This window comes from Poecilia mexicana, unplaced genomic scaffold, assembly GCF_051168715.1.
Source record: "Poecilia mexicana isolate PSO_F unplaced genomic scaffold, ASM5116871v1 scaffold_15, whole genome shotgun sequence".
Taxonomy (NCBI): Eukaryota; Metazoa; Chordata; class Actinopteri; order Cyprinodontiformes; family Poeciliidae; genus Poecilia; species Poecilia mexicana.
The window spans coordinates 28,873,995-28,946,083 of record NW_028263384.1 but is presented as its reverse complement, the minus strand read 5'-3'; the positions used below and the strand labels follow the sequence as shown (position 1 = coordinate 28,946,083).

General features: G+C 39.1%; 1 protein-coding gene across 1 annotated transcript; it reads left to right on the top strand.

The window, feature by feature from the left end:
* Positions 1–20,219: 20,219 nt before the first annotated feature.
* hs3st1l1 (heparan sulfate (glucosamine) 3-O-sulfotransferase 1-like1) lies at positions 20,220–49,556 on the top strand. Its single transcript, XM_015000065.2, has 2 exons — positions 20,220–20,769; positions 48,093–49,556. Exon 2 carries the CDS (start codon positions 48,266–48,268, stop codon positions 49,205–49,207), a length of 942 nt encoding a protein of 313 aa, XP_014855551.1. The 5' UTR covers positions 20,220–20,769; positions 48,093–48,265; the 3' UTR covers positions 49,208–49,556.
* The last annotated feature ends 22,533 nt before the right edge of the window (positions 49,557–72,089 follow it).

The window sequence follows — 72,089 nt, the reverse complement described above, 5'->3', positions numbered from 1 at the left end:
TGATAAATCGGTGCATCCCTAATTTATTTAAACATTTCTGTTTTTCAGTTTTTTTTACTTTGAATTAAATTGCTGTGTAGTAATCAGTCATATTACACAGATGTGAAGGTACTAAATGGCCTTAAGAAGACTGAGTGTGTTAAGAAAAATATATTTAACGTAGGGGTTTGTAAGTTATACGGCTTTTCAGCAAATGCAAAGACTAATGACCACAAGTCATGTTGGATGCAAACACTATTTCATCTTAAGTTTGTCAAGGATTAAGTCTCATTGCCTAGTTTTTCAACTGGACAAAACATTATCTGATTGTATTTAATCTCCCTTCATTGCTCAAAATTTCAATAATTTCCATTATTTAAAGTTTTTCTAGTCAAGGTTGTGCTTTATTTGTTGGGTGAATGGTTTCTAATTGGTCTGATAAGTTGATGCATCCACCCACTGAGCAGTAGCTCTGATTTAGATGTGGATGTGTGGATGGAGGTCAAGCTGCTTACACTAAATAGTCTGTGGAATATTTTAGGTTTTAAAATACATGACAGAAAAGTTCTGACATTACTGTAAAAACAACTATTAGCTTAAAGAAAACATTGATAATCATTTAAATCTCACCGAGCGTCACAAAGACAAAATAATGTGGCTTAAGAGAAAGAGAGCACCATATTTAGTTCACACTGGTGTTTCTTTTTCTTTTTCCATGGCGGTATTAAAGTAGATTATTGATGTTGTTGTTCATCAGTTGGACTCTATAGAGACCATCAGCCCGAGTCAGAGAGTCTGAACAGTTTGGAAAACAGGCTGTCATTTATTAGATGCATGATTTGGAAAATCTGTCATGCGGCTCCAGCTTTATGACCTCGTTTCTTTCATCAAAGTGGCCCTGGATGCATAAATGTGGGCCAGTTGCGATCGCAGAACGGAGTGCATCTTCGAAGAACTGGACCCGCATGAGCAGGCAGCACACAAATTATTCTGACATGGATGCTGAGGCGCATTCACACGTCGGTGTCACACAGAGTTCAGCTCCTCGCAGCGCTGTGCAGGTGGACTCAGGAACCTCCACACATCGCCCGAGGGCTTATTGGCACCTGCTAATTTGAATTTGACCATGTTGGTGTCTGCATGAGCTGCTTTAAATTGTTGTGGTTACTGTGAGCAGAGTAACATTTGAATTTTTGTTGGAGAGTACTTCAGTGGATATGGCATGCAGAGTTGCATTTGGTTATATTTCATAAATACATGTTTTTATGCAGTTGACTCACATTTTAAACTCTAGTCCACTATCAAACAGAAACAGATTAAATAACTTTTATCCAAGTTTGACATGTTTATTTGCATATGCAGTTTGACAACAGGATCGATGACCTACAGACCCCTTACATGTTTTAGTCAATGTGTAAGGCTGAGAAGATTTATATACGGATACAGCTAATGTATATTCATGTTGTACACACTGCTTCTCATTATAATAACTCAGCTTGTACGATCAGGAAGTGCAGTTTAAGGTGTATTCACAGTGCTTGATTTTTATTTTTTGTTTTTTTCCCCCCACATTTTGTTACATTTCATCCATATTTCAAATTTAATTTAATGAACCTCCTATTCTATACATCAATACCTCATTATGAAATTGTGGAGAAACGTTTTTTGAGATTTTTTATTTATTTATTAAAGAAATAGAAAACAAAGACATCACATTTGTGTAAGTATTCACAGCATTTTATTATCACTTTGTTGATCCGACTTTGGCAGCTTTTTCAGCCTCAAGTCTCATTCAATGGTTCATTCATCTTTGCAGCTCTTCTCCAGCTCCATCAAGTTGAATGGGAGACATTTGTCAGCCACTTTCTGATCTTTTCAATCAGATTCAAGTGTGGACTCTTGCTTGGCCACTCCGGGCCGTTCCCAGATTGGTTCTGAAGCCTTTCAGATCTCCGTCATGTGCTTCGGGTCGTCGGCCCAGTCTGAGGTCAAGATTCTCGGGAACTGATTTTCATCCAGGATGTCTCTGCATTTGGCTGCATTCATCTGGCCTCTCTACCATCCAGACCTGATAGCTCCAGATCTGGTTGTCCTTCTGGAAACCTTCCCTCTCTTAAGACCTAAGTTTCAAATCTCCTCCTGGATATTTTTGCTTATTTTATTTGTACGTACTAGCTCTTTAAATGTCCTGTGAGTATGTATATTTGCCCATTTATCCATAACAACTAGAGCTTTCAATATCTAGAAAGTTATTTTCGCAATTTACCGTCTATTAAAAGTGCCCCTTAGATTAATTTCACTCCCTGGAGAGGGGGTGAAATTATCGTAATAACCTGATATTGACTGGAAAGCGCAAGCCTCCCCTTTCAGAAACTGCTGGATTTTCTAGATGGCGCAAACTTTGGTGGAATTTCGGTACTGCAAAGTTGGCTGTATTGTCGCCATCATGTTTTGTCTGGAAAGGTTAAACACCTGGCCAGCTCTAGAAAGAGTCCTGTGGGTTTAGTGATGGATGACGCTGAACTTACCGGGAATTTAAAAGCAGCAGAATTGTTTCTGAATCCTTCGCCAGATTTGTGCCTCGAGATAATCCTGTCTCAGGTCTACTGACAATTTCATGCTTGGCGCTTGACCTCTGACCTGCATTGTCAAATGTGGGACCTTATTTATACAGGTTTGTGCCTTTCCAAGTCTAATTAACTGAATTTACCACAGCTGGATGCTATTTAAACTGTAGAAAATACAGGGGGTGTGAATACTTACATAAACGTCATTCTTTGGGTTTCTTCATTTAAAAAATCCACATTGTCTTAATTTACATTTACATTTTTAAAGTTACTATATTATGATTGATATTTATTATATTAGGGGCTGGAAATACACCAGCAATGTGTCTCCAGTACATTGCTGGGCTAATGCAGACATATTGCATTTCTTTGGCATGTGATTTGAAATGAGATCACCTTCAGACAAAAGAACTGCCAGAACCTCTGTGTCACATTAACACCGTCTACCATAGATCATACGTTTTGTGAGATTTTCTTTGTCTGCATAGTTTCTTTTTGATAGTCTCTTTCTACTTCAGTGTTGGTGTTTGAACACCAAGCTTGATTTACATCTCTTCTTTTTTCATCACTGTATCCTCTTTAATGTCTAATGTTTCACTTTGAGCTTCTTATCTCATGTTTGCATTTGAAGCACTTTTACAACAGCAGGTATTATAACAAATGTGACACGTTAAAATAAAGATTTGCATGTGAAAATCAGTTTATCATCCACAATTTGTTTTAACTCTAAATGTATGAGGCTTCAAGTGGCAATACTTATTTTCTGAGACTGTGTGTCGTTTAAGTGCTTTGTTTAATAATCAGTTGATAAGCACAAGGACTTTTTTTTAAACGTTATTTTCGCTCCAGTTTCATCTCTGGTATCAGAATGAGTCAATCAACAATTTAACAAAGCATAATTTAATATTTTAAAAGTTAGAAGAGGATTTAGGAGGATGTTAGTGTGACAATTTGGAAGGAGAAACACAGTTTCAGTGGAGGTAACAATATGACTGATGAAGCTCTTTGGATCTTATTTTACTAATAAATCACATGGTTGATTTAGTTCTGCAGCATTTGTTATAGAAAAAACCCCACAGTGGTTGGTTAATACAAAATAAAAAATGGGTTGCTGTAGGAATAATCAATCTAAACAATTTCAATATGACTTGAAACCAGTTTGCTTGGAATATAACCTGCATAGCAGGTAATCTGTTTTTCAGGAAAGACAATCTGACTGCACAAACTACTGCTCTTGTCACCACTGATGGTCAAAGTTATGATTTTAATTGGTTAGATTTTCTGAAATGATCTGTTCTAATTCAGTTATTATTACTAGAGACTTTATGTTTGTTTGTGACATTTTCCATGAATGACAGGTGACGGAGCAAAGGCCCCGTCAGGCCCTGCATGCTCGATTATAGAAACTATATGTAGAGATCATAGTCTCTACATAACAGATGTGAAATATACACTGGGTCGTGTTGTTGGGTTACAGCTTTATTTAAACAGCTATATTTGGGGACTTAATGGTCTATTAATAAAACCGAACTACGCCTAATGTTGAATCACAAAAACAAAAGGAGACTATTATCAAAGAGAGATGGGAGGAGAAACGTCTTTTGAAATCCGTTCAGGTTTGAAAACAAAGCATAAACACTACTGTGTGTCTGAGGTGAAATTTGCAAAGTGCAGCAAATTCTTGTTTTAGTTTTATTTATAGATTTCCTTAAAAAGGGGGTATTGTGGATTTTCCTGGCACATAATGACATTCCATAGCATAATTAAGTAACCATTACCTTCAGGTTTTATAAAAAATACTGTATATATCAAACATCAAAGACATTTGACTTCTTGAATCTGGGCCACCGTCTCTTTAAGAAGCTCCTATTCTTTCCGACGCGCTGTCTTCAACACATCACAACCCGGGTGTCAAGAAAACTGGCATGAACTTGTGAGATCTCTCTAGGTACACGCAGAAAGAAAGGTAAAGGCCTGGGCAGTGACAGTAATCTTGTATTGATTTAAGAATGATTAAAGAAATGAAATACAAAATACATAATTGTGTAATAGTTGAAATGATTGATGTATTGTAATCACAATGTCTGTAATGTATGACTGAAATGTGTAATCTGTATTCATGATCTGCAGTAACAGTAACAACTTAGTTGTTATATATGATTTTAGATAATGGTAAAACAAATTAATTATGTTTTGGGTTAATTGTGTTTTATGGTACAGTATAAGGAGATTAGAGCACAGGAAAATAGAAGAGTGAATCATGTCACAAGCATTGAGCTGGCTGGGCGGGGGCCTCAGAACAAATAGCCAAAAAAGGTAATAACTACCAGATGACCAACAGAAAAGAGAGAAGTGTTGCAAAGAGGTTGCAACAGTCAGACGCAAAAGAGGGAGGTTTGTGTATTACCAGATTCAGGGTGGAACAAGGTTTGGGCAGGACGGGTACTTTTCGATGAGATAATCGGAAAGGATGAGTCATAAGACCTCTTCCATATACAACTGTGGGCCAAGAGGGTTTAAAAGCCAGCGAGCTGAGGAGGAAGGGGTTCTTAGTCCGCGGCGCTGAAGGAGAGTCAACAAGAGGACGCAGGCGAAAGATCAGCAGAGGACCACACCCTGGGACCGAGGGAAAAGTTGAGACTTCTCGCCGCAAAGAAGGACAAGATCCGTCAGCCCCAGCCCTGGCCCTTGAATCCGACCGTTTCCTCTGCCTCCACCCTACGATTTCTATTCAACTGCAGCCGACTTGGGGAAAAGACAAAGGTCACTAAGTGATGAAGATTCTGTTCGTCTAAAAGAAATTGGACAGATCGGCTTTGCTGCTTTTCCGAAAGAGGACTTTGCCCTACCAGGACAGAGACTCTGACCAAGGACGACTAAGAGTTTCGGCTGCCAAGATCAACCAACAACGGGTGTGAGTTGCCCTGCCCCTAAAGCCTCGTTCAGTGAGAATAGTGACACAGGTTAGGGATAAGAAAGAAGATAGGGTATGATTAAAATTATGATTTGTGATTGTTACTAGTTAAAATCTTATAATTTCTTTTTAACTGAGTTTGCTTGTCATTTACCCCTGCTAAAGCTTGCTTAATAAAATATATAATAAAATAGCAATAGAAGTTGTGGACATTGAAATTAATTGAGTCATTGATTATTGAGAGTTCTCCTGGTTTTAAGTAAAATCTACACGCATGATTCTAGAAATTTGGTGGCTTCGTACTTTCCTTTGGTGAGTAATAAATAATGGCCCTGGGACTTATGTCTAAGTCACTAAATCCAATCTAGCCGATAACAAGTGCACGTTATTTTAAGGAGAAAAGCTACCGTTAACAGGAGTGGTTGTTGAAACTAAGCGACAGTGAGGGCTACTCTGGCGATTGTTTCTCAACTGAAGAGGGCCGTAACTCCTGGATCTGAAGGTAGTTAGAGCTAGACGAGTTTTCTCCGCCGCCAGTTTAAACAGAATTTCTCTAGTGAACCTATGAGAGGGTAAGACCCAGGTTTTTAGGGATTTTCCGGACCTGTTAGTCAGAGAACTGGTCAATAGTCAGTCAGTGGTGAGGATAGGGTGTGGCTGGCTATTGCAGAATAACGAACACGGGTGACATTATTTTGATTTCCAACTTCTGGCTTTGCACAATATATTATCAATATTGATATGGGCCGATGTTAGTCATTTTTAAGTTATCACTATGAGTCCAGTAAGTAAAACTGGGCCGATATGAACAGCTGGTGTTTATTTCTACAGGGTCCCCTGAATGGCTGCCACAGGAGAATGAAGGATTCCTCAAACATGCAGGAGAGAATCAAAGTAATCCTGCAGCCATGTTTTGGATATAAAGCTTAAAAAACCTTTTTTTCACATTATAAACTTTTCCTTTATTCCACTATTGTCGCACATTTGATATTAATGAGGGAGACCCTCTAAACCTGGACCCTCTAATTAGTTACATTTTTGTAAAAAAACTAAATAGTTGTGCACCTTAATTTTAGATTTTTCCGAACGAAGAGCTGAAGAACAGTTATCCTTCATGTTTTACTACATTGAAATAAAATATATTAAGCAATGAAACCAGGCATGTTTGTTCTTTGGTCTTACAGCAGAACTGATATTGTAAACAGTTTCTTTAATGCAGCTGTAGATTAAGGAAGTGAGACTGAAGCAACAACTGGCTGTAAAATGAAGGAATCGAACAGAAACTCGACAATAACGATCATGACGACTCATCTTTTAATTTCGGAGTTTGATTTTCTAGTAAGAAGCAGAATGGTGATTTCAGGTAGAGAGTGTATTGTCTATCGACCTGTTTGCTGATGTTCACTTGGTTGAGCACATTATGTTCCACTTCATAATGTTGTTGTTAAGAAACTGAAAGACTGAAGAGGTAGTTAAATAAAAATAAAACCTTCATGAATGAAACACGAATCCAAACACGACATTAGAAGCAAACAGGAAAAAACATTTGACATAAAAACGGTATGTGACCATAATAAAGAACCAGAGGCAGATCTGTTGTGTTTTTTTAAATGGAACTTAATATTTCAGAAACTGAAAGCAAATCCAAATTAGGAAAATAGGCACAGAAGCAAAACATAAAAGATAGAGGTACAAAACATAAACTTGGCAAGACCAAATACCGAATGCATTTATCTTCCGAACACATTTTGTCCTTTCCCAGCTGTGAACAAGCAGAGTTCAACCTGAACAGACCACTACAGTGCCAACACAAAACCCTGAAAGTTAAAGCAAAGCTTCTACAGCTGCTGGAAGTACAAATTATATGAAAAAGAACAAAAATAAGAACAAACTCACACCAGCAAGAACGATTCACGGTTATTTCTAGAACCAAATGACATAGTTATCAAAGCACTGGGTGACGTTGGGAATTCTTGAATGTCTTTCAAATGGCACATTTGAAAAGACATGTGCCATTTCACTGATACTTTTAGAGATATAGAAATCTTGTTGCTTTGATACCACCCATAAGCTACTGATTAGAGAGGAGACAATCGCTTTTTCTATATTGACTGTATTACCCATAATATTCACTCTAATTTTATGTGGTACTAAGGATAATTGTCCTAACACTCTATGCATTTACAGAGAGCAGCACAGCACTTTGGGGGGAAAGAGGCCTCTGCTTTTCACAGCCCTAATCTACTTTGGTAGATCCTGTCTACTTACAAGACAAAATGGTTCCTCTGCAAACTAAAGTTGATGTTTTCTACTCTTGAATAATAACGGTACATTCACCGTCCTTCAAAGAAAGCTGAAGTGTGACAGGCATTTCTAACGGACTCACCACTTTATTCTGTATATTTCGCTACGACTGGATTTTCTCTGCGGTGACACCTCAGGTTAGGTAGTGTGACTGCAGTGAGAGTGATTCATAAAAAACTAACAGTTTGCCAAAAGCAGTAATTTGATTTCATTGTGTACATTGAGGTACTGGGGCCACAATCAGTGGTAATCATTCCTGGAATGATTCTAGTACCTCGATTATTAAAATTCCTCAAGGAAAATTACCTGCCTTGAAGCTTTGTTAAATTATGTTTTATTATTTAATGCAACGTGTTCCAGTTGGCAATTATTTATGTTGCGCAATACTCTCATCTCCAACTATTTGTTGCCAAATGCTAAGTGTTAGCAGCACAACTCCCCAACTGGGGTATTTTATTGATTGATGATAATGTTTGGGTTTTTATTGTTTTCAGGGACCAGTAAGCATCCTTAAGTTGACTGCTCAATGCCTGGAGTACGGCAGCCTGTCTCCTCCCAGAGCTGCTGCCTGGTGGCGTTGAAGAGCAAACGGCGGTGAAGTGCGCGGCGGGTGTGTTTGGTGAGCGGATAGACTGAATCTGGCTGTGCTGTAGTTGATGCTAAATGTAAGTGGAGCTTTATGGACTTACCAGAAAATAAATTTACCACCATCCTGGTTGCAACAAATAGCTGGTAGATGCGTTTCTGTTTGTGATGAAGGAACCAAATCAGTCGTTCACATGGATGTAAAAGCTATAAATGGCTGGGCAAGGTGAGAGTTCATCTATTAAATTGACTGAAAATAAATACATAAACTGAAGACTGGAGTTGACATTTTTTTCAGAAGTGTCTGTGAACCTACGTCTTCATTATGAAATTGAATATAATTTCAGATTTTTGTATAATTTTTGTCCAGGTTATCTTAGAAAGTGAGCTATTACTGTTACAGGCTAATTTTCTAAACTTCAGAAAAGTTGTTAGTGATGCACAAAAAATTGGGCCAATGTTTATATCCAATAGTAACACTGCTGTTGTCGTAAAATTTACTGATATTTTATTTTATTGATTGTTTTATTTGATTACTCGATTAATCATCAGAATAATTGATAAAATACTTGATTACTAAAATAATTGTTTATTATTCACTAAGCTGAATGAATATTAAATGCAATATACCATTATTACCATTATAATTTAAAAAAAATTGATGGGTAAGAAGAATAATTATGACAGGATGTTTTTCAGTCGAAATGGCCTCTGGGCCCAACCCCACTTGATATGATTTAATCTTTGTGACACGGTCCATTATCCTACATATGTTTGTGTTAGTGACTGGTTATTTGTACCTCTGTTAGCTTTCTGTCATCTCAAACCAGTTTGTCCAGTTTGCTTTAACTTCTGACACCAGCAAAGCTTTTTATCTGCTGTTCACTGGATGTTTTCTCCCTGTAAACCTGTGAGAGGATTGTGTGTGAGGATCCCAGCAGATCAGCACTAAGAGCAGTCTGTCACGCACAAAAAGTGTACATAATAAAGTTGGCAGTGAATGTCCTTTCATTTTATTTCTTCTTCCTACAATAATTTGATTTACGGTACAATAAACTGCACAATGTAACAAGTGCAGTTTGCACATACAGTGGACTAGCTGTGATTCCCTGAGGCTCGACAGCCATCAGTGTGTTTGAAATGTGCTGCACGGCATAAAAAAGGCTGAGAGGAGAAACAAAGCACAAAAACTAAATCATACAGCTCAGAAAAAGGCTATACAATTTTGCTTTGCCTGCAGATAAAAATAACTTCAAAGATCTGTCAACAAAAAAAATAAATAAAAATTTTGCCTCGTCTATTCCTTTATTTTTAGGGGCAAGGGCAAACCTGAAAACTCTCATGTTTGGTGATTCCTCCGCAGTCATGAAATCAGAAGTGATCAAAGTTGGTGTGAACAGCTTCTGGCTTTGCTTTGTGAGCAATCTGACTTCAGATAGTGAGACAGCGACGCACACCTGAGGCGATTTCCAACTGAACCAACTGGACTTGGCCACGTTTTCCCTGGTTCTCCCAGCCTAACAGGAGCCAGTTTAACTATGATTTTTTATTTCAGTGAAGAGGAATATAAATGATATACAGAATGTTTAAATGTCAATTTTGGCTTTTATGATTTGCATAAATTCACTTTTGAATTTCTTTCTCGTCTACCTGTCTCCTTCACAATAGTACAGAGATTCTCTGTTTGGTTTAGGTCAGGTTTTTCCCATTCCTAGGTCAAAACTCCTTATTACTTTCAAACCAAAATCACATAACTCATAATCAACATTAATTCATAGTGCATTTAAAACAAGGATTACATAATTTTCAATCAACATTAAATCAGAATACAAGATAACTTGTTGCCTCTAGGTTTCTGTGACCTGTTTTCTGTGTGTCCTGGAAAAATCTAATTCATTCCCAACCAGGTTTCACAACAACATCAACAAATGTTTCATATTGTCTCCATCTGTTTTCTTCTTTTTAACATGCAGATCATCTTCAGAGAGAGAGAACATTAACATATAGCAATATCTAACCTAACAAACAATCATTATAACAGGACCATAAAATCATTTTCCAACACTATTTTGTAAACTCATATTGTAACCTTGTAAGCTTCCTTTACATGTAAGCGATAATCATCTAAATAAAAGTTGTTTTAATCTATATTAGCTTCACTTTTGAATGTAAATGACCTAAATTCAAGCTATTATTACATTCCAGTTGATTGAGATTCACCTGTACCAGAAATACTCCAAACTGCTTTTCTGTTTGTTCACATTTGCACTGTTGTGTTCCTTAGGCACTTAAATTATTGGCCAAAGAATGGATTCCCAGAAAGATGAGTGATAAATGTACTTGTAGACCATTTGCAAAAGTAGATACTTTGCATAATCAGAAATTTATTGAATCCTCTGCGAGCCATCAACTCTGCTTTTTGCAGAGCCTTAAAAGCAAATAAATATGCACACACAGCAGATTTATATAAAAAAATCCTCTTTACATACCATTAAATATTCAGAAGCTCTGCATAAAACAGTTGCAGACTATGTAAACAATACACGCCAACACACAAGCGCCCACGCACGTATCTACAGTCATCTATACTTTCATTTCCATTCCAAGCATTGCATTAAATCAGCAGGTTTTTATTCATGTAATAACCTTTCATCCTCTTACCTGTTTGGTTTCTCTTGATCTACACTCTTACCTGTCTGCAAAAGATAACATCACCTTTGCCTGCAATGTTTGATTTTTGTAATATACACATCTAATCTGAAATGGTATTAAAGTAGAAGTCAGAGATCGCCTTTCTTTTTAGGAAATCTTATACGTCTCACATGTTTCAGGTGAACTTGTTCTCTTTAACTTATTTTTTTCTGTTGTCTGTTATTGATCTATTAGTTTTTTAAACAGCAGCAGTGAAACAGGCCTAAGCAGATCTCATTTGTTGACTTTAAAAACTCGGTGCATTTGCTGCGTAACTGGGAACTAAACAGGCAACGGAGCAAAAACAGCATCGCTTGCTGAATGAATCATCTAGAAGGTTTGCCTTTCACATTCATTTTGTTTGGAAATCAGAATACTTTTACAATGAGGCAGTGCTCTTTTAACATATCTTTGCCCTACTGTGTTGATTACTAATCGATCAGGAAGGAGACATATGCTGTAGTCTTGTCAGATTAGATTTTGTTCAGGGTTGTATGAAACAGACTTCTGCAGATGGAAGTTCTCAGTGAAAATTAAGAAAACATCTTGGCTTTGTCACGAATGTAAAGGCAACACACTGATCTAATGAAGGTTACAGCTTCAGTGATCAAATGCTTTGTTTCAGATTCCTCATGGCAACTTAATGATACGACCTCAGTGAACAAATACATGTCTTCCAAAGCTGCTCCTCAAGAAACAATTATTTTCTGCGTCTTCTGTAAGCCAGTTAGCGTAGCATCTCTGACACATAATTGATGATAAAATATGAAACAGAATTTCTCTGAAAATTGAAAGTGCAGATGCTATATTATCACTGAGGGATTCACAGGCAGCAGCTGTGGATGTGTGAACAAAAGCACAATTATAACTTCGCCACATCACCTGCGACACATTACCTCTGCTGATATTTCTCTGTGCAGGACACAGAGGGGAAGTAACAGCTTGGAGAAGATTTCTATCTCACAAAAAGTGAGTCATTTAAAGAACACACACACCACTGTGTCACTATGAAACATTCGAAACACAAACATTTTCTCTTGCTCCCACAAATGCGTGTTTTATTCTATTTCTCATAATTTATAAGCATCATGGTACAGATTTGACATAGGTGAGCATTAAAATGTTAAGTTCTCAGTTATACTTTCAGCATTAATGTGAAATAAAATAAAAAGTCATTTCTCAGCATTCTGTCTGCTGATGAACTAAAATATGTTAGCATGCAGCCTACCTTTATCTTTCAAAATAGTTTTAATGTCAGTTATTTTTTTGTTTCAATAACTGTGATATTATGCAATATGTTTATATATCAGCTAACTCGGATAGACGTTATCCTAGCTTAGCTAAACAAGACTTTTACCAAGACTTAATTTGAAGCAACTTAAATTATTTCCTTTGAGGGACTTTAAATATTTTCCCTAACAAAACCAAGAACATGAAGGGTGAGAAAAGGGAATTTTAATGCTTACATTTTCAAGGGTAAAACGCATTTGCTACATATTAAGTAAATAAATATGGTCACATAAACTGAATGCAACAGGTCAGGAAATGTGGTTTTGGTAATTATTTTTATCTAACTCTTCTCCTTGGCAACAAATCAATCCATTTTTCACTTGAGGATATTCCAGAATTGTAAGGAAAATGCATTTCTCAGTGTGTGTGTGCTGAACAAATGCTCTCCATCAAAACCAAACACTTTCTGGTGGATGCAGTTCGCCCATATGTCAACGGTTAGGGAACAAACTCTGTCATTCTTCCTCCAAGATGTCAAGGGTCAAAGCCCAAAGAGCAAGGTTTATAAGAGACTGCTTTCAGGATGTCAGAGTTGACCCGTCTGCGGTTCTGAACCCTACTGAACCCTTCTGGGGTCATCTTGGCCACAACAGTGTGAAAAAAAACTGGTGTCTTGTTTCTTCAAAATTCAATCATCCAATCAAATAAACTGAACAAAAAAAGAGTCAATACTAGAAAAGGCACAGAGGATTTGACACATTTTTCATGGGTACTACCTGAATACTTCGCTGATTAACCCAAAAAGTGCATTTTCAGTGAGGAAATATTTACCGGTGAACAAACAGTATAAGATTTACTGCCAAGAAGAAATGTAACCTCAGAGAAATAATTGACTAAACACGTTTTCTTTTCTCGTCTGTTTGATCGGACTGCAGATACCTGTCATGGTTTCACCGCTGCTCTTTGTTTGGACCACTTGGCGGATATCAGTGCTGCCTGGGAACACCCCACTCTGCTCTGACCCCGTCATCAAGCCCACACACTAGCAGACTCACTCAAGTCCTTGGTTCCCCATCCCACTTCTACGTCATCAGTTTTAAGCTCAAAATGTTCAGTTGCCACCAAATATATTACACCCACCAACAGGTGCAGTAACGAAGAGCTACTTAGTGTTGCACACTTTATCTGTCACTGGTCATAATGTTTGCCTGATGGGTGTATTCCTGTATTGTTTCCGTGAACAAAATGGGCGGACATTTGTGATTAACTGATTTTCAGACGTGTGATAAATAACATGTCTGCTTTTCATCCGTTTACAGCTCAGCCTTCCGACGCTCATTCATCTGGTTGGCCAGGTTTGTCTGCCTTTTCATTCAGACTTTTGAATCTGAAAAGTTGAGTGGGTGGTGACAGCTCTCCACACTGCTGGTCAGGCAGGTAGCATATCTCAATGCAATGTCAGTGTGGGATATTGCAACCTCCTTCCTCTGTCACCATGGTGATTAAGTCACCTCACGCCAGGTGGTGGCTTTTGATCACAACGTTGTTCTCATACTTACTAATTAGCCCCAAACAATCACAGTAAATGGGCTGCAGTATCGACTTTATGTCTTATAAAGACTTTTCTTGAAAGGTCATGTCCTTCATTATCGCAGTTTCACCATAAATATTACAAAACAACAGCAGATAAAAGCACATTGTGTTATTTACGATGCGTATGCACTAACATCTGCCTTCAGGTCTTTGTTTCTGAAATAAACTAGTCAGAATAAACTATTCAAGTGAACAGATCTACCTCTGCCTTTTTGTCATTTGCACTAATGACCAACATTTCTGATTCATGTTTCTTATATCTTGTTGAAATGAGAAGCTGAGGCTGCAGGTGAAAGGAAGTCCAACCCAGTGCCAGCAAGGCGTACCTAATTTAGTGGCTGATGAGTGTAGCTATACATGGTGGAGGATAATGACAAAATGCATTACAGGTGTGGAATGGAAACCCACAGGAAACGAGCAGAATCAAAACCACTCACAGCATCTTGCAAGGTGAACTACTGCAGCAGAAAGAACAGGGAATCAAAGAGCCACATAACCTTCTTCAGGGATCAGACTACGACTCCACCTTAGCAAAATGAAGTGTGGGAGGAAGTTTTCTGCAAAAAGTAGCTAAAATGTCCTGAGACAGTGAGGTAAGTGTCTCCCACTTAACACCACTTTTTCCTAGTTTTGTGAATATTTTGTTTTTGCACTTTATCTTGGATTTAGGCAGGAATATTTCATTGTTACTTATAAGAAAAAAAATCTAGATTTGAACTAAGCATAGTTGTGTATTTCCAGGTGCGGATGTAAACTGGCTGGAGTGACTAAAACATTTAGTTTTTTTGGCTCATTAAATATTTTAGCTTCTGTCTGAAGAGATTGGCCTCTTTCTGGGATTGTTATTGTAATTATCTGTTAATGGTCCAATCTGACGTTAAGCAGTCAGAAGTCAACATTTCTTTGCACTAAGCTGATAAAATTACATGAAACATCTTTCCAATCTGAGGATTACTTGTTGATAATCCATGTAATATTTATTGAAGACACCAGCTGTGTTTCCATAAATAATATAATTTTGCACAATGGAATTATGAAAATAAATTCACTTAATGGAAGCACAGCAATGATGGTGGATTTTAAAGAACTGCAATGGAAGCACTTTTTTGCATCACAAGTCATGTGATCAACAACCAGATGCTACCATCCATCCATCCATCCATCCATCCATCCATCCATCCATCCATCCATCCATCCATCCATCCATCCATCCATCCATCCATCCATCCATCCATCCATTTTGCTGGTGTCCATCTCCAGCTAACGTTCCTGGCGAGAGGCGGGGTCACCCTGGTCGCCAGTCTGTCGCAGTACCGGATGTTACTACTGGTGGAAAAGATGAAGAAGAGAACAGGAAGTGGTAGGAGTACGATGGTGCAGCCTGTTTTTAATGACTTATTACATGAGCATACTAATTCTCGTAATTTTAATTGCCTTTCTTATTTAACAGAAACATCACAATTGCAGAATTATGTTTTTTTCAACATTAGCAGAATATCGATAAAATTTTGCGCACATTGCAATCTTCCCAGGAGAAGCCAGTTGGCCAACAAAGCGACTCCAAAGCGTCCCCATCAGTGTTGACCCTAAACATGCTTACAGTCAAACATTATGGTGGTAGTTTCATTGTCTGCGGTTGCTTTACTTAAGAAATGATCTGCAAATATTAATTATGCTCTTGAACAGAAAAGTTCGAGGGAGAATGTCCAACTATGTTTGGATAATGAACCAGGAAGTTCACATCCTGGACGGTCAACAAACGCAGGTTATCATGTGGGTTTATGAAAGTTTAGATTAAACCAAATGAGATTAAAAAAAATCACAAGCACAGTTGGATTACCATGCAAAAATCTTCAGGCCAAAATTCCTCCACAGCGATGTAAAACATCTTTTTCTCTGCAGTGTCTAGACTTACACACCAAATGATAAATTAACCATGTGTGCATGTATCCACTGGGAATAAGCCAGAGTATTCAGATTAAATTGGACCTCCTCCTGTTCACGGTTCAGCATTCTCTGATTTTCATGAACAGAACTCAAAATTAATGACTGAAAATTCACTTCCTTTTTACATTTCATCAAAATTTGTTTCCCTTTTGTCACATCAAACTGTCACCAGACAGACAATGAAATATTCTGGAGGAACAAAAAAGAAAAGTCACCTTTTCTGAAAGCAAAATCTCAGTCATGTAAAGCAAAGCCCCCGGATAGCAGGGATTTAGAAACAGAAAAACTTCTCGCTGTGAAGACATGGAGCTTGCTTTTGGCCCCTGATCGGATGGTGTCGGCACTCGCTGATGCAACTCTCTGGGGAACCATGAAACAACGCTCAGCTTTGTCTGCTCAATAAAAAATTAATCAGTGGGAGTCTTTTCCAGGCCACGATGGGACAAGTGTGAACAGCATTGATGCAACTGTCTGGATGTGCCGCAGAAAAAGGCTGACAAACGCCATTCACATTAAAAACTACATGAAATGGTCTCAAAGTATACACTGTGTGGTGAGCATCGCATGTGATCCATCGTCCCTGGGCTAAAACAAAGCTGAAATATGAGTAAAATTAAGACAAAGGTGACACGGAGTGCTTAAAATTGATGATAATTTAAGCTGCATATTTAAGTAGTTATTGTTTGAGGGAAGGTGAACAGTAATAAATGAGCCTGAAAGAGTCTACTGTTTGATTCTGCACCTTAAATTCCTTTTTAGCTGCAGCCATTGTGAATGAAAGTGTCTTGCTTGCTTTGGGCTTTAGGTTATCACTTCTGCTCCGCGCAGACATCAGATAAATTATCAAATACATCTGCACACTGCCACAGTACAGCCTGCAAGTTTTCCCATCTCTTACACCCCAGCACTCCTCAAAGTATGCAGAGAAGCCCCGAGGGTTTCAGATTTTCCATTTTCAAACATTTCCCTTTTTTTAATCGAGACACAGTGCTCTCTTGTATCTAGAAGGACAGAATTTCCATTTCCACTCCTCAAACTGTTACCCTATCATTTTAAAGTCCTCTTTTGTGCTCAATTAGAGCTTAAGCCTTCTTCATTTAGTCACATTTTCATGTCAGCTTCAGTGCTGCTGGCTGAGCTGAGTTATTCAGTGTCCCAGAGTAAATATCTACACCCAGCTGCCATATTTTGTCATAACACACCATTCCTTTTTAAGCCATCAAATATGATCCCTTTCCGTCTGTCCTTCCACAAACCCACACTGAACAAAAATAAATATGCCCTTCACTTGCCCTCTCATTGGCTCTCATTTTAGGTATATCCGGCAGCAGCAGCCAGAATTATGAGACAGCCTCCTGCAGGTAGCCCAGTCGATGGGGATGTTAGACACACACACTGTACACCTCCATTATGAATGGGGATGTTGCTCCCAGGCATATCTGACCCTTTCTTTGTCTTCCTCCAGACACTATACCCTACCAGCTTGATAACTGCTGTTTTTATGCAAATGGTTAAGCTTCGACCTCTTCTCCTGCACAAAGATTACCTTATTTTTTACTTTTGACGTGTTAGAGGCACACCCCAAAAGGTCAGTGGATGATGTCTACAAATGCACACCACACCTTTAAAAGTTATATTTATAAAATCACTCATCTTTTATCTCTCCGCTCCATAGATATGTTTGTCATCTAAAATAGTGATAAAATTCATCTACGTTTGTGTTTTTAACAAGACAAAATGTGAAACGTGAAAGGTTTGAAGCCCTCGCAAAGCATCGTATTTCAGTGTGGGAGTGCTCTGGTCATTTCCCAATATTACAGAATAAAATGAGAAAATTAGAGGAAAACTGCAGGTAATAAAGACTGTAGCCTTTTCCTGGTATGGATTGGACCCACATTAACGTTGTCTATAATGATAATGATGATTATACTGCAGAAAAGCAACTATACTATATTATCACATTTCCTCCCAGCACATTCAGCACATTTCCTGGTCACAGCACATTTCCTCTGTTAGAGTCCCATGGCATCTATAATGAAACATTCTGTAGAGACAGGAAGCATGGTTTGATGTATGTGCAAATGTCCTGAGTCACAGTCTCTATCAGTGGCTGGAATGATGTCTCACATGCAGCCCTTCAACAACATCATCAACATAACGAAGTATCCTCATGGCCACCGTTTGACTATTAGACATCTGAGTTCATTTCCTCACTAGGCTATGGGGCTGACATCTTATCTCATCAAAACCAGCCTTTATGCTCGTTTTAAAAACTTTTCATGCTGATAAAAAACTGTAACAGTTCAGTTTACAGCCACTCTTTTAGCATTCTTGTATTTAAATGTTACATTTTTTTCCTTTTCCTTCTGTGGTTGAATGGCTTTAAGACGTAGCATTAAGAAATTCACAAAACAAAAAATGGCAGAAATATTAGAATTAATTAATTACCAGTCTTTCTAGCATTTTCTCTGTCATACTTTTAAAAATGACTTTAAACTGGAAGGTCTAGTGAAAAAATGAGTGGAATTGAAACCACAACTTTTTAAAAAGTTTACTTTAAATCAGGAAAGCAGCTCATGGCTAATCTGCAGTGAACCCAGTTCATAACTTCATAAACTGGGACAAACAATAAGACACCGCTGATCCAACATAAACACCTTCAACCTCCACTGAAATTTGCAGCTGCCTACATAGAGCAGAGAAATGTCTGCTGGAGAATAGTTTTATGGTTTGGCAAAACAAAGACGGAGCTACTGACACGTTGCATAGAGAGGACGGAATAATGAATGACTTTCCTTTAAATCTTTGGATTCTCCTTAGTTTAACAAGTTAAAGGTTGAAACTTAAACTCAGCTGGATGTTTTAACAGGATGTTTGGTCAAATACTAAACCAGAAATATGTCAGAAGTTTGTTGACGGCTACAAAAAGAATGAGTTAGAGGTGCAACTTGCTGTTGGATTTCATTTTTTGTGGGCGTGTATGCATATATTTGAACCCAAATGATTTATTTTGACCCAGAGGAAATGAGTGAAAATCCACAATAAATTTGAACCCTTTTGTTGTTTGTAAGATCAGTGAAGTTCTGCTGTTAATAATTCATGTAATGCTGAGATTTGGAAGGTGAGTGATTACTTTTGTCCCCTCCAAAAACAATATAATATTGTTTTGCTGCAGTTAAACACTGAAAGGCAAAACATGGCATAAAGGAAGAGATGAGCATTTCTGTTTTTTATATTCATGGTTGAAAGATTTTTAGTTAGACACATAATCTCTAGACAAACAGGAGATTTGATGTTCTGAATCCAGTTCAAGAATCCACGTTTCATGACAGTACAACATGAAAATGCCTGAGTCATCATTTAGAGGCGCTTTTCATTTGAACAACCAAGCTCAACGAGTTGAATGAAATGATCTGTTGTAAAATATGGCTCACAGCTTTGGTTCAGTCCCGGCCGTTTGGAGCAGCTCTCAAAAATCTAACCTGTGTCACATACAAGCTGCTCAGCAAGGCTGTCTCATCTTTTTCTATTAAAAGCCTTTCCACAGAATCCCGAGCAAGTATTTGATCTGTAATGTGAATAAAAAAAAATGAAAGTAGAAGCCTGATAATGCAGACGAGTGTTACAAAAAATACTCTATTGCATTTCTTATTTCTTCTAGCTACCTTTTTGAATCTGATAAAATTTTAGACCCACTTTTGAAAAGATTTGTTTTTCATAAAATCACTTGTCAGTACATGTTACAGTAAAGAACTTAATGTATATGAATCAGTTTTGTCCTGTAAATGGAATAGCATTTTCACACGCTGATGGTGGGAAGCTACTGGATGGTAGCCTGAGCTGCCCGGGGCAGTCTGACCTCTCCAGAGCCACAGGGTCATGCAAAAGGAGCCCCGAACAAATACTGCTTAGTACATAGATACATTTTTCAGTAGACATGGTTCTGTTACTACTTTTGCTGCTGAAGAACTGAACTTTTAGACTTTCACGCGCTCAAAGCCAATCATCAAATCAACAGAAATAAACTTAAAATGTTTTGCTCTGTAATAAATCTACAGAATCTCTTAATAGCCAAACCCAAACTTTGGAAAAGTGCTAAAGGCGATCTGAGGGGTTTCCAGTCTTCTAAACGGATGAAAGTTTAAAATGACTTAATAAAATTTTGTGTCACATTTCAGCAACACGCCAGTTTAAAGTGCTTCACATGTTTCCACGTGACGTCATTTACACACCAAAATGTTGGTCAGTTAATTATGTTACAAAAGCAACTCTAACCAGGTGGGTTTTAGTCTAGATTTAAAGGATCTGTGTTTTTCTTTACCATTTTCCGGAAGTTTGTTCCAGATTTGTGGTGCATAGAAGCTGAATGCTTCTGTATGCTCACGTTGTTTCACTACCAAGACATGTGAATCTACAGAATTTTAGATTGACTTTTTGAATTACTCGTACATAACTGTTGCAAACAGTTTGGACTCGTTGGTGGGTTGCGATGTACATAAAACCCAAAAACAGAACCTTCAAACAAGCCGCACAAACTATTTCAGGAAATACGAAAGACAAGCTGAGCAGAAACGGTTCTGCTGAGGCGCATCAGTGAGGGGAGCACCTTGCCCTGATCGTCAGACGGGAAACGGCTCCTCCCCGCTTCCCTCCTGTCTGCCACGCAGCGCTGAGGCAGTGGCGTGGCCACGGCGCTCCTCCTGAACGCAGCCTCGGAGACGGAGTCGAGTCATCTGCTCTGAATAAACAGGCACTTCGTTCTGGCAGCTGGTAGTCTGCTCGCTTCCGAACCGACTCAGTGATGACAGTGGCCGTGGGAAGGGACGGACGCGTTTGTTGTGCGGGGACCGGCGGGACGCAGGAGCGCGCTCCGGTGTTCAGCATCATCTACATCCTCCGCTCCTGAGAGCAACCCGACAGGCAGGCGCGCTCAGATCAGCACCGAACCCGCCGGAAGAGGTAACCAATGTTTTATTCTACTTTATCTATGTGAAAAGAGACTCAGCGATGCTTCCGTGCAGCGTTTGACTAAAAGATAATTTAACATCTAATGTGCAGAAATAAAATTCCAGTTATCCGTTTTGGGGTGAGCTGTGTCTGTTGTGTCTGAGCTTGTCTGTCACTCAGTTGAGCGCTTTGTCTTCTCTCTGCAGTTCACGTTTAAACCCTCTGTAATAGAGTATTGATCAAGCTAATTAAAATGCTACATTCAATAAATTAGCTCAAGAAGCTGCGAGGGCACATTGCTCTGTAGGATTATCCCCTTTTCAGTGTGGCACAAACTAGTTTCTTTAAAAGTTTTCCCTGAAATTCGTGAAGTTACAGCATTTAAAGATGAGGCAAAGTTCTTGATCCAACCCTGAACTGCTGCAAGTATAAAAAGTGACTAATCTCATGCTGTAGTTGCAGGGTAGACTCAATCAGACAAGAGCAGCTGATGATAATTACCACTCTCCAGCTCTTGGTGGAAATGTGGCCCTGCACACACTGCCTACCCTTCACAGCATCACATCTCCTATATCTGATGTCAGACCAAGCCAAGTGAATTTCCACTGGATGCAAATTGCCACAGGCTGTGCAACAATTCACCTTTGATTATGAGCATGTGGGTGTTGGCTTTATTCGAGCCGGTGCCTTCAGCTCGCTCAATTCCTCAAAGGCATTAGTTGGTATTTGACTGGAATAAGTTGTGTAATGAAATTTAAATGAAACATAAGGTGCTGTTTATCAGCACCAGCCTGATCCTGTCCTGCAGCTAAAAGTCGTTTTTAATTGGTTTGTATTTAAAATAGGTTCACCCTTTTTGTAGCTGTTCAAGCTGAAGCTGCACAACAATCCTCCAGAGGAAGAAGTGGGCTGATGATGTTCTTGCAGCTCCTCATAGGTTCAGACAGCTCATTACTCTCAGATATGTTAAATCTAAATGGTAATTCACAGCTTCTTTTGATCTGTACGAAACTGACTTTCAGTTATGTTGCAAATTTGTCAGAATAAAAGTCTCTTGTTGTGAGTGTATGCACAGAAAGATGCATACACTACAAAATATCTCGCTAAATATACTAACGGCATCTAAAGCCTCCCTTAAAAAGATGCAAAAACCCTTAAAATGAACTAGAATAAAAACATTGTATTGTGGTTTATTCACACAGGACATTTTTATTTGGGTGGAAAAAAAACATGTATAGAAATAAATGTTTCAGCCAAAATCACTAGTGGCACTATTATTGGTACCTTTTATTTAACCTCTAAGTAAAATGAAACTGAAGCACTATTTTAATTTATACTTCACTTTTTGAGGATGTTAAGCCTCTAGGAACTTTAGATTAATAATTTATGAATTTCTGTTCCTCTTAGATATAACATTTCCCCAGGGATGCCTCCACAAACTGATTCTAATTCTAAACTGGCCCTGAGCTAGCTTAGCACCGTTCTTTGTGTTTCCCGCTGTTGTGAGCTCTGACTCTGGCACCAGTGGTAAATGTTTGAATACATCTAGATCAGTCGATATAGTAAAGTTTGACATTTAGGCTCTGAAATCATCACTGGCTGTGGTGTTCAACCGTAGGAATGAGAGCATCTCTGCACCCCTGAACATTTCTGTCTTCTGGGTTGTAGAAAGTTGATGGTCTCTGACCTCAGAGCCTCAGAAACGAGGAGAATCTCCACATGATGTGCATCATGCTTTGCATCTCAAAACGGCCACCCAAACTGGTTATAGAGTCTGAAAGAGCAGCACAGCTCGAGTTCACTGCCTAAACTATCTTATATTTGTCACCTCGTTGTTGAACGCCAAGTTTGAAACTCACAAGTTAGTCCAAATATGAGAAAAAGTTAGATTAGTCGTGGAGTAACATGAACTCAGTCCTCCTGTTTCTTTAAATCCTCACAGAGGATCAGCTTTCGGCTGATGTTTTCATTGTAAATCCTGCAGTGAAGGCTGTCTTTGTTTGAATGCTGCTTCCTTGCAGTTCCACCAACACAAAAATACAAAATAAAACACAGATTATTGCATGGTACAGTTAAAGTAACCGAGATGCTTGTTGAAAACTAGTTCTTTTATAAAACCAGTTGCATAATGTCTCCAACATCACCATGGTCCACCGTTCTGACCCAAAAAGCCGATTCTTTTTATTACTACCACCACTGGTAGTAATAAGTGAAAGTCAAAGTGAGCAGGATGTAAGGAAAATTTAAAAACCTGCAGCATAAAGACACAAAGTGCCACCAATTATCCAAAACCAATGTTAGACATAGCGTCTGCCAAATAATTGTTTGAGTTGTGATTCTGTAAAAATAGACAAAAAAAAGCACTAATGAATAAATGTTGTGCAGCAAAAATAATAAAGTTTGATTCCATGAATCTTTCCAGTGTGAGTTTATACGACTACAACAAAATATTTTAATGCTTTTTACACATCCTGATGTTGCAACAGATGAAAAACTGTTTTATAAATGAATAAAACAAAAGACTTATGTAAGAGGAAATAATTTGGTAAGAAAATGATTTGTTTAATGAAAGTAAAGGACAGCAGCTCATCCTCATTATTTTTATACCAAACTAATCAACCTGGATGGATAAAGTGTTTCCTCTCCTTAACCAGAAACCCCCCCACTTTCATTTGTTTTTATTTTTTCCTGAAGCTAATCGTTAGAAGCAGGACTGGGGGTCCAGAGATGACAAACTGACAGTAAGGAAGCGTTTCTGATTCTGGCCGTAAAGATGGCAGCGGTGTGAAGATGTGTTATGATTTCCAAATCCCCCCGGGAATCCTCGAGGTGTCTTTGTGATGTATGGCTGGACAAACACGACGGGTCAGTGTACACGGCAATATGAGCAGACTTCCATATGGGAGTGACAGAAAAAAGAGAGAGAAAAAGCCATTTCTTGTGTACAATATCTCGTTATTAGGTTTGTGTTTGATGGAGTTTATCCAGTTGGCTCCACTTGAGCGGAGAGGAGGGGAGGAGGAAAACAAAAACAAAACAAAAGTGCATTTTCTTTTCCACATGTTCTCCTAATCACAAGCAATCCAAACTAACAAGAGAATGGGATTAATATTTGATGAGTTTCTGTTTGCTGAATTAAAGGATGAAAACTATTAGCTAGGGCATACATGAGATTTGTTAAAAATGCAAATGAATTCCAGAGTTGTTCTCCTTTCCTTATTGTGGGGGCTGATTAAGATGCCTTTATGGAACCAGCTCTGGATGCTGTCAAAAGTGCACAGTAACAATCTGAGGTAACGTTAAGATGTAGCTGCAATAAATAGAAATGCAAATCATATGTGCCTGAATGCAGAGGCAGGTAAAAAGCTTATTAATTATCTGGGTCAGATAAATACATTTGCATTAATTATTTGTTTGTCTTTATAAATCTGGCACAAAGTGTAATGTTTTCTTTCTACAAAAAGTTGGGGAAAAAGTTATCAAAGTTAAACCTCTGACATCTGCAGCTGAATTAATGTTAAGCTTTAATATCACACTATCTTTGACAGGTGATACCTCCTTTCAACAAACGGCCACTAGTGACACCTAGTGGTGAAACTGTAGATTGCAAACAACAGAAAACAATCCACCTCAACTGTAGGACTAATAATGGTAATATTTTGGGCTTGTCTTGAATTTCAATGCCTTGCAAAACTGTACATCACTAAGTTAAAAACATGTGTCGCCTTAGCATACGTAACAAAACTAACAGGCAGGAGTTTGAGGTCCTCCAGATGAGAACTCATGAATGTTGTACCACTTTTTTATTTTTAGTGTGTTTCTGGGCGCAGCATAAAATGTTCACATGAGGAAAATCTGACACTGATGCAGAAACAGACAAACATTCAGCTAAGCGTAGCGACGATGATGCAGCTCCAGAGATCAACATGGCAACAAAATGACTTCCCGTGATAAAAACAGCAAAGAGGAGAATAACAGGCAGAATACACAAGAAATGATCAGAGACGAATCAGGAGTGATGAGGAAAATGTTAATGCTGTTGTCAGAACACTGTATTAACACACATTATGTTGGTTAAGTGAAATAAGACGAACATTTTGTAGCTGTTCAGAAGAGAAGTAATTTTTCTTATGGGGACTTTGTCTTAAGATTATCACAATTAGCAGCAGATGCTTAGGTAATGAAACAGCATGGGGTTTCCCAGAGGAGCTCTCATTAAGGTGTCACTTACAGTTCTTAAACTCTTCCCCACATAACAACAAATCTAATCACAATGGGCTAAGAATGTTTTTGCCCTAAACTGTTAATGAGCTGAATAATGAAACAGACTGAAGCGAACAATCTGCAGGACAACAGATGTCAGCCAGGTGCAGCTTAGAGCACAAAACGTCCTCAGCGCTGCTAATGTGGCTCCATGTTAGCTTCCTAACGTAATGTTTGTTTTGCGGTACAAATCTGATACTTATATTATCAGTTTGTTCCCACAAAACTTGGCTTTAAACTTTATTATAAATACTTTGACAGGTTTTGTAATTCTTCTAAAAAACATCTCACTAAAACTCACTTAGTCTTCACTTTGTAGCGACGTCCACACAGAAGAGTGTTGCTGTTGGCACGTTTGTTTTCTTTTGACTGGCTGATGAACAGTTATTGTCTGTCAAGCTGAATTTACCTGCTTCTGGTCTTCAGTCTGTTTTTGGGTGCATTTATTCTGCTCTGCTTTGAGATTGTGTGTGGAACAGGCATCATGTTTGTATGTTTTGAAATTAATACAAAAGTCTTTATTAACTTCACTGTTAACAAAACATTGTTTTAATAAGTAGAAATCCAAGTACTACAGTGTGTAGGTTCAGTGTGAGTGGTGACAGTTTAACTACAGCTGTTAAATAGAAGCAGTCTGCTCCCATGTGTCTGATAATTGGTTGATATTCTTCCCAATATTCATTTAGGTCACTTTTAAACTTCTGAATTTAGTCGTCACTGCTCTCTTTTCTTGCATGATGCCATCAGTTTTTGCTCCTTGCCGTTCCTCCGTTGTGACGGCCGTTTATTTTGGATGCACCTCTGTGATTAGGTCGCCCAGGCACATCCCTCACCCACCCAGCATTGTGATATTCATGTCATACAGAGGTTATTTTATTTGTTGACTGGATCTTCTGTCTGCCTCCCCGGTGGAGTGATTACTGATCAGACCAGCATTTTCATATCAGCCCTGTGGGAGGAAATTAGAGGATTAGCAGCAACTTCTGCGTGTTCCCTGCGTATCTTCCAGGCCTCCAAATCCTATGGAAGCCATTGTTATTTTAAGTAGCTTGGCAATTGAGTGTGGAGGCAAGCTTGCACTCCCCCAAGCCTTCAGAGGAACAGAGCCACAGAGAGTTAGCATTTTTGGAGCTAGCTTTTCCTGCTTTACATGTCCTTTCATGATGTGAAAATGAGCAGCTGAGAAAGGGCTGTGAAGCTGGCTGCCAGGACCTCTTCACTCCCGTCCTTTAGTTCATGCATAATAGATAAGTGACTGCAACTTACAGTACCAGGGTATAACTAGGCTAATGCTCAGATTTGCATATTTGTGCCAAATTCCATAATTCATGACTGCGCAGCAATCCACGGTGCAAAGTCCCACATTTGTCCATGTGATCGTCACCATACATCACCGGTCATAATTCAGCGTGACGGCTAACAAAAATGTAGGAAAAAGGTAGCATACGGTGTGAGTGTGACACGCCGCTGCTGCTGCTGCTCCTGTGTCCTCATTATCAAAAGCCTCCGTGTCTGAGCTCAGCCTTTAGGGAAAGGCTTATTAAAGACACAAAGAGTCTGATGACGGCGTCATACAACAGGTTGTTTTCTGCTTAATTTACTGCCATTCTGGAAGTGAAGGGACGGAGGACTGGAGTGGGCGGACGAGGAGACGGGAGAGAGTGCAAGAGCCTTTGAGTGAATAGATCTCACAAGCCACTTTTTCATCAAGAGGGCGAAGAAAGGCTGGATGCAGCCATCATTGCCTTGTGTTATAAAGTAGATTTATCATTCCACTTGATGATGGGCAAAGTTATTTATTCATTACTTTTGTTCCTCGCCTGCCGCAGATGAGACAGGCCCATGCCAGCTCTATTCATCATTATTGTCATATAGGCTTTATTAAGAAACATCTATATGAAAAGAAACACACTGTAGTGCAGAAGTTTAAGTACACACATCAGGGATGTGATTGTCTTTCTCACTTTTGGGCCTTTAATGATTTACTTAATGATTTTTCTTATATGTGGAGTTTAATAAAGAATTGGGGGAAATCATTTAAATAATTTGAAATTATTGTAGATTTTCTCAAATCTAACGAAGGTAAAGATTATATATGCAGGCTTAGATTTTTATACAAACGGCTTTATTGTGTGGTGAAACGTCTTTTAGCTCTTTTAGCCAATGGCGAGCATCTGACATACTCACAGTTCAGCATCTAAATTATTCTGAACTGGTAGCTCCTTTGTTTCCTGATGTGGACTCTGGTTTTAAAGTTATGGAGCGAAATTGATTTTTTTTTAGCTTTACATCATGTTATAAAGTCATTCTCTCATCAAAAACATACCTGGAGTGTTGCTTTCCATCATAGCGCCGCCTCTTCCCACAAATCTCCTCTTCAGAGCTGCAGTCTCCTCTAGACTAGTGGCAGCAGCAAGTAGCAAACACCTGCTGAACTCACACAAACTACAACATTCCTGGCTGTAAACTCCATCATGAGATGTCGAATACGTCTATGATGCAAAGTCAAATTTCTTAAGTTTTTTATATATACAGCATCTTCCTAACAACTGAGGGCAGCATAGTTACATGACTGTGTTATAAAATGGCACCATGTGGCTGGAGAACACAAACCGCCCTCTAACACGGTTCAGTATTTGCAGATAATGTCATGTAACTCTTAACTATTAGTGGAAAATTTGCCTATTTGGATTTTTTTGTTTGTTGAGCAGATCTAAAATATTTGCAGAAAGCAGGAAAACCTTTGGCACAATGCTCACATCTCACCTGGAGGCTTACACAAAGATGCAGCTCTTTGCTTCCTATTCTATATTGCTGATTGAAAGTACGACCTGAAAGAAGCTTTTGTCCCTCTTAGCACCAAACCATGTGACGCCAGTATTGGTTGCAAACTTTAATCATCCTTGAAGGTGTTGATTTTGGAGCTTGCGCTTCTTTCCATGTCGGCACTTCATCAGTTTTCTGTCATCTGAAAGTAACGCTCTCAGTCATATTCTTGAAACCTGGATGCAGGTAGTTGTTCCAACCAGACCTTGATGCCGATGACTCATAAACTTGTTTTGAAAAGAATAAAGTGTGTTAATATAGAGGTGAAACTCTGCAGAGTGAGACTGAGCTGCCTTTTACTCAGGGTCATTTAACCAACATGCCTGCATGTTTAGTTTTGAGCCTGTGTGGATTTTAAAAAACCACCTAAAATCAACCTTGTGTGTTCAGAAACATGAAAAATCCATAATAAATATCAATAATAAAATGACTTCATAGCCTGGAGGATAAAAATGAAAGAAAAGACCCAAGATTATCGCTGCTCACACTTATTAGCAGTTACAACTATCAACAGTCAATAATATTTGGAAAATCTGCTTCATGAATCGTAATTTTTTTTTTTTACAAGAAAGTCACAAAAAAAATCTGCTAAACCTAAAACAGATTTTAAAGAAGTGGATTTATTGGAATATTTTAACTGCTCATGTTTTACCACATTTAGTGGAGAATTAGAGATAAAATCTGCCTTTTGACAACAGGATGAGAAGAGTTCTCATTTACCTGGACAGAATCAAGCATTTTTAGATTTAAAACATGTTGGAGTTAAGAGACGAGGAACAAGATGAAGCTTTGCATTGTAAGCTATCAAAAAAATGAAAATATGAGCATTATTATAAAATAAGAGCGCAGAGAATTCGTAATTAAAAGAACCGATTTTAACTGATAAACTCTGATTCTGACCCCCGCAGACTCACTGGCTGCCCATCAGTTACGATCCAACTGGGGTTTGTTAAAGAGTGCATGTAAAAAATAAACAGAAAATCAGATTTAAAAACATATTTAGGTTGTGAAAAAAAAAAAAATCAGACTTTTGAAATGTCAAATGCCAATGAATCGACCTCTGACCCAGAGTGGTGAACAACTTATATTTAGGTTCTTCTCCTTTGTCAAAATGGGCCAAACAGAGAATTAGCAGACACGGAACAATAAAAAAATGTTAAAACACTTTTTAAAAAACTGCATCATTCTCAGCTAATAAGACATAGTCATTGAAAAATGAGACATTTTGCTGCATATCGTCAGCACACTCATGAAAATGCACAGAAAAGCATTCTCTAGAACTGAAAGTTCTAGAGGATAATTAAAAATGTAGCTACTGGGCTCGGCTGGAAATGTTTAGAGCGAACAATGAACAAGTCAGGTGAGCTTCGACCTCAAGGCTGGACTTAGAAATGCAGTTTAAAGACAGATTTTCTTCAACTGCAGTCATTTTTAGTACAGATACTAAAAAAGGAGACTCTCTTTTATTCGGCACGATGTGCTGTGCCAAGCATCCTTCTGGCCTCAGAGATGACAGAATAAAGACACGACTCGCTTTGTGTTTCGTTCTGAATCATGAGATTCATCCCAGAAAAGACGGTTCGGTTCTTCAGCTCTGGATGAATGTAGTGATACTGGGATGTAAAAAGTGTCAATTTTAATAGTTCAGTTGTTAATGAACTTAATTAATCTCATTTCCAGATAAATGAGTAAGATGACTTGTGTTCTTTTCTTTTTATTCAGTTACATAATAATTCTGCACATTGTGATTTTCCTAATAACTGAAAGCTAAAATAAATTCCTCCTGAGAATGGTGATTTCCTTTGATATTAATATTCAGGATTAGCAGTGACGGCTTGTATTTGTTCCATACTGACAGCAATACTGAGAAATCCAGCTTGCAAAATATTTGTGCAAGTTGAGAGACACAGAGTTTATGTTTTCACTTCATTTTGCCTTTGGGTTTATCTTGGCCTCAGGGTTAATTTAGTGATTTTTACCCTAATAGTTTGTTTCAGATCAGCACCAGAATAATTTTAAAGCATTTGTTTCCTGCTGCAGAAGTAGTTTGATTTCTTTTCACAAGAAAAAAGAGGAATGTTCCTGAAAATAAAAGAAAATCTGTCAGAGTTATGTGCAGCGTATGCATGCTTTGTTTTACTTTATGTGCCTAAAAGAAAGGAGTATGTACTTTTTTACAAAAATAAATGTTGAGATGACAGGAACTGAACAGGAATGCAGAGCCTTGTCAGGAAACTTAAGCATATCCATGTTTCAGAACAGCCTAGTAAAAGCACAGAGCTACATCTCAGAGAGAATCTGTGGAAAAACTCTAACTCAACTTAAAAACAAAACAAGCAAAACAATAAATAAAAGAGTGACTAAAACACTTTGTAAATAAGCAGAGCTGCCCAAAAAGACTTCGGGGCAGTGGATATAAATCCATAACACACTTTTTTGATTTTTATTTGTAAAAAATGTGTAAAGCATATATTGGGATATTATATTTCTTTGATACATTGTGGTGGTTTTATTATATGAAATCACAATAAAGCAGATTGAAGTTTGTGGTTGTAACATCCCAATGTTAAAAGTTCACAGGGTAAATAGTTTTACAAGTCCTGGATATGAGCTCAATAAAACCACAATGCACATTTTAACAAATATTTCTTTTGTGGCTCTGTGGCTGTGCTATTTTCCGCCTGCAAGCCTGAACACACACACACACACACACACACACACACACACACACACACACACACACACACACACACACACACACACTCCTGGCTGTCGATGTGCAAATGTGTGTTTCTTTGTGTCTCTTCTCTGCCGTTAGCCATAAAAAAGAAAATGAGATAAAACCAAAGGCAGAGTAACAACATCTTGGAAAGTTCAATTTCAGTTTTAAGAGGAGCAGTATTTCCCTCTGGGCGGCAGAAAGGCAGGAGCTCTCCAGGGCTTTCTCCTTCCAAAAAACAAAAAAACCAAGATGAACAGTTTCTTTCAGCACCTCGGACAGCTCCCCGCGAGGCTCCGGAGTTGGTTGCAAAACCCGTTTTTAACAGGATGAATAAAACGTCATTAATCCAGATCCTTCTTTCTTTGTTCCATAGTCTTTGTGTAAAACTTCCTTACAGAGCATATAAAGCTTTTGAAAGCTAAACAAGGAGTTTTTCACCCTGATCATATATGTTTTTATTTATTTTGAGGAAAAAGAATCTTCTCTTATGGCACAAATATCATAAATGTCTTCCAGTTTAATTTTGCCTAACCTTTCCTTGAAATGTTACACAAAGCCAAACGGAACTACGTTTTTAACGAACAAACAAAAACCAGCGTGAAAACATTTCGAGGTGAAACAGTGAGATGAAGCTGGAGCTCCTCAGACGCATGTACAACATATTTCACACCTCGCTATCTGCTACATTCTCTTACTCAGCTGCTAAAAGACTCGCAGATCAACTCCAAAATAAACCAGCACATATGGCAGAAACGAGAGCTCTGAATCCAAGCAGATCTGCTTTCATGCAGACATGAAAACATGGAAACACCAAGACAACAAATGGAATCTAGTACATTTGAAATGAACTTGCCACATTTATTATTAGTTGTACAGATGTATGAAATATCATTAAAAAGTTAATTTATTTTTGGTAATGCAACTCAAAATGTTTTCATCTGTTGACCTTGGCATTTTGTTGGAACGATTGGGAATATGAAATATTACAAATGTGACCTGAAGCCCAAAACAAAAATGCAAACTGAACGATTACTCCTGAGTTTTAAAGTGTTTACAGGTTTGAATATTTTTCAGATTTCATTTAGGTTGAGTCTTAAAATGTAACACATGTTAAAGCGACAAACCAGCTCCTGTTCTTAGAGTCCATCAGATTAATTTTTCTAGAGGTTGGAATAATCTCAACTGTATAATCCAGAGGTTCTTTTTTTCACTTTTTACATAATAATCTCAGGAAATCTGTGGTAAAGTTAACACAAACTGTTGCATTTTGTTGGGATGGCCAGAGACCTGACAGACTTTGACCTGGACTTTTTAAAGCAACATGTCCGCCTCCGTATGTTATATCCATTTAATGCAAAGCAATAGGATTGTGGTGTGTGGGCTGTGATCCGCTTGGCTGCTCCGGATTTCTGTGAGGATTGGATTAAGCTGCTGTTGATGCGCTAACCTCTTTACATCCATTGTCTCAGTTGGTCTCAGAGATGATGCTGAAAGGTGAGCCTCTGTTGTTACTTTGTTGCTTTTTATATTGAAATAATATATATTTCTAAACTGTCAGTCTGTTAACTGGTCCTAAAATGAACTGATTATATTATTATAGCTATTTATACTAAAGATGGTCTTGGTGTCCAGTTTTTGCATCAAAATGAGATTTTAGCAGTAGTATTTTGGAAAAAAACAAAAAGTTGTCCCTCTTTTTGTTTTCACAAGTTGAGTAAATGTCTCACTCATTGAACATGTTGACTTTATGAATCTGACATCCACAGGTGTGACATATTTTTGCTCGTATTTTCTAAGGTGGAAGTTGGACAAAAAGCCAGATAAATGACGTAAATGTGCGAAAGGTTTCATCAGTGCGTTTGTAACTCAGTGAGGCTAAATTTGATGAATCATCTACATTTACAGGAACAAGTTTGTGCACATGTCAGCTTTTTCAGCTGCTTGTAAATACTCCCTGCTGGTGCCCCGTTGCACATCCAGTGGGTGGTCAACAGAAAACCTCAACATGCATAAAATATTAAGGTCAAAAACGAAAACAACACTTTTTAAAATCAGCTTCTGTCATTCGGTTGCTAAATTAGCATCTATGTTGCTTCTTTTAGTCCAACAGAATGGAGAGTTTTTAAAATTTAGACATATAACTAAAGATTTATCATCAAATTATGTTTGCATGAAGAATATTGGACAACCTGCTGTGGAATGCACTGTTTGTTGGCTGCAAGATGCTAAAGGTCACTGAGAAGATTGGAAACAGTTATAATTTAATTTCCTAATATTGTGCAGCTCAAATGTTGCTGGAGCCAGAGGTAAAGCAGCTGTTTCTGGGGGAAAATGACACAACTTTCAAACGGTGAACCTTAAAATAACATTACATCAATATAAATAGACCTAAAAAATCTACAATTTAAACTTACACGACATCTTCCATTTTATTGCAGTGGCTTTTGTTACACAGCTGATGTACAGAACCAGTTGATCACTTTTTTATTAAAAGGCACATTTGAAATTTCTTCAAACTCCTTGTTGCACATTTACATCAGAGTTGAAATAAGGTTCAATTTGACTTGCTGGCAGGAGAATTTGGACTTTATTGAATAAATGACTAAATGCATTATAATGGAGCTGATAATGGACTCTGAGGTTTATGGTGAGAAAGGCGAAGAATTTAAGTAAATTACTTGCAGATCTTCTCTTTCTGAGCTGCTGGTGTTTGAAATGATTGGAGAAAAAAAAGTCTTTAAGCTGAATGTTTGTTGGAGCAACAGATGCTGTGATTTAATCCAAGGCGCACCCGCATGGGAAAACTCATTGCCCAGTAAATTAAACCATTACCTCCCCGGTTGAAGTTAAATATGGAGAAATTACTCATTTAATGTCTGATTACGGGCTAATACAGCCATCCAAACAATGGCTGCTCCCTATTCCCGTGAGGACAATCGACTGTTTGGCAACACACAGCCACCAGTCGCTCGTCAGGGTCACACTGGAGTTTTATTAAAAGATTCACGCTAAGAAGTCAAAAGAAAAAAATCTGTTAGGATTCATTATGAGATGGTTCCCTAGTCTGGAGATTTGTCTTCATTATCCAGCCGAGCAACGGCCAGATAACGCCGCCTCATTTGCTTTCCGAGCTTCAATTTTCCCCTGAACGATAATGCAGCGTCTCTTTTGTGGGCCGTGGTAAAGACAAGCAAGCCATTTTCGATATGCTTGCAGGATTACAAAGGTTAATCATCAATTTAAAGCTAATCTTTGTTAAATACCAAGAGAAGCGTGGTCTGTGCTCGAAACAGATATTATCAGACAAACTGTGGAGCAATCCAGTGCCTAAATGCAGAGAGAGATGGTTAATCTGGGCTTTGGAGCAGGAGCTGATGGGAATTGCAGCACACTTCCACTGTTTGCTAAATTTAGGACTTCGTTCTGGAGCAGCTAACCTTCTGGCTTTGTTTTAGAGCAGGACCGGTGTGACAGAACTCCCTTTCCCCCATAAAACGCAGAACTTTCTGCCGACCTAACCGGTGCCTCACTGCGCGGATAATTAAGGACTTTTCAAACTATGCAATCAAGGACAAGATTCCACTGTCTGCGTCTGGGAAAATAAGTAATTAATTTTCGGGTTGTTTTTCCCCCCCCCTTTTCATATGCGAGCAACTTGGGAACATAAGATCCTAGTCATTATCTCTCGACTGGTTAAAGATGTCTGCCAAGCTGGCTAATTAAAATCTGAGTGACTTTTCGCCTTTTATCCCAAACGCACGTCAGTCAAAGGTGGAAGAAAAACTAAACACCCCCATTTAAATTCTGTGGTTTTAAGAATATTGTTGCCTGGTTACAATTAATTTTTCATGACTTATTTTTGTTCAGTACCTAACATTTATCTTAAAAATCATCTATTACATACACAGATGTCAAGTATGATGTAGCAAGAACTGCATAGATTAAATTTTAAAGGTTGCATAGATGCACAGCTATCCTTAAGATATTTTCTAGAGTTCCTAGTAAATATGTTTTAAAAAGTCTTAAGTTATGCTCGTTTAAATGCAACAGCTGGGTGAGTCTATCCACTGAGATGAGCACGGCATATTGTTGTAAACAAGAAAAAATTAGCGTCCAGAAATTTCAACGTTTAAATCCATATTGTGTCTGCATCTTGCAGGCGCTGAACTTCTATCTCATCTTAAATAGACAAAATAACAGAAACAACAAATAATATGAATTATGAAGGCTGTGGAAACAAAATTGTTTGACAAAAGGCTCGTTGAGACCAAAGCAACAAACTGAAAACTTTTATCATCCAGATTTTTACTAGAAAGAGAGACGGAAAAGAGAAAAATTATAAATCATGGAAATGGTTTGAGCTTGTTTTAATTCGTCATGCAAGGGATTGATTTATTGCGTATTGCAACAGGACTGACGGTGTCATCCTTTAAAAAAAAGACATGGAAACATGAAACTGGTGTTTTGAAATTCAGTCTGGAACCAGGTTTCAGAAACGATCGTTTCTGGTCTCCCAAGACGCCGAATCCGTGTGGATTTACATCCTAAACAACAAAAACGTTTGCAGATACACCTGAAATCGTCTCCATGGAGACGGGCTCTTAGTTTGGCCATTGCACATTTTTTAAATCAAGTCGAGACCTTTGGTGTCCTAAATGTAGGCAAACTCTGCCAGCTTCATATGCGTCTTATTTGAAGAATAACTTTTACTCTTTGACCTTGGTTGTGAATTATAAGTGGAATATGAATATGATAAAAAAAAATACTGAAATTATTCATGACACAAATTTCTACCATGTTTTCAAGGCCATCTCAGTCCTGGACCATAAGGAGGCCTGCTGCACAAATGTACTGGAAATTTTATATGTATTTTTTTCAGTGTTGGACCAGTAAGTGCTGTGAGTGTTAGATTTTAATAGAATGAAACAGAACCAGCTTTATATTGTCAAACTTTTAGCTAGTTTGAAACGTTGTATTTCCTCTAAACTCAGCCGTTTAAAATCTCCCAATAATAGGAAACCGAATCGGCTCACCTTGATGGGAAAGGCAGTAATTCCATTGACAAGGCAGGCTCCTTTAATAAAGATAAGCCTCCTAGAAAATCAATAAGCTGAACTAATTTTAAAAAAAGGAGTCAGGCTTGTCTAGACAAACAGCTCCAGCAGCTAACCAAACATTTTAAAGGGCCTGCTTCATCGCGCCTGTTGTCTCTGCATCGCTATCAGGCACAGTTACAAAGCAGCCCAGTAACTCCACAGATGCCCCCTCTCTGATTCCTCTCACTCCCCCATTAGGCCCTTTGCTGCTGGGTCCACAAACTCCTCTAATTAAGAATTGGTTTCCGGCAGATTCGCACATAAAAACGGCCGCCGCTGCAGAACCCCGGGTGATAAAAACAGTTATTGGACCCAGGACCTCTTTTGCCTCTTATCTCCCATAAACTCTTTAGCCGGGTTTACGGGGCAGCGGAGGCAGTGGAACGAGCAATAAGCCTGAGGGGAATCGTGAGCAGGACTGATGACTTATTCATGAACAATGGCACAACAAGATGGCACCGATAAAACAGACAATGAGAAGTCCTTATACTGCAGTTTGCCGATGAGGCTTCTGTTGACCAATCTTTGACCGGTCATCAGCTCCGCACGCAGAAGGATACAGAGTGCATGAGGGAAATAAAGAAATAATAAGCTACACTCATTAGCTTTACCAGGGTACTAACTTAAGCTCTGGGGTTTAGCATTACTCTGGCTTAGACAAAGCTCTGCTCTGCTATTAGAGTCACCCTGCTGAAGTGACATGCTGTTTTATTCCCTCTATCTTCTTAACCTGATTCTGTCACAGTGCCAGATCCGCACATGAGTGGATACTGCCATTAAGTCACAGACGGCTCCTTGCAGCTTTATAAATGAGTGAATTATTTACATGTTCCTTACCTAACTACCATGCTGTTCTTCTTGCATGCCTTGAATTAAGGTTAAACCCACAGTTTGGACATTGACCGAAGTGTCATGTTCGTCTAGAATGAAACAACAAAGAGCGGTGTTCTGTCCTTGGATACATCGGCAAACAGAGCCTTGATGCCTGCAGAATCTCAGTTCTAAGGCAGATGTTAAACCCAGCTGGCACGGGAGTTTTCATCCGCTCTCGGGCAGAGTTTCAAGCTTGTGCAGAGGAACGCTAAAAACAGCTTAGTGCCACTCGGGCAGCAGTGTGGAGTCCTTGCAAAAGCTAATGCTGGAAACAATTAGGAAGCCCACGAAACGGAGCCACAATAGGTGGAACTGGGATGATTTGCATTCTGCCTTTCTCTGCCCACTGAAGCCTCTGAGGTGCTCTCTTGCCTGAGAGGCAGAGCATCAGCACGGGGAAATGGAGCTGCAGATTGTTATTATAGATAAACACAAATTTTACAGTCTAGTTTGCCCTGCAAGTAGGAAATTACAAGGCTGTTTCTCAACAATGAGCACAGAGGTGACCGATTTTATTTGCCTGCATGGTGCAAGTGAGCACGCTCACAGTGGCGCTCAGACGTTATTGGACGGCTCCGGTGCGTTGTTAAAATGCTACAGGAACTCAGAGATGCTTTAGTTGTATTTTTCCACACAAATATCCAGTTTGTTAAAATTAAGAATGTCAGAATAATTTTTTCTGCCTTATTACTGACAGTATTACTTATATTCAAATAAATTTTAGACAGAAACAACATATGGATGGAAGTCATCTGCTTTTATTGTGAAACGGTTTTTGTCTGAGAGTAAATGACTAAACTAACAACAAAAGATACTTTTCTAATATGACAAAATATGCAAATACAGTCAATGTTTAACAATTGTAATTTGTGTTTATTTTAAATGATCTGTAGACAATGTGGAACATTCCAGTTTGATCAGTTTATAGATGATAATGTGTTTTTTAGGTAGTGCTGTTCAACACAAATAATACTGAAGATTTCCCAGAATTCACCAAGTAACGGCTTCAAGACTTCATGAGATACTTTCTACGAACACACCAGTTACTCTGCTGAAACTTTCATGAAACTTTCCAAGCACTTCCATTCAATTTAAAATAAATTTAACTTGTACTTTCCAGAATTGACCAGTTCGGTATTTTCCTCAAATTCATCAGGAACTCATCGGATTGTACTCAGTCCATTTCAGAATCTGCCAGGTACTTTCCTGGAACTTTCCTAGGATTTAACATGTACTTTAGTCGATTTTACCACATACTTCCATAGAAAGATCTGGATACTTTACCAGGTGCATGTGGAACGTCAAAAACCTTTCTGAAACTTAGCAGATACTTTACCAGGGCCTACACTGAACCAGCCATATGCAGTCAAATTCAATTAATTAGAAAATTATTCAGTTCAAATTCAGTTTAAGAATACTTTGTTAATCCCAAAGGCAAATTAAATGTTGTAATTTATTAATTTAGATTTTTCAAAGAGTTATTGAAGATACTGATGGCAGTGGACAGGAAAGATCTGCAGCAGTCTGTACTGCACTGAATCTGAAGAAGCCTCTGACTGAAGATGCTTTGGGAACATTGGGAATATTTGGATTTTTTCTTATAATGAAAACACTGCATTTAAGAAAAGAATATCACATCAGACCAATTGAAACACCAAAGTGAAAATACGTCCTTAGAAAGCTTCGTATAAAAATTTGTGGCAAACTACTTTTATACGTTTCATAAACGTTTCCAGCAAAGAACTTGATCAGTTCCAGGAAACTTCTGCTAAGTTTTAGGAAATGTTTGTAACGTGGAAAAGTGAGCAGGGAATATATTTTGTAGTACAACCATATTGTTTGTCCAAATGTCAATCTATTTTGATCCTGTTATGTAAACGAACAACCAAACGCTCTGCTTCAGGCTCCGCTCACACAGCAAACCGGAGCACCACCCACCTCGCTGTCCATCCATCTCCTGCTCCATCCCACCATGCATGTTTGGTAATATTAGATATTAACAGCAGCAGAAAGGAACAAAGCATCTCCTGTGGTGAGCAAGACAGACTAGCGGAGCAGCAAGCTGATTATTTTTCCTACTTATTAAAACAAACTTATTTATTTTTTACTTAGATTTTTAGCATCTAAAGTGTGCAGGAAGTCATATCAATGTCTTTCTCGTAGTCTGACAAATTACTAACCCCAGAATCTCCAACAAAATATTTCTTTACTTGTGTCTAATATCCACTAAAAGCAGTAGAAAATATTAAATGGACTTTCATGACCTGCTTTAGATAAGCATTTTGATTAAAACAATGACTTTGCAAGTTTTAAACTTAGCACAGATGAGCGACTGAGTCACCACAGTCTCTGATCCCGCTGATTATGTTTCAATCAATGACCAGCATGCAAGGCGACAACTTGAATTACTTATGCAGATGAGGTAGCTTGATACTGAAAATTCCCATCCAAGGTCAAGGTCAGGGTGAGAACTACATCCCAGAAATGTACAGCTGTCACTGTTGGCCCGAGACGTTCCTCATCTGCATACCTCACAGGTACGCTTCACTGATTTGTCACTCACATTCACCGGGGAAAAGAAAAGTAACCTTTATCACTGCGTCTAATTCAGAAGTCCAGTCCGGTTAGTCGCTGGTCAGTCGGATGGTCACAGCAGAAAGCCTGCGTCTCTTTATTTAGTGTTTGAAAGTAATTCCCTGCTGCTGCTGCATGGTTTGGTTTCCTCTAACTTTTTAACACACCGACATCGAATGCAAACATTTTGCTCTCCTGTGGGAAGCGTTTGCGAGTTAAATACATTATTACCAGCTCGCAAACTGCTGCCTTGTGTAGAATCAATTCAGCTGCTGGCAGGCAGAAGGTTCGAAGACTAAACCTGGAGTTCTGCAGTGTTGAATACATATTTGTGATGATATAAAAAAAAACCCTGGCAGATCTGAGCAGCAGTCCTTCCAGTTGGATATGTATGAGCCAGGGTGTGGAAAGATTTCCAAGTTATTTAGGATTGCATGCACACACCAGCTGTAGTTTAGGGGACTGAACAAAAGATATCTTAGTTAATACCTTTAAACCTGAGAACACACTTGTGATATTTGCAAACCTTAGTTAGTATGTATTATGCAGCTGCATTGGGAGAGCAGGTGCATAATTTAAAACAAAGGTGGTATTTCTCTGTGTAGCTTTTAAAAGATTATACAGTACAGTGAAGAAGAGATGCTTATATACACTAGATGTGCATGGATATAATAATTTATGACTTAGATTAGATTCAACCACTTTTTCAGGATTGCTGTTGAATGCTTGTGGCGCTGACTCGTTACACGATGTGGAGTATTTGGCAGAACCTCCATATTATTTAGCTTCACCTCAAATTAACAGCTGAATGATGAATGTTCAAACAATAATCTCAAAGAAACTCCCAAACTTGCTTTGGAATCAGCGATGTGTGGAATATTCCTCCTTAAGTCCCAACCTCAGTTGTTTAAAAATGTAGGACTATACTTAAAAGCTGGGTTTGTTTCAGGAAACTTCTGACAACAAGAGCATTTTCCATTTCTCCAGCTATTATGCATGAGGTTTGTTATTGGCTTTAAAACAGCACGCGGCTGTGCAGCTTGATAAGGAGCATTTATACAAATTTTATTGAGTTTTTGTTAATACAAAAGAGCCTGTCTTTATAATTTTAACCTTGAAAATATAAGATTAAAGGAGTGGTATTGTTTACTTTCCAGGCACTTGGTGCCATTTCGTAGCAGAATCAACTAAATGTTACTTTCAGGTGTTATAATGACTTAAAATAAATTTGAGTTCTCAGTTTGACGCCTTGAAATTGGGCCTCTGTCTCTTTAAGAAGCTCCTACTCTTTCCAACATTTTGCCTCACCATGTTATCGCCACAATGCTCTTCCATTATGCCGCTTATGACCGTTCTTCGGAGCGTTTGACTGAAAATTTGTCCCTATGGTGAGCTCAGAAGATGTGCAGCTCCACCACTAAAAGCTGCTGCTGCCGCTAGTCTAGAGGAACCATGTGGAGAATCAGAGGCAGGAAAATTCTTGTTTTTAAAAATGTTGTTGTTGTTCCACCGTAGCAAAAAGATAAGGTAAAATACATTATTAAACGGCCAAAATATTATGACATTCATATGAATATAAGCTTCTCATCAGCACATAAATTCTCTAAACATTGTCTTTTTCTTTAATTTGCTTATGTCTGTAGCGTCTCAGTCAGTAAATCATTAAACTATTTACCACATCAGCCTCATCAAAGATTAACCACCATCCTCGCAGTTCATTACACGATGCTCTGCTTTTTATTTCATAAAGCAATTCATCCATAATGCATGCGTACACTGCAGTGTTCAGGATGCCTGCGAGACCGGAGAAGCACAGTGGAATCCAGAGACCCACACCAAAGTTGGTGCATTTGTTTTGATTACGTCCGCATTTCACAAGCCTTCCCTCTTGTGATAGACTGCGGAGTAATTACTTTACATGGAGAAGATCAGACTCATTGTGCGGAGCAGGGAACGTACGATGTGGGAAGCACGATAAGATTTACAGTAGCATTAAATTGGCAAGATAAAATTAGCTTTATCTGCGGCGATGAGTGGACGGCGATGCGGCGGACAGCATGGGTGCTTTATCAGAAGTGGCAGGTTGAATAAGGCTCATCAGGCCGCTCTCTGATTGAATCCCCTGTCCTAGTCTGTTGTTTCAGACGGGTTTCAGCGATTCAGAGTCCCTGGGATCCGTCTCCTCCACTCATCCGAGGGATCTGAGCAACTTGGCCTTTTTTTATCTGCAGAAATGCCTTCAGGGAAAGCAAGACAACATCAGCTGATTTCCTCAAATAAAACCGAGAGCACTGACGAATGCCATAGCTAAACACGAGGAGCTCCGGCCAACAGAATGCTCCAGGGTAACCATGCCTGCTAGCGAGAGAACAATGACACATTTAAGCTAGGTAGCTACAGGGCTGTTGCCATGGTGAGATTCACACCTCTCTGTGTTTTTGGTTTGACTCATCTGATTTGTATTTATATCAGAAAAACCGAACATCCTCATCCTGAGTATCATGTTAAATCGCTCAAAATGTTTGTTTGTTTTTGTTTATTCAAATTTTGCTAATGCAGCGTAAACATATATTTGTTTATGAAGCACATGAAGTTGGGTGCATAATGCTTGATGTTTGCACAGATGGCGGTGGGCAGAAGGACTGGTAATTGGAGTAGCCTTCCTTTACACAGAGAAATAGTCTGCAGGGACAAAAGTAGCTAAAAAGAAAAGTATGCAGGGAAAGTTTAAATCAGCGAATGAAAGATCAGAGTTAAGCTGCTGTAATTAGTGCCTGAGGCCGCTTGTTTCTGGGTGCACCAGGAAATGACACATTACACCGTCTTCAAGCTTGGTAATGAATGCCTTTGCTGACATGTGGGTGTGACTTGGGTCATTGTCTTGCTCATGCACTCCACAAATAGCCAAATATTGCTTTCCAATAGAGCTGCTCTATAATATTTTCCCACTGAAACAAAGGAACATGATTCTTCCTACTTTAAGTATCAGTGGTAAACCTACAAGAAATTTGTGAATTACAGTCAAGTTTGCTCGAACGTGCAGCAGCAAAAATTTAAGGACAGGAAGGAAGATAGAGAGCGACCTTTTGGATGTTTGCAAAAGATCTAAAAAGTGTGGAGTGTAAATGAATTCTGCCCCTTGTTATTCTGCTGTCAGGGCAACAGTTATTTATGCTTTAAATGGAAACATGTCGGACGGAAAACGTATCACTTCATCTTCATGTGGGAATCAGTTTTTCTTTAAAAATGTGTTAACCCAACAACAGCATCACTCCATATGTCTGTGTTGGAAAGATATGACGATTCCTTGATTTTATATGAATGTATTTCAAGATAATCTAACCAGAAAACCAAATCCATGTTTTATCAATGTTAGGGTTAGGCTGGTATCAACCGAGTTTGGTTTGAGCAAAGTATTTAAATAAAACTGAAGTTAGTCCGAGGTTTTCCATCCACTAGGTGGCCCCAGAGGAGAATATTCCTAAGCTTCATCTTCTGTTCTCAGTCAATTGTAGAGTTCATGTAATCCTTAAATCATTTTCTTTACAAAACTTTTGAAAACATCCTAACCTGTTTGGAAACAAGATGGCCTGTTATGTGTTATTTGATGGTTCACAATCTAAGGTTCTACTTTATTGTGTAGCTATATTGTTTATTTTTATTTAAAAAAATGATTTCCCTGCTTCTTTAGTGCAAGAGATCACCAGGAATTTGAGGTGGGAAGGGAAAGAAAAATAAAACCCGTCTCTTTGATGAGCTGAATGTTTAGGTTTTGTAATATAACCTGTTAAAGTGAGCCAGGAAGCCCACTGTAAACCAATATTCATCCATAATTTAAAGGCAGTCCTGTATGTGGGAGAGCTTCAGATGGATGAGTGTAGGTGGAAAATGTACTATGTGTTTTTTTTCCTGCCAGCCGGTAGGAGTAAGAAGCTACGGAAGAGATGTTGGAAAGAGGGGAAAGTGCAGGATGAAGGTGCTTGTGTGTTTTGGTCCCAGGAGGCGGCTTATTTGGAGGAAGGGCCAGAGCATCCGACAGGAGACGACCTTAACGATGCTTGAAACCAGTGAATCAGAAATAACTGGAAACACAACAGGATTCAGGAAACTGCAAAGAGAGCGAGGACTGCGCGCTGTTCTGCCTCTGATTGCATTTTATTTAGTCCTGATGAAAACAATCCCATTCCCAGCCAGCAATAGTTATTAATGTCTTATAACTCTTTAAGGTTTGACACCAGAAAAATGAAAAGTCCCTCATTAATGATTAACTTAATATATTGAGTACAATTATTTGATTGATGTGATTTATAAATCCCTTTCTGAACCTATTTAATAAAGATGCTCTTTGCAATCAAGCATTATTGGAATAATAATTATGTTGCGCTAACATCTAATGAGTAGTTATTAAAACGGAAAACTCAGCCGCTGCTTACAGTACCTGCTGCCAGCCACAGTTAATTTTCCGGGGTGCTGAATATGAATGAGGAATAGTTCTGCAGACGTATAGAGGAGGTTGTTTGGGTTAATTAGAGGGAGCGAGGCTTCCTGTGGCGTCTGGAACCTCTGCAAGCCTTTCTTTTAGCCCGGAGTGATGTAACGGCTGCCTGCCGGCTGCAGGCAACGCTGCTGCTCCACTCACCGACTACTGAAAGTGGTCAGCAAGTCGGCCTCCGGTGTGTGTTGGCGGTCAAGTGGGAGCGAGGAGCAGGACTGATTTTGGCATCTTAGTGAACATGCAGTCCATTCATTGGTGTCCAGCAGAGGGTGGATAATATCCCATGTGTGAACAGCAGGAAAACATCTTGAGCATGAGTGGACTCTTAAAGGACTCATTTGTGTGAGGATTAATTCAACCAAAGTGTGATCTCTGCTCCCTGGCCCCCTCACTTCCAGTGTAATTAAAATATGTCAGCTGTTCTGCAAAAGAAAAAGAAACAATACAGCATGATTCAGGAGAAATGCTGTTTCCTTTATAACTGACCATACAGAGGATTATAAATGTGTGCAGATCTTTGTCAAATTTCTGTTGATGTTGTAAAAACACAACTGCGGTTTTTCTACTAAGTAAGAATCACATGTGAATAATCTTACCAACATGATGGGCCATTAAAATCCTGACGACCACAGATGGAAAGAGTGACATGATGTATTCATAATTCAGCCTTCATCATCTATCAGCCATCAGAGGAAAACTGAGGTGACAAACCTCTTATACTTGGGAGCGGCTGTGAATGCGGCGTTTCAGGGAAACCTCATGCAGCAAACTTAGGCTTGCATTAAAGACTTAAGACTTGACTTTGGAAAAAATATTTTAGATTTGACTGAGAAAAAAATGACTTTGGATGAAAGATGATAAACTTGAGACTCAAGATTTCAATTGGATTTTGGACACAAGACCTGATTTGGGCTTTTTATGAAACACTAAAGACTTGGATTTGGGAAGTAAAGCCTGAAACTTGACTTGAACTTCTGATGAAAATGTGTGATGAAAGACTAGACTTGGATTTGCTAAAGAAAAACATGAAATATGACCTGGACTTTGGACGAACAATTCACGGTTCAGATCTAGAACTTATCCTGTAAAGAACTGAGAGTTGGTCTGTGCACGCATGAATGACTTGTGAATGTTTTCCTTTTTTTTTTCTGTCCATTAAAATTCATCACTGATTCTTCAAAGGTTTTATTGAAAGAATAGACACAATCTTTGAGTTCCAGGTAAAGTTTTTCACTTTAATCTAAGTCATGGGAAAACGGTTTGATCAAAAGTTCAGCATCCCTGCAGATCTGCAGTGTGTTTTATAAAACAACATCCATCACTGAAACCACACTTTACATCACTTTATTTTCACCTTTATAACCTCCTTGCCTGGCTGCGTTTTTTTATGTTCATCCCTCAGTAGGATTAGAATGCTGCACCTCTAGAGTGCCTGAAGGACAAGTACGAGTAAAACATGCAAACTCCAGAAGCATAAAAGTGCCTGGAGCTGAGATCGAAATCTAAACTGTCTTTCTGTGCAGCTGCACGGAGCCACAACAAACCGATGCTGTATCCCACTCACAAGACTCACCGGGGCCATATTTCTGCCCTGCCAACCTGTGCTGTGCAACACTCCACGGCCCTAACGGCGTTCAACGGATGCACCCCTGGTTAGGTCGACTGCCAGATAACATGGCTGCCATTTGTCAAACGGAAAAGCCACAGCGATATCCCAAAAAAGGCTGAATAAAGCCATAAGATCCATGAATCTGAAGCAGCAGCTCCTTCCAGGTGGTTCTCTGCAGGGAGGGGAGCAGGTTGGGGGATATTGGATGAGACAGAAAGCTCGTCTGCCTGCCTGGCTGCAGCCATTGGACTTGGCAGCTCTCTGCCAGGGAAACGCTGACAGGCAGGCGCGCCTGTCACAGCGCATAAGTGCCTCCTTGCACAACGCCGGGCCCTATAGGGCATGTCGGCTGCTCTGCGTTCAGAACCGTCTCACTCTCAGGCCAACAATTGAAGTGTGAAGAGAGGGGCATGTGTCATCACCTTTATATGGATGAAAGCCTCTGTAAGGTGAGAGAAAGGCCAGCGGTGATATCATAAGAATGCACAGCGCTCGTTGGCACGCGCCTTCATCACAGACGCTTAATTAGAGGAACGGCTTCTGTGGCTAAAATGCACACAAGGCAGAGTTTTTCTGCAAGCAGAGAATTTATAATTACACTGGGTCAATAAAAGCAACATAAGTGCACAGATTTCAGCAAAAATGTTTCATGCACACTTCACGAACTGCTGATCCTCTTTTTATATAATTTATGGACAGACGGAGATTGAGGGCCTTCCTGCTTTCTCTGGGACTTTGAAGCTTCAGTGAGAATTAATTTCAAATACTCAAAGCATCAGTCATGGGAGGACAATGACTAATGTCCCCAGAATAACCTGAAAGTTATCAGCAGTGAACCTGATGTTACACTTTGTTAGCTCGCAGGTCACATTGGCAAGACGGATGAGCTTTACGTTCAGTTTTCAGGTGATTTGTCGCACTCATAAACTTCATGCCGGTTTTCTGTGACATATGTGACTTCTCTCAGTTCTGGGGTCATCGCTGCAAACTTTGTCTTCCACATTATTTACCTTTGACATCTCAAGTGTAGTTATAACTTATAACCCTGTTGCTATGAAGGGTACATTTATATATATATATATATATATATATATATATATATATATATATATATATATAAATGTTAGGGCTATGTTTTCTTACTCTTGTGCCGTCTCTGAATGTGAATGTTCATATTTTTTGTAGGTATTGGTTAAAAAAGTAATTAAAAATTGTAGTTATTACTACATACACCCATGCAACAACTTTGTTTTTTGTATAGACAGTGTGAAAATGTGGCTAAAACATCTTAAATAAATTAAATCTCTTCAAGAAAAACATCCAAGACTAACCCTTAGACTAAACATTAAAAACTACGAGGTTTTATTTTATTTAGAGGTAAATGCGTTTTAGATTTAAACCACAGAGGATTGAAGCTACTATAAGCCGTTTCTCTTCCCAAACCCTGGGAACTTTGTTGAGTTCATGGCATCACAGACACCAGAAAGCTGGAAATGGGTCAGTGGTCATGACCTTAAGGAGAGGTAACGGCACATCGCATCACCAACGCCTTGAAATACCAGGACCTTTTAAATAAAAATCTGGAGGCCTCTGCCAGAAAACCGATGACCTTTCTGCCGCTGAATTCAAAACATATGGCTGCGTCAACACAGAAACAATTTTACACAAACTAACGCTGCACCAATGATAGTGGAAAGAATATTTTCTTCATCTTCTTGTTAAAATACTTGTTTTTTTTAAAGAAATTGTGTTTCCTTGAATTAAATTGTTGCTTCCAAGTAAAGATTGTGTTAGATTTTTTTTTTTTTTACTTTTTCACATCTTCACCACAGTGACTTACATAGTTTTTACTAAAACTAATCCTGAATGGAAACAACCTTGAAATAACGTTAGCGAATGTTCAATTTCTGCCCTGCAAACACAAGTTGGACGTTATCCGCAGGAACATCAGAAAATAAATCAAATTATTCTAAAAGTCCGGCCAAATTTGAAGTTATTTCCACCTGAGCTGGCCCATTTTCAAAATGTGTTTCAAGGATTTGTAGGCAATTTCTCGGCAGCATTTTGGTGGAAGGAGGCCTGTCTGCTTGGTGTGTGCATCCCTGTTCCCAGGAAGAAAAGACGACCTTTCTGTGACCTTTGCTGTCGAAGCTAGGTGTTAGCGTAGCTGGGCCCGGTTGTTTCAATGATCGGCAGCTAGTCGCTCGGCTGCTTTTCCATCGGAACGTTTCAGTTTTTAAAGTTAATTCCTTGGCATTAATTCTTTGAGAGGTGTCTATTGAAGGCAGAAAAGGCAAATTATAAAATATTTAAGAAGCCCTGTAGAAGCATATCTGGACTCTGAGATCCAAGGTGATGAATTAGATTTTTCCCAAGGTTTCTGGAGCTCCATTAGAGTTCATATTTAACAGCCCAAATCCTTCAGCCTCTCTGTTTGCTGAATTTCATTGCCTTGCTATTGATCCCTCTTGACATGAATAGGAAATCAAAGTCACCTAGCTGTGGAAACTTTTCTTTTGGCCTTCAGCTACACTTGCATATCTCCGACAGATTTTCTGATGAGCTGTCTGGCTAAGTGTTTTTCAGCCAGAGAAATTACAGTATCAATTGAAAGTGACTTTATAGAGTGAGGAGGAAAAAGCAGATGTGAAGTTGGGGGAGGAGGGAGCTGGGAGGAGAGTAAAAGACCGACGATGTGAGATTATCCCTTTGAGACGCAACACTTATGATAGACATGGATTGTATTTAAGGCTGGATTGCTTTTTCAGGGGAATGAGGAAAGTGCCATTTCAGTATAATAAAGACATTCATTCTGCTTCATATGCCTGAAATCTGAAAGCCTTTTCTTCTTCTTTTTGTCTTTGTTCCTCTCCACAGATGTACTGCGGACTGCCAATGATTTTTCCTCGCTCCGGTTCAGATTCAAAAGCAGGGAAAGTCTGCATTTCTGACTGCTTCTGTTCCCACTGAGCGCCGACATCTCGTCCACAGCTAAACCGCTGTCTTAGTTCTCCTTTATCGCGCCAGTGTCCGCTCATCCGTTCATCCCCATGGCTTCCTTTCTGGTATCATTGCTTCTGCTGGTTCTCCAGACATATGCTGCCCCATCTGAGCTCATTAAGGCAGGCTTTGGTTCAGCCCGGGACAGCATAGACCCTGATCCAGTACCACCAGTCAATGTCTCTGAGGATTCGACTTCATCCCCACCGCCAGGAACAAGCAAGCGGACCCCACACAGCATCATCATTGGCGTGCGAAAAGGGGGCACCAGAGCGCTGCTGGAGATGCTTGACATTCACCCTGAGGTCGCGGTGGCTGCCACCGAGGTCCACTTCTTTGACTGGGATGAAAACTACGCTAAGGGTCTGGAGTGGTACCGGGACCTCATGCCGTACTCCTACCCTCATCAGATCACGATAGAGAAAACTCCGGGTTACTTTACGTCGCCTCTCGCACCAGAACGCATCTGCGCCATGAACTCGTCTATAAAGCTGCTGCTGATCTTGCGAGACCCGACTGAGCGGGTGATCTCCGACTACACCCAGGTGTACTTCAACAGACTGGAGAACCACAAGCCTGTGCAAGCCATTGAGAACCTCCTGGTACGCAACGGAGCCCTGAACATCCGCTACAAGGCGATCCAGAGGAGTCTGTACGACGTTCATATGCGCAACTGGCTGAAGCACTTCCCCCTGGAACAGATACACATCGTGAACGGGGATGCTTTGATCCACGACCCCCTGCCAGAGCTTCAGAAGGTGGAGCGATTCCTGAACCTGCCTCCGAGGATAGTGTCCTCCAACTTCTACTTCAACCAGACCAAAGGGTTCTACTGCATCCGGAGCGACGGACGGGAGCGGTGTCTGCACGAGTCTAAGGGACGTCCTCACCCGTCCGTCAACAGCACCGTCCTGCAGCAGCTTCGCTCCTACCTGCGGGAACACAACCGGAGCTTCTTCAGGATGGTGAAGCGCACCTTCAGCTGGCAATAAGAAACCTACATCACAAACCGGACTCTACCGAGCCGAGACGCAACGAGGAGAAGAAACAGCACTTTACACATACATGAAGGAAGTCCTTTCAGGATCCTCTTATTGATTACTTTTGTGATCCGGTTTCAGCAAAACAGTTCTATATTTACACACTGAAGACAAAAAAAACAAAAAACTGTAATTACAAAAGAAAACATTCAGGTTTATTTCTTTCTGTGCTGAAAGCATTTAGCTTGTCAAATAGCAGTGAAAATGAATTAGCTAAACTGATGGACTTTTGCCCTACTTTCTTGTTTGATATTCTTCTTGTTCTTACGAATAAACTATTGTTTTAAAACGTACAGGAAAATTTGTGTTTTTTCCCTCCCTATCTTTTCATTTCCAAAGCGCCTGATCCCAGCAGCCGGTGTTACTCAGGAAGCGTGAGAAATGGGCAGCAGCATTACAATAAGCCTTTGATTTGCTGTGGTGCAAGGTAGACATTAATGCAAGGAAATGGGTACCCTGGAGCAGCACTTTAGTTGTACAGGAATCACTAATAGCTTTGGACATTGAAGGTGGCCTGCGCCTGCAGCTACAGTCAGATCTTCACCGTCAGCAAGCTGGAATCCGCAAGAGCTTCTGTTGCATTCTGCTGCTGCGTCGCTCAACAATTTGCACAGGTGTTAAATGTTGTCGTTAAATCATACGCCCAACAGCCCTGTAAATTATTTACAAATGACACTGTATCTGCATTGATGCTTTTTGCACATATTCTCGCTTTCCTGAATTGCACAAAGCATGCAGTTTTCCCAGAAACAGCTTGTCGTCGTCTCCCACAACAAATAGACAGGGGTCATGTTTCTTTCATTGATTAGACTTTAAACAGCAGCCAAAGCTACAGCTCCACTGGGATCTGATATTCATGTGATCTCTCTGCTCTGTCTGCTGGAATAAGCACTGCTCCCCTCCCGAAGGCAAACAGTCATTGATGCTGCACTGAATCCATATCCTGGGCTGAACATGGGAGGGGGTGCAAAGCCACAGGCGATATAGAAATGTGCTGAATGTAATTACATTAAGAGTCTAGTTCAGCAGGGTGATCTGGGGTTTAGGATTAAAATTAGTTTGGAAAATTATACTGTAAGAGTAGACAAATTTTAGCGTGATGACAATGTAAAAGCTAAATGTAATCATTCTTAAACAATCTTGCTCTGGGACTTTTCTCTCCTCTGCTCAACAGGGGGCACTTGAACCCCAGGGTACGCCCAACACGAACGATGAGTTCAGACTGTCTGGTTGTGCTCCCTCCTGTTGTTTCAGATAAAGGTGAAGGGCCTGGGAGAGTTACTCTGTGACCTTGGCCGATATGTTCCTCTTCGGTATGTGCAGCCCAGCTGCTCATCCGGGAGATAAAGCGACCAGAAGTATTCCACACACATTAACACACACATTACGGATCATTCCCAGGGTGCTGGCATGGCAAAGCCGTGTTTTCTGTTCCTCAGGTGGGTAAGAAAGACAAAATGTTTGGTACGCAGCACACTTCTAGTCCTTTTAGTCCTTATGAGTTGAAGGAGATGTTGGGTTTGCTTACTGAGAGGTGCAGCACGCATTTCAAACAATCTGCTGGGTAAATTATTTCAGTGAATTCTGTAAAGTTCATTGTATTGTTTGGTCAGAAACTGTCATCCACTCATTATCGATACGCTCAAGTTTAATTTTGGGCTTTTAATTGTTCATTTGAATCGTCTTATTTCCAGAATGAGGCTGAATATCCAAAACAGCAACTTCTCTGATCCAAACTGCCAGAAAATTACACGTGCAGAGATGCAACACTTTGGCTCTTTTATAAATTAATCTGTATAGAAACAGTTTATACAGCAAGTGACTTTGTAAAGGTTTTTTTATGGTTTATTAAACAGATTCCTGGATGATAACATGATAAAATACTAACATATTTAGTGCATCATAAACAATCTTCTTTTTTAAAACTATTCTAAATTGAGAACAAAAGAAATAACTCATTTAGCCCCAGTAATCATAAAACTGTAGCAATACATTTTATTTTAATATTGTGATCTTGAAAACAGTCTTCTTGAAACAGGGAGCTTTTAAAAGTTGTATCAAAACTGTGTTATAATTGAAACAAGAATCCTAACTGTGAGTGTTTGTTGCAGGATGTCACATTCTTTTGTGTGACAAGTTCTGATACTCCAGAAGGTAAAAACACATCACCCCAGTTCTCTCTCCACTGGCTGGAGTTCATTTTAACATTTTCATCACACCTTCTGTCCCCTCAGGTCAGTCCTGTAGGAACCAGCGTCTGGGACCGGGGAGCCAAACTCATTTCCAGTTTGAACTGCATCATAAAGGGCCTGAACAAACTGATAAAATATTAATAAACAGCTGTCTCTGCATTCGATGAGTACTTCTTAAAATGAAATTATCTGGCAGTGTACGGATAGAAACTGTTAATTAGATTAACTACACAAATGTTGGTTGAATTTCTGTGTCCCGTTAGAATCTTATGGCGAGCCGGATTTGGCCCCCAGGCCTTCAGTTTGACAGCTGTGGTCTAGAGGAACCAGGAAGGGAACAGGACCTTCTCTGCTCCAGAGGTTCACTGCCATCTTTTAAATCTCGTCTTAAAACCCATTTTTATTCTTTGGTTTTCAACCCCACTGAGCCTTAGTTTGACCTTGTTTGTTTTAATTAGTTTGTGATTTATCTTTTATGCACGTTATATTTATGTTTTTTATTTTGATGTATGTTTTTAGTTTGCAGTTATGTGCAGCATTTGTTTCAACTGTGAGTTTTTTGGAGCTTAAAGTGAATTTGGTTTGGTTTGGATGATGAAGGCAAGGACAAAACTTGTGTTTCATCGTCATATATATATATATATATATATATATATATATATATATATATATATATATATATATATATATATATATAAAAGTCACCACAACATGGCTCCTCTATAATCCTTTAGCAACGTTTTTACTGAGAAGTAGCTCCTATAAAGAGCTCAGGTGATGCACAGTTCCATCAGGTGTTTGCTAATTGCTGCTGGCTAGTCTGAAGGAGCTCAGGCATTTTCCACAGCTGAATGGTTGCCATGAGAGATTAAAATATTTCTCAAAAAATGCATGAAAGAATAAAAGCAACACTCCAGATATATTTTCGATGATGGAATAACATTATAACGAGATGTTAAGCTAAAAAAAGTCAGTTTTACATAACACTGCCCCTTTAAGTTTCCCTTTGCTCACCACATGATGAAAAGCCTCCTCAGACCTTCTGCAATGCAAGTCAGTGAAAACCCTGACTCCAACAAGTTTCTCTAACTAATGGCTCCTATTGAGTGAGTCACTTATCACTGCATGTCTTTGATAACTGCCAACCTTGGATGTAATTAAAGGTTTGAGGGGTGGTCTGGAGCAATCTGCTGTAGATAGTTTGGCTGCTCTTGTCATCCTAGGAGCCTCTAATGATCTGTCTAGGATTGTGATTGATGAAGCACTTAGCATCGAATCAAAGCACGAGGAACGCTCGCTGCTTGCTAAGCTCTTTGCAAACTAACAGCCACTGTATTTGCGCGACATGAGTCTATCACAGAACTGTCCTTGATGGGAATTAATGACCTCCGAGTCAACGTTGGAAGCGGAACTTAATGCACAATTAAAGTTGATTGACATGGCTCAGCAGAGACATAAGCTGCGGACTGCACGCGCCAATGAATCCTTCTGCAGCTCAATAGGAATCCATTTCCTCCTCTTCGCTCATGAATGCTGCAGAATATCAAGTGCCTTTGGAGATGTTTATACACATACATATACTCTTTAAGCTTTATTGATTAAAAACTTGTAGCATTTAAAATAATCTAAATGTTTTTCCAATGCCGAGGTTTTTTAATTTGTTGCTTTTCCCAAAAAAATATGTTTCCACCAAGGGCATCGCCAAGGAAACAATGAGGTGTTTTCAGGCTGATCTTATTGGTTTAAATGCAACCAACCTGTAGGGAATAACTCATATAATGGTATGCACAAAAATCAACTTATTCCAGCCTTTTTGCAATTTTCTCAATCAGTAAAATCACAACAACCAGGGATCTAATGAGATCAGGGAGTTGATGTGTTTCCCAGAATGTGCAGGATTATCCCAAACACAAAAGACTCCGAAACAACATGAACCGCTCTGATAAATGAGGTTCTGCTCTTGTTTTAAAGGCTCCTTGTGTTGTACGTCCTTTGTGATTACTTATTTATTTGTTTGTTGGTTTATTTTTCATTGCCTCGGGCACAGAGGGCATGTGTTTGATCTGATCCCACTGCAGCCTTTTCTAAAGAGGGAGGACGGCTGCTGCTGCATTCAGGTCAAAGGGAGGAGAAGGAGACTCGTCTGCCTATTTGCAGCTGAATTATAAAAAGCCCTGATTAATCCTTTGAGGTGTTGGGCAAAAACATAAAAGGATTTTGAAAAAATGAAGATCTCAGGCCTTTTAGTTAAGTGCTCTTTCTAAAAAAAAAAAAAAATGGCGACACGTGTGGTAAAAAGAATCTGATGCTGAGATTGTTGACCTCTTCAGGAGGTGGTTCAGGATTTATTTGATTTAACCATAACTTAGCGTCATTGATTTGATTTAATAATGTAATCTGCGTACATCAGCACATATTTTATAATGATAAAGGCCAAATAAAAACTAACAATCATGTAAAACCAACACTTTTTCTTAATTGTCTTTCTGTGTGAGAGGTGTGTGTCCCAAAATTACTTAACAGAGGCAATGTCAGCGATGATAAAATTATGTTTTTATTTTACAAATCTGTAATTTGTTCCTTGAAAATATGATAAATACAACAGTATGAAGGTATTTTGAGTTTAATTTCCCAAATACTTTTATATCCCAACTCTGCTGCTCTCCAGGTTAAAATAATCACAGGTTTGTGACTCCTGATCTGGAAAATGTGCCGCGCTGTTTCAGAAAAGCCGGACCTCAGTCACTCATCCATGTCCTTCTCCAGAACGACCCGTTTCTAAATGTGACCGTCCATTTTCATGTGTTGGCACGTTGATATTTTTTATGCAGTGCTGGAGAAAGGGTGGATACTCCGATTCAACTTAATGGTCATTTTGGAAACAGATTTTGATAGAAAACTATCGCTTATAGAAAGTCAAAGATAGATGCAACATTTTTACAATTTTTCTGCAAATTCCAGTTTTGAAGCTGGAGTGAGCCTGGTGGTTTTCTGCTGCTTGTGTAGCCGCCTTTTAGCTTTAGATAAATCCTTAAACGAGAGCGAAGATTAATTTTAGAAGTTGTTTTTTACGTTTATCTCAACACGAGGAGGACGCTGCTGGTTTAAACTGAAAACTAAAACTTTAGGTGACTGTTGCTATTCTGAGTAAGAGCATGAAATAGTTTTTATTTCTTGTGACCTACCCAGTGAGATCTTCCTCTCCCAGTGTAACCCCACACTACACAGCATCTCCCCATCTTGTAGACTCTGTGTCTTTCCTTGAAGCTCCTGTCACCGTTCTCCCTCAGCCTCTTTTATCCCTCTATCCTCCCCAGCAGCTCTTGTCTATTCAAATCAAGGGCTGGCGGAAAAGTGCCAGAAGGCATTTCACTCTGCAATATTTCCTTTGGGTGCAAAACCCCAAGTCCCCGCTCTGATTCGTCAACAGTCACACAACAACAGAAGTCGGAGTTCACAGCCGTGGCAGAGAGGATCATATTTTAGTGCTGGTTTACAGCATCCTGGGCCCACAGGAGCCAAGTGTCACACAAATGCTATTTACAGCCCTAGAAAAGGAGAAGAGGAACCCAGCAAATGCATCCAGCTTTCAGTGTCATCTGGGATTCCAGCAAGAGTGTGATGCTTTCAATAACTTGTTTTCCGTCTCTGCGCTTCCTTGTGCAGCACGTCAGGAGGTAAGACGGCAATTTGTCTCTAATTTTTCATGCATCTCCATCTGGATTTTGTTGTTTCAAGCTCAGGGACTGGATGGGAGTTTTATTTCCAGAGCATGCACCTTCTTTTTTAAAAATGAATTGTGCTTTAGCGGGGACTTGAGCGTTACCCTGTAGCTAACTAATTTCAAAGCGGAGTCTCTGTGCTGCTCTGTTTGCACTTTGCAGGAGAGAAAAAGATGGGAAGATAAAGTGTGTTCAAAGGGATAGTGCAGACTTCAGAGGGAGCGATAACATCAGCCCGGTCCCCTAGAAGTCCTCAGTAAAGTGAACGTAGCCTTCGGGGGGCTGCTACTCCAGCCGGCTTGTGACAGCTCAAACAGGTAAATAAACCAAACCCAGGAACTCAGAAGCTGGAAAAGAAGGACAAAAACTTTCACATCAAATATTTTAGGATTCCTAAAACACGATTAAAATCCACTAAATACATTGTTTTTTTCATTCACTCCTATCAGCACCTTGTATTCTGTCCATTAACTCTTTTCCTCCCTCTCTTTCCTACAAATTACCATTTTATTTATAATGCACCAGGATGTAAATTAGCTATTTACCTCATCCTTTGTTGTTTTAATGCATGTTAGTAACTAGTGTTATCAGATTAGCAGCAGTTTTAAAGCATTACAAAGAAAAAGAAGGCATGCACCGGGATGCCCATATAATTAGCACCATAAAGGAGAGAGCATGTCTGCAAGCTTCATAATTTTTCTAAAATAAAGATTGGATTGCAATAACATTACTGAAGAATCCTCCCTCGGCTGAGACGTTGCTGTGAGAATTATTAATAATTCCTCCATCCTTTATTTGTTGACCTTTTTGTTCTTCAAGTGGTAAATCAATTTAACTTGCTAAAGCACAAGCTGCTGCATTTACATCTTCTATCTGTGTGCAAATGACACTTTAAGGTAAGAAAAAAAAAATTTTAAGGTTGAAAATACGGTTTTTGTTCAACAATATTAACAATTTGCAGACTTTTGACTATGAAAATGTACTGCTGAATAACTGAACAATGATGGCATTGTTTTTATTACATCTTCTTTGTTGCCTCTAAACACTGACAGAGTAATTCGAGCACATTTATTTAGTTTGGGTAAAAATCCTCTTTATGTGATCCAGACAGTCATGACAGAAGACTGTGCGCCTGCTGAACCGTTTCTGAGCTGATCTAGTCGTGTTTTTATATCAGTATACTGCTGACGCATCCAATGAGGTCCCAGTTAAAGTTTCAGCACATTTAGTGGGACAGAAATGTTTTTAATTGTCTTTATGAATCTTTTTAGCTGCACATTGATCAGCCTGGAACAACTTCATCTGAAAGGCACCAACGGTGATGCGGTTCTGCAGGGCTAGAAAACTATGAATGGAGTGGATTTAATTATCGTTCTGACTTTAGCAAGAATTACATTTTTGGCATCTTGTTCATCTTTCCCATTTTGAAGAGTCACAGAAGGTTTTGGACTTCAGGAGGAAGCCAGAGAGAACCAATGGCTGCATGGGGAGAACATGCAAACTTTGTGGAGGAATTTGAACCCAGGACTTTCTTCCTGCAGGGCTTCAAACCACTATTCAGTTGAAAACAGGAATCTTTGAAATGCAGGATTTCTAGCTTCTTAATGGTTAAACCATGGTACATTTACCTAACAGAAAGCCCTTTGTATCATGGAAAGTGGGAATTCTGATTATTTGAAATGCAAAAAGCATCAGAAAATGTGTGCTGCTCTTTTTGCTGGTCTCACTTCTTAGTCTGAGGATGTTTCCATGTATCTGTTTTGTTTTATTTCTGTTGCTTTTGGAATAACTACAAATTTTACAGAGAGAATAACAACCTGGTTCATGCTTAGGAAAAGATTTGATTTGCTTTAGTTAAGATCTGGAGAGTTTTCATGTGTTTTTACACAACATCTCCATTTCCTGTTTTCTGGGGTTATTCAGTAAAACCAAGGAGATGTGAGGAAGGTTCTTTCTTGTTTGGTATTTTCATATTAATTTTTTTTTAGAATAATTTGCAGAAAGCTGTCAACATATTTTAGAATATAAAATCTGGAATTCCCAGATTTACCTCTTCTGCTACAACAAATCAGTTTTATTTTTCTATTGTGACAACAGTCCAACTGCTAACATGGATATGCATGGATGTAAAAGGTTTTGCCCACATTTGTAATGGAAACACAGTTTATGACGGTAAAATACATTTAAAGATTCGACTACATGCTGGAGCCAATCGGGAACTTTGTTGTGGAAGTGTTTGCATTTCAGTTTGCCAGAACGACGACTGGGCTGCTACTTCCTGCTACTTCCCTGCATCCAAAGGAGTAAGTTGATGTGGGGATCAATAGATAGAAAGATGGATCGACTCATTTCTTTTAGCACTGATTCATTTCTCAATAGCCACAAGAGGAAAGTGAAAGCTTTAGCTCTTACAACCGTTTGCTTGATTACTATTCCAAATATTGCTCTTGGTGCAGATTCTTGCTTTCAGTTACACCCCAGAGTGTTTTCATTGGCTTTGACCTCCCCAGGAAGCAAACCCAGGGGTCGGCATTATCATTCATATAAACATGTTGTTCATTTTATGCTCATAGCTCATTGATGCAGAAATGGGGAGCGTTTTGCGTGGGTCCAATTTTAATGACTTCCCCCACCCCAGCCAATAAAAGAAGTGAACATGTGTGTAGGTAGCAGCTGGAAATGAAGGGTGGCTGCTGGTCAGCCTGAACACAGCCTTGTTAAAAAGTCAATTAAGGAGAAACAAAGAGGGAGCAGAGGACAGAAATATTTCTCCTCACAGCAGTTTCTTCATTCTTGCAATGCTTGGAGCAGCTTCAGCAAATGAGAGCAAGGATTATTTATAAGCACAACTCGTCTCCTTGAAGTGAAAGACGGCGGAGTCCAAGATTATGACTGTTTCTTGAGGAATTTGACATCAAAAACTGTTGTTGCAAACATACAATTTCACACTTGCTCTTCAATCTTCTCTGGTCCTCGTGTGGGAAAGAAGTGTCTTGGAATTGCTAAACTGAGGTTGATGTTTTTTTTTACACCATCTGGTTTGGGAAGTAATCTAAAACAAACACACACTTCAGATGATAAAGCTGTGTCTGCTGCACTTTAAATTCAATCAGCCAGAGGCATCCGCAGACACTTCCAGGGACGCAGTTTATTGCAGAAAGGGTACGTTAAACACAGCAGCTATGAATCTGTCAAGTGTTCCCCTGCTGGATGTGAGATTAGTCGAATTCTTTCGGTTGTAAATTTTAAAGTATTTCAGCATACTTCAGCAGTGCGATAACATGTAGACTTGGATTGTCTCCCCCCAGTATTTTAATTTGGCAAGAAAAGTCTGTGGCCAAACATGAAATCCTTCATTCCAGCTTCTCTGCTGGTTTCCTGGCTGTGCTTTAATCTTTAGTCCAGTCAATACAGCTAAAAACAGAATCCAAACGGTTGTCCAGTAGATACCTACAGGAAACCTGCTTGTTTTTACGGCAACAGCTGCCACTGCAGAGGCATCTGAATTAATCTGTAAATGAAAATGAAATACACGTTTAAGTGACAGTTGTGTTGTTCTGTACTGCTGAACCGTTTTGTGTCTGACTCATCTGCCACAAAATGAGTTTCTCAGCAAAATGATCAAGAGAAACTCAGAGAAAATGTTGAAATTCTGTCTTTTCTGCTTTCCAACACATCATTTCTCCAAAGATTACAGCTGACAATAAATGTAGAGGATGCAGGTTGTGAAGTGGAGTTATAATGAGTATTACATGGTTAATAAGGCCTAAGCCCAAAACTCAAGAGGTTATAATTAAAGATAATCATGAACTGGACTGAAATAACATTTAAAAAATAAAGAAATAATTACAGAAGTTAAAAAAACAGACAAACTCTGAAGTAAAACTATTTAAGCTGTTGCTCCTCTGGGAACATGCAGAGATATTTGTAATCATTCCAAGAAGACGGTCCAGATAATTAGCTGGATGGCAAACAGGCTACGGTGGTTTTGTGTTTACTCTGGCTGTTACAGCATTTTAAAAATATGCAAATGAATCCGATTCCCCAACGCGAAGCCCATCTCAGACGGGTCAGAGCTGTGCAAAGCATTACATACATCTTCTTTGTTTCTCTGCAATATAAAACAATAAAACAACAAAGTAATTGTTTGCCTGCACAGTTCAAGTAGTAACAAAGTTTTATGAATCTGGTGTTTTTATCTCCTGTGATTTGTACTTTCTTTGACCACCATTGTGTCCGATAAAGAGTTTAGTATTCTGGAATCTAGACAAGGGTTTTGTTGTTGTTTACTTTAAAATAAAACATCAGCTATATTTGAATGGCAGTGCAAATCCTTTATATATATATACATATTTAAATCTAGTTAGTTTGCTGCAGCTCAGATACATACAGAGCATAAAGAGAGACGATGCAGAAAGAGTGAAATGAATTAATGAGCTGAGAACATTAATTCTGCACTTTTTGAAAATGTGTTTTAAACTTTAAATTTGGGGTGAATCAATCAATCAATCAATCAATCAATCAATCAATCAATCAATCAATCAATCAATCAATCAATCAATCAATCAATCAATCAATCAATCAAATGTTATTTGTATAGCACATTTCAGCAGCAAGGCATTTCAAAGTGTTTTACATCATTAAAAACAGAAACACAGAGTCATGTAACATTGAATAAAGAGTAAAAAAGAGAGAGATAAAAAAAACTAAAATCTCTTTCATGTCTTTTTCAAATAACTTCCAAGTCTGATTCAAGTCCCAAGTCATTGGTGTCAAAGTCCAAGTCAAGTCACAAATCTAAAGTTATGATATTAATGAATTGAGTCTAAACTTGTGTTTTTTGAGAACTTTTATATTAAATATTCATATTATTTTACAGTGGCCACATTTGTAATAAAACAGAAAAAAGAAAATATAGTGTTTTGAAACATTCTCTTTTTTTCAATTTTATAGTTTTAGTTTGTCCAAAGACATAAATTACAGTCGTTGCTAAGCCAAAGCTAATATGCTGCAATTCACAGAAACAGTTTTTGGTATATTTGAACAAACATGTTAAAAGATGCAGTCGTATTTGGATTTCCAACCTTTTTTTTACGCCTGGTGCGGGGAAAGTGAACAGCACATTCACACCTGTCCTCATGGGCTCGATGTTTCTCACTGTGTGAACAGCTATTAGCTGCAAAGTGGGCACTGGAGTTTGAGTTTCACCTCTTCGGACCACAATCTAACGCCTCCTCGGCGAAGAAGAGAAGAACTGATAAATGTATCACATCTGCACTCTAATAAAACCACAATTTTACGTGCGTGTCTGTTGCAGTTCCCTGATTGGAGGCGTATCTATGGCAGGCACAGCAACACCTGGCCTGCCCAGCAGGAAGTGGTGTGTCTAATAACGAGCCAAAGTGTCAGGCGCACAGGAGGAACATGCAGGCAGGAGCGGAGCGAAGCGCAGACGCCTCTCTGCAGCAGCCAGCGAACACACTTACTTGCAGCGCGTCTCTTTTTTGCTCCTTCACAAACCACATGAGGGGCAGATAATCACATTTTCTGTCAAACTGAATAGACGGCGGCAGCTTGGGGATGGGAAAATAAAGCCATGGCAATGTAAATGTGTCTTGTTTGTTTCTTATTCTGCATGCATCAGCTGTCACTGCTTCTCAGGTTTCAGTGGAGAAATAAGTCTGTCGTCCCTGGAAGCTAACCATGAATCAAACCCAGGCCCTTTGACTGGCAGCTCATTACACTCCCCTTTACAACGACGGCAACCTTGGAAACTGTGGGACGGAAAAAGAGGTGGAACCAGGTTGAATTCGGCATGCGAGCAACGCAGAGGTGCAGAGGTGGAATCCATTTGCACTTTTTTAGTGAGTTATTTGCTGACTTTTATGTTCTTTAACCTGAATTTACTTAACATACGAGTGAGATTAATGTGCAGCCTCCCATGACAAACTCTTTACTTTCGCTAATTGAACCGTACAAATGATCACTCCCACCTATTCGCCTTTGTTCTCAAATGCAAACATTTGAAAGGCCATTTCTCCTTTTTTTCTTTTAGAAAATTGGATTTACAACTCCTTCCAACTTTAGTAATTACTTTGCCCGCTCCTTTGTTCAAAGAAAAAAATATGGGAAGAAAATAAATTACAGTTTGTTTGTTTTTTTCCCACACTGCCTCCCTCCAAATCAGAGATATTAAGTCAAGGCTGAGGCAGCTCGCTCGGCGAAGGGTCGCCCTGACCTGTGTTTTGGTTCAATCCAATCAAACAGTTGCCGTTTTTCTACCGCTATGAGATATTAGGAGCTGCATCAGATACAACAATGCTCACAAAATATTAATTTTGGAGACGGAATGATTTATTTTAATAGTGTTTTTCCAGGCTTAGCCAATAATTCAACATAGAACTTTGAAGGTTATTAAAAATTAAAATCGGGAATCCGAATTTGACTTTACTATTGATTTTCTCTAAACCACACATAAAAAATGCACACAGATCAAATGTGTGCACACACACCTCCAGTCATATTTGGTTAAATGTTTGTTGTCACAGCAGATGTCTGATCAGTCTTTCTGACAGGATCGTTTCAGTCCAGATTGATTAGTAAGCCTGATTAAAAGCCAGGTTCAGCTTTTAAACACAGACATGAATTTTCAACAGAGTTGAATTTGAGGGTTTCACAACATCAGTCTGGAGAGTATTTTTAGCTAATTTATTCATTTCAAAACCAGTCTTGACTTGTGTTTGGTTTTACTTTCTTGCAGATAAATCACATTTTTCATTAAGATCTTGTTGTGATTCATGTTGGATATTTCTGGACAGAATTAGTAGAGTTCAAATTAAAATGAGTTATTGCATATTCTTAATGTTAGCATGCTTTATCACATCCAAAACACTACTGTTGGCACCTCCAGTCCATCCCAGTTCCAACCATGTCAGTGTTGATGTGATGAGATGTTGATGAATTGTGTACATTAGTATCCCACACACACAATGGCAGCAACACAGTCCCACAGCATGATGCCGTCACCGCCACACTTTAATGTTAGTTCATGTTTCTAGATTTAAAGCTCCGCCTTGACTTCTACTCCTCATCACTGTGGCCAAGCAGCAAATTTCATCCAGCTTAATGTTGCTGAGCTGAACTGGAGAAAATGAACAAGTTAAAGGAACTTGGCCAACCAGATGTAAAATGTGGTTAAGAAACTTGATTTTCTGTTTTTTATTATTTTTGGTGTCTTTTTGTTCATCTAATTCAATTAGTTTTAATTTGTTTTTAGAGTGCGATTGATAGTTTTTATTACTTATTGTTAGTTAAATATATTGCTGGTTTCAGTTACATTTGTATTGATTGTATATTTTTTCATTCTTTTGTTAATTCAAATGTCAAAGTGCTGTGTTGTGATTAAATATACATCAACACGGTAATGAATACTAAACAGAAGATAAAATTTTCAAAAATAAATTCAGTTTATTGCTGAACAACCAACTAACTCTGGTGTTTTCTCCCAACTTTTGGTGTCACCATTTAGTGGACCAGCGTAAGTAAGGATTGTGTGCAGGAAAAATAAATACATTTCACAAAACAAAAGATATTAAATATATAGTTTTAGCATATTTTAGCTCGTTTTAGAAACACAGTTCTAGTTAGTTATAGTTCTCACCCATTATTTACTGTTTTTACTTATTTTAGTTAACAAAAATGTTTGTTTTAGTTTCAGTTTTCGTTATTTTGCTTGCTTTAGTTAACTTGTGTGTGTGTGTGTGTGTGTGTGTGTGTGTGTGTGTGTGTGTGTGCGTGTGTGTGTGTGTGTGTGTGTGTGTGTGTGTGTGTGTGTATTCATACCAAGGTGTATGATTCTGACTCAGTGCAATTTGAAAAAAAAGATGTGCAACTAATTCTCAAAGCTGGATGATGTTAAATAATTTATTTTAAAAAAGAATCTGTTGAAAGAAATCATTAAAAACTTTAACCGAATGTGACATTTACGCTGAAGATGAGTGGATATAAACCTCTGAACGAACTGGATTCAAAGTGGAAATCAGTGCTAATGTAGCATAAAATCAACATTCTGCACAGTCAGGGACACAGAATAAAGCGATGCTGTTTGAACATATGCAAAAACATATTTTTCAACCTTCCCCACTAGTGCACAACAGTATTTTCCCCGTCTGAGAACTCCCTGTTCCCTGCAGAAGGCCCAGCAGCTGCCTCAGTGTCCAACTTATCTCTGATTTCCCACAATTTGCGCAGAGGAAGGCCTTTCATTCGTCTCTTATCACTGTAGCAAAGGAGAGCGAAGGAGGTGGAAGGAGGAGGAGGAAGGGGGAAGCAGGAGGTCAGAGCTCCCACTGTACAAGGCTGCAGCCCAGCTTTCCCATGCCAACGTCTGATCATCAGTTCCGCTGCGGAGCGGCGCTCAGGGAGAGAGAGATCACACCTCAGCTGTGGAGAGAGGGATAGAGACAGACGAAACAGAGGAAACGTAAAAAAAGAGCTAGAAACGGCTTGACAGCTCTCACATCTCCTCTCTACCATTCCGTCACAGCATGGCGTCGCTCTAAGCCCAGAAACTCAGATACACAACCAGAGCCTCGCAATTTTCTTCCCTATCTTTTCCATCAACTTTCCTCGTGCATTTGTGTCTGCCTTTACCACACACCTGTATTCGTATTTAGACGTCGTTAGTTTGCCCACTGCAGACTGACGTCAACTTTTCTTCTGTGTGTGTGTGTGTGTGTGTGTGTGTGTGTGGGGGGGGGTGTGTGTGTGTGTGTGTGTGTGTGTGTGTGTCTCAGCATGTCAGAAGACTTGAAAACAGACTTGAACTGAGCAGAGTTCAGAGAAGACATCAGACTGGATTAAAGGTGTTCAGTGACAACACGTTAGATAAAACGTGAAATTTCTTTGACACTGTAAAGAATGACAAGGCTTAACTTTGACTTCCTGTCACTACACTGTGTGTCACAGCCAGCGTCGCTCAGACACAACAGTCTGTGCTGAAGAAAGGGGCAGGTTTGGAAGTGATCAGCTTTGTAAATGCAGGCTCTGTTTTAAAGTGAACAATGGCAATTGCAGCCTGTCAGATGTGTGATAATTAACAGTCCAAGTCCACCAAATTAAAGCTGTTGGAAAGCTCTTTGTGTACCTGCCAACAAAAAAAAAACAGGTCTGGCAAGAAAACCGACAGCTGCCTAGCGAGCGCAGACTGGTGGAAATCACAAAAACCCCAAATACAAGAAATGATAAATTACAGCAACGACCCAATTTGCTGCAAAGCTTGTTACTCAGCACGCTCTCACGACTCATTTTCACTCTCAGGCCTGTCGGTAGGTCAGCTTGATCCTGTGTGTGTGTTCATGCTCACAGTTTATGCAACAACTATGGAGCCACTCAGAACAGATTTTAGCATTGATTTTTCTCTCAAAACCCACAAACAGCATAAAAACGTTATTATATGGCAAAGACCCAGCATGGATGTGTGAATAATATGAAATAATGAACAATTCATCCAGATTAAAGCAGGATGGAGTTAATGTATCGACCTGTTGGACTGGTCATCCCTTCATCTCTCATCACTGCCACTTCCTTTCTTCACATTTCAACCACAAACTCCATGGTTTTTTTGTTGAAAAAAAGTAGTGCATAATTATAAACAAAAAGTCACATTTCTAATCATACATTAGCACAAATATTGTAAAAAATCCTCACAAATATTACATAAAATCTGTGATTTTTCACAAAACCCTGGATGGACTGATCAGTGTGAAAAGATGTTCAATATTATTTAATTATTGACTTATTGAATCCTGGAAAAGAAACAGCTATTCATTGATATTTTAACATTTTAATGGGTTTTATCATTACATGCTGACACAAGTGACCCTTTAAGAGTTTTGACATGGCCCAAAAAGAAAATGAGTTTGACATAGTGAATGGAAGAAAGCAGCTTAAAGTGAAAATACAGAGCAAATATGGAAACGTTGGTTTCATCATAAAATGAAGGAAGAATATCATAAAGTCCCAACAGTGAAAAAGGAAAACTGGGCAGATGAGGAATTACCCCTTATTGTTTATGAAAACTGGCCTTCTGACTCCAGTTTTCCACTTACACTTCTGAAGAATAGCTTCAATATGTTTGTGTGATTCTAATAGTTCCTCATGGAGCACCGAGGAAAACAGGAAAAATAATATTCTGAGATCTTCACAGATGCTTTCCATCCAGACTATCTGAACTTATGCTTTTTTTACAAAGAACACATAAAAAATCCATCTGTAGATGTGCAAACCTGATGAAGAAACCCATGCTTAACAGACTTGCATTTATAATAATAAATGTTTGTGTTTTTGCAGTAAACTCACAGGTGGTTGACTGCAAATGCATGCCACACTTTTCAGATATTTGTCAACAAAAAATTTAGAAATCCATATATTTTTTTATTTCACAGTTCCTTGTGTTGATCTATCAAATAGAAGTTTACGTAGAGAAATGTAAAGTGAGTGATTGTAATGTGACAAAATGAGTGTGTGACTTTGCAGACTCTGTATTTTTCCTCTTCAATCTGTCATCTTCGTCTTCCTCTCCTCTCTGGTTCCAGTAACATCTGTTGGATCCAAATCTGGCTCCAGGTTTTGTTGTCCTGACACAGAACCCCTACTCTCAGTCTCCATCACTGAAACCTCCAGCCACAAATCTCCACAGAAGATTCCATTAAAATTTACCACTTCTCTTGTCCTACAACATCCTCAATCTTCTTCAGTAAATCTTTCAGACTGTCCCCAGCACAGCAGCTGCATGAAGGCCCAGTGGTGATGCATTGGGACTCTGAAGGGTCAATCGGATTTAGATGATGGTGTGTCAGCTCTATGCCAGGCTCAGTAATGTCTACTTATGTCACTTTTACAGTCTCAACAATATCACAGCCAAAGAGAGACACTGTCATCATTCATTCAGTTGGCAGAACCAAAACTTACAAAGCGGAACAGCTGACGCATTACTCAAATCTCTGTTAACACGAATCAATCTCCTCACTGCGTTAAGGACGCCTGTTCCTCACTTCATGTCTTTGTGCGGCACTTAATCCATCCATTTATATTTTATTTCGCATCGTAAAGTCTCAGCTTATGTCTTTATCCACGGTGACTTACAGCGTGTGAGCAGGTTGGGTTTTAGTGCGCTCTGTGTTCGGCTTCAGGGGATGAAATTCTCACAGAGGCTTATTTACAAATGAGGCGCAGGAGTCCAGATGATCCAGATTACCATTCCAGGAAATGAAAAAAGGAAAATAAAAACCTGTGAAACTGAAACACTCTGGGTTTATCTCTCATCTCTCTATGTTTTACCTCTGGTAACAAGGTGGAAAGACTTCAGAGATTCATCTGTTGTTGGAGAAGTGAATTTAATTCAAACTGAAATAATTTACAGAAATCAAATTGAGTGGGGATAAAATCTCTTTGTGAGATTTAGCTGTTTATCAACAAAGTCGACAATTACATCTTTTTAATATTTAATAAAACGTCTATCAGTCAGACAGCAGGAGGCCTTTTCCTGTAACATTTCAACCATGCAGTTGATATTTTAGACCCCAAAAGCTTCCCGTAAGATTTTAGATCAGAGAACAAAGATGACGATTTAAGGAAGTCAAGTCTGTTAAACCGTTTCTGTGTTGATTTGGTCTTCTGGGTCATTTTCCTGATGAAAGACTCAATAACAACTCTTCTAGTTTTTTGGTAGAGGCACCAACAGGGTCAAAACCGTAACCCCTAATCCTGGTATTAGAGTTCATTACAGTCCTCATCTCCACCTACCTGCATTTCTGTCCTTCTAAGAACTAACTAACCAAACTAAGAACTACTTCCTGCTGAAAAAGAGACACATTACCTGAATAACCTACTTGAATGAAGAGTGGTTAAGAGAAATTTAGTCATCCACACCCGTAGTCAGTAGATAAGAAAAGGCCTTTGTGACAAAAAGTGAGACGCTACTCGTTACCAACTTAATAAGATATACATCATACAGTAGCATTTATAATGCAGTGGACACCCGCCCACTCACAGATTTAACAATTCACTGACATTTCTGTGGAACGTAGCTGCAAACGTCTTGCAGAAAATTTATCTTTTCAAAAGAAAATGCAGTTGGAAAACTGACTAAGTGCAATGCTACTTGACTATTGACTGCCGTCTGCTAAGTAGTAAATCCAGGATTGGATGTAGAGCTAAGAGTGGCGATAAGGAAGACTGTACATGCTAGCTTCAGCGGTTCGGCTAAAACAGTTTCCACTAAGTCTTTTATAGTTTGTCTCATTTTCTTAGGTGCATTTCTCTAATCATTTTCAATATTAGTAAAGCAGTAAGTGCATTTCTCAAAATAATTCATATAAACAGCAAAACACCATGGGTTACTTCATCAGCTGGAATATAATTTAATTGAAATAACATTTTATTTGTTCCACCAAGTGTCTTCAGAAGGCAGTGAAATGATTCTATATAAATAAATTGAATTGAAGGGCTAAAGATTATTTTCCACAATAATAAAACAATTTAAACTGAAACTATTTATAATTTCTCCAAGTAGACTGCAGACCAATAAAACCAGTAATGTGAACAAAGCGCAGCAGAGGCTTAAATGTCAAAAGATTGATTGCAGCTGCTGGTTGATTGAATGCCATTTAATGGCTGCTGTCAGAAGTAGTAGGAAGTTTTGCTTTGTAACTGAAGGACGCTGTTATTTTCACAATCTCAAATTAAAACTAAAGCTACAGAATCACAGAACAAAGGGATGCATGCTGGGCTTGTTTCCAAATTAGTGGCTTACAAAGCTAAACTGACGTGTCTTTTGTGAGAAGCAAATATTAATTATTGAGCAACAGACACAGAGGAAAGGAAATGATAAAATAATAATAAATGTCTGGACTTTTTCTGCATTACAGCCAAAATGTTTTCAAAGTGGTTGCATATTCATATGAATGAACTATAAAACTAAAACAAAAAGTAGATATTTTATTTTTGGTCCAGAGTAGATTAAGAAACCATATTTATGTCTTTAAAAGAGGGTAACGTGCTGTTATGGACTCGGGTCTCAGGTTTTTCCAAAATCCCTTTTTCTTGTGTCTTTTTGAGAGGAAACAATTGCAATTGTTGAGTATAATCAAATTGAAAAATAAGCAATAAAATATTCTTTGTGGCATTTTGTTTTGATTTGAATGTATTTATTTATTTGTTGCCGTCGTCTCTTTGCTCTTTTCTTGGTGGCGCCACAAAAATAAAATGATAAAAGGTTTGTGGAAAGATTAATGCAACCAGGAAAAAGGACGGCGGACTCTTTCCGCAACCTGACAAAAGTTATGCCTCCATGCAAATTTAACCTGAAGCTCCATCTTTATTCTGACATTATTTAGCTGTCTGTCATCAACCCCTCAGTCAATGAAAGCCTCAGACCTGTTCAGAGGAACAACGAAGCGCCCTCTCATCCTTCCTGCACAGAGTTTAGTTTAGCACGGAGGGACAGGCGGGCTCCCGGGGAGGCCGGGCCCTCATCTGCATTGCTAAGCAGCCGGAGCAGGAGGCAGAGGGAGGAGAGGGAGGAGAAAGCATGGAGGGCCTACCCCACCAGGAGAGACCTGGGCTCTTTGAAGTGCTAATTTGCCTGGACTCCAGGGAGGGCCGCCAAATTGAAATGTCTTTTGACAACAACAGACAGTCGCGGTTGTTGTCTGATTGAGACACCTTGAGGGAAAGGCAGAAAGACCCTGAGAGTGGGACTCACAAGGGCGAAGAAGGGGAGTCAGTTCGCTGATTGATTTTGTGTCATTTTACTGAAATCACTGCTGCTTGTTAGAAGGTGACATGATCAGTGGAACACCACTGCTAATCAAAGCTTTTCATTCGTGATATGAATGATAAGCATAATGCCACACCATGAAATGTAATGAATCCTGCACAAGTAAAAATTAATTCAAAGAAAATGCGGCAGAAATGTTGAAGTAATCTTCTGTCATGGCTGTTCTAAAGGCGACTATTATGCTTCCAGGTTAGATCTATGGGTGATAAAAAACATGTTCATTACATTTTTGGCTCAAAATCATTCTGAGATAAAGAGATTTTTGCCTGATCAGTCCTGCCAGAATGAGCTGTTTTAGGATCTCTTGTCACTGTAAGTACAAAAGAGGTGCAGCTGGGCCACACCCTCCAACCCAGTGTTCACATGCTCACCTGAAAATAGCTTAAAACAGATGTGCAACTATACAACCTCTTTGAAAAGCAGAAGACGGGCCTCCTGCACAACCAACAAGAATGCAGCGAGTGCTTTCTGGATGGTAAGTCAACAACAAAACACGTGTCTTCTCCAGCAGCCATTGTACAGCATGCAGCAGTAAAACCAGCTGACAAAATGCTGGAGCTCCACTTGGGTTGCTAGGTGATGGGCTGGCCTTCGCCTGGGTTGCCAGGTAACAGGCAGTGGCTGCTGATTTGTGACGTTACATTGCAGAGGTTTTTGAAACGAGTCATTTTCCAGACACTAAAAAACATGAACTTAGTGCTGCAAACCAGCTCAGTGTTTTTTAAATGCTTTGACTGTCTGTAGAAACATAGAGACACGAATGGAAGTACAGAAATGTGCCAAACATAAATTTTACATGCTTAACTTCTTCCTCTCTGTCCTTGCATTGCTCTTCCCAAAACCAGACAAATTTTAATGAAAAACCAGCAGGACTTTTAACCAATGAGCAGCTATGCTCATCACAGTTGTGTTTGGCAGCAGGTGGCATCATGGTGTCCAGTTCTGCACAGAGCCTAGTGGCATCTCCTCCCACCCCTCCGCCCCTCCACCCTCCTCTCATGGCCTTATTCTGTCAGTCCCGCTGCCTGATGCAGATTGGCCCCCTACTACAGTGGGCTCAGGGACACAAACCCCCTCTGCCACCGCCGTCTCCATCTGTTTGACGGCGTCTCTAGCATCACAACAAGGCAAAGGGATGGAGGCGATGTTAAAATTCACCTAGTGTTTATAGAAGCAAGTGAATAGAGAGAAATGCTGCAGATGAAGGCCTGCAGCAATGAAATGAAATGTTCATGACTGAGGAATGCTGGGGAAAAAAGCAGCTTAAGCTATTGAAGGCATTCTGTATCTGCATGCCCTTGGACCAGAATAGTTTACATTGTTATTGAAGACTGAGTCTGCCATTGTTACACTGTAGTCGCTGCAGTTTCTCTCCAAGTCAGCAATCGCTTTGGAATTTAGATATCTGTTTCTGTGGTTTACGCTTAAAAGCTGAAGGAGATTGAACATCCTTTTGATTTTTTGTAGTCATTTAAACAGTGAAAGGATAACATTTGCATCAAGTCTCTCCTGTTTGTTAACGTTAAGTTTTTTTTTCTTTCTGACTTAAAGAAGTTCTGTGAAGTCTTGTGTTGACTGAATGTTTTGTTTTCCAATAAATGTGATGTTTAAAAGGAGAAAATGTCAGTGTGCCACCAAAAAATATGATCAAGAACTGTAATGTCTTTATTTGCGGTTTTCCTAAATCTATTAAAGAGTGAGAGAAAAGACAAACAGCAGATCTGAATGTTGCATAGATTCCCTCTTCCAATAATACTAACAAATGTTTCTATGTTTTCATACATTTTCTCTATTATGAAACATATTTTCTCCACTGATGTTTATAAAGTTTGCAGTTCCTTGCAAAAATATTCACACCCCTTGAACTTTTCCACGTTTTGTGATCTCACATCACTGATTCACTGACTGATGCTCTTCTGGCTCATGTTTAAGTTTAGGTGGACTCTTTAGTTTTCCTGTGACAGAATGCACTGATCTGTCCAAAACCCAGGGTACTGTTTAAAACCCAGCCCTGTTTTAAACTTCTCTTGAGCAGAATGCTGAATTCTTTGATCCTCTCATTCCTAAACTTCAGGTCAGTGATTTGATTAGATTTCACAGAGATGGACTCAATCTAGTAAAAAAGCAACTTGTTAAATTAAGAGCATCAGAATCGGGGGATCTAGAAATGCACATCACATCTTTTAGCTTTAAATAAAAAGAAAATTCCCTCCAATTGTTTGTGTTGGTTTTTGTCACAATAGACTCCAATAAGCTTGCAAGCATTTACAACACCTCTGATCACACTGTGACTGTGCACAGTTCATCGAAATGCAGCTCATTTAAGTTTGAATTCGAAAAGTTTGTGATTCAGGCGGAAGTGATTGTTCCATTTTCCAAGAAAAGCCTCTGAGATTTCTAACAGCTGAGTCACTTTAGTAAAGTCGAAACTCCTTTAACACTAATGAAACGGCACAGTGCTGGCCACACCATTTGTTTTCAAGTGAGCAGACTAAGAAATATGAATCACTGCCACAGCTACTGCAGTCCTGGTCAGTAAAAAGAAGAACAAATCAAGAATTTTGCTTCCTAAGATGTGAAAGAGATCAAAAAATCTTTCCAAATCAAAGTTCTTCCTTTAAAATCCACTCAGTTTATTAATATAACACCAGTTCACAATATTTCGTCTCAAGAAACTTTCCAGAAAAGTTTTGTTTTACTTCACTTCAAGTCATATAATCTGTGAAAAACATCTTTTTGTAAAAGTTACAAACTGCAGCCTTAAAACATAAAAAGAGAAATAAAAAAGGTAGGCTTTAAGCTTGGAAGGTGTTTATCAAAAATCACAAGTTGTCTTTTTTCAAAAGGTCATACAACATGTATGTTGTATGTATGTATGTTGTATGTATGTTGTATCATACAACATTGTATGTTGGTCATACAACATTTGCAGCTCTAAATGATTTTTATTTATCTGGACTGAGGGCAAAAATGACTTTTAGGGTCTTAAAGCTTGAAGAGCTTAGATCTGATGAAACTTTCTGTAGAGGTGTAGTCAAAAATCTCTTTTTAAACTCCAACTTTGTGAAACTTTCATGCTG

What these genes read in the sequence shown, in the direction of transcription:
- hs3st1l1 (XM_015000065.2), top strand. Translation starts at nt 48,266, where the DNA reads ATGGCTTCCTTTCTGGTATCATTGCTTCTGCTGGTTCTCCAGACATAT.